Here is a 72089-nt window from a genome sequence, read left to right as displayed (position 1 = left end):
CTCACATTAATTTCCATGCCTTGTTGCACCGTCTACCTCATGTCAAAGATCAATTGGCTATGCTATGAATGTTTCATATCAACTACCAACTTCTTCCGTTGATTTGACTTTCCCTGCCCACACGTTTTTCGTTTCTTATTTATCATGTTTCATCTCATCACATGGTGCTATGCGTTGTAAAGTTGGTCACCAGTTAATTTCTTCTATGCGATCACGATTAGAAAGTCGTTCTTTTGACCAGTTTTTCTCCTCATTTTATCTAAGTCCTGCTCCAAAAGTGACACATTTTACACTTTTTAAGGATTATTAGTTTTGTAAGCATATGATCACAAGATATGATTATTTGCATGAATTCCTTGTCAAGCTAATGCGTTTTTCTTTTAATTTTCCTAATTTTTCTCAATAAAAAAGCAAAATAACTTGTATTTCTACAAGTTATCATACCCCCAAATTTAAAACAGTGTTTTTCCTCAAGTATATATCTAAAGTCTTAGTATATACCTCAACTCACTTCGATGCATTAGCTAGACCTCTCAAAATGCTTCCTAATTCAAGATTTATTTGGCTTGTATCCTTTTTCAAGCTTTATTTCTTTCCTATGAAAGTATTTACAGATTTTATGCAGCAAGCTTATTCTTCAAAATTCCCTTACTCGTTTTCAAAGCTTTCTTATATTTCTTTTAAAAAATGGGCTTATGGTTCAAAGTCTTACCAAAATTTCTCTATTACTCCTTGTATTATTAAGTAGTTATGCGTTTATCCAAGCATCTTGCCTTCATTTTGGCTTGCCCCCATCAGTGTCATATGGACATCTAGCTACGAGCAAGAGCCCTTTTCAAACTCAACTCTTCCCTTGAAAATTTTTCAATTCAGGCAGTGGAGTTGTGATTATTTTTTTCTGCGTTGATCATGATTCTCACCTTCATTTTGGCTTGCCTCCATGGGTGTCATGCGAATATCCAACTACGTGTGGGTTCCAATCTCAACGACTTTTTTTTTTAAAAAAATGATAGAATATGAACGGAAAAAAAATTAATGAGCAAGGTGATTTTCGAAAACTTTGAACGCATTTAGCTCAAACCTCTCCCACCACTAAATTTAGAAGGCAGTAAGGTCCTCATTGCTAAAATCGAATTATGCGATGATCATGGACAAAAATTGCAAATGAGGTTTGAGGTAAAACTTACACGCATACTAATTTCAAGAAATGGTTCCTAAGGCAAAGTACTAAGGTTTAAGTGCTAGAGACTTATCATAAAAAATCTAGGTATTGATTAGCACAAGTATCATCATTGAGGTCATACGACAAAATGCATAAAAGCAGAGAGAAATACTAAGAAAGTAGTAAATATAAACAAGAAACTAGCGCAAGAAAAAGACACAAGGAAAATGGATTGAACTAAAAATTCATTCAATGTGGTTAATTAACATGAAATGATTAATGCGTACAAAACATTGAATGAAATACAAAAATTGAAAACACCCTCAAATTTAATTTTCACCCACATTATTGTTGTCATTTGGCGAGGGAGGGAAAACCTCTTCTTCTGAAAACTATGGGATTGTTAGGGATGCAACGGAGTAACATGTTCTGTAAGGAGCTGAGCAAGAACTTCTTGAATGTATTGAAGTGTGAAGCGAAATTTCTCATGACACCTTTGCATCTGATGCCAAATAAAGTTCCTTGTCAAGGTCTGCTGGCACTGAACTTGTTGAAATTGGCATTGAACAAACTCTCGCAGCTTGACTTGTTGCTACACGAAATCTCATTGTTGCCACAAAAGTATGTCTTGTTTGCGCGACAATCGTCAAGACTCCCCGAGATTGGTTCCCAGAGGTCTTCATGCAAGAACTTGCACAAGTCATCAAAGTCCACATCAGTTGATTCATCTTCGAGTGTAGAAGGAATGTTGCATTGAGTTCTTCTTCGATGCGTGATGGATGCTTACCAACCTCATCAATACCTGATCCTTCCCCCATTTGAAAAGTAGTGGTTGGAATGAGGCTTGGGTCATCAGCATTAGGCAGTGGCATAAGGAAGCTTGTGATCACTAGCTCCTCAGAAATTGGAGTTTTACCTTTGTTTTCTTCTGGCAGTGATGGTGGAGTTTTCTCCCTTGGTTCAAGCGATAAGGGAGGGAGTAAGAATTCATCTGGAAGGGTTGGAGCGTGTTCATTCAAATCAACAGGCAACCTTGGAAACTCCCTTATCAATTACTCTCGAGGCAGAGAAATGATCTCAACCTTAGGTTCAGTGCGGCGCAGTGAAGGAGTCTGCCACCTAGGTTGTGGCAGGGGAGATTTCTCTTCTTCATTTTCTTTTTCAGTCAAGTCGAGGCAGATGGAGGGCAATCTTTCTTTTTCATAAGCTCGAGGTGGTGCAATCAAGTTCCTTTCTTCAACAGACGAAGAAGGCACGCTGAGTAATTCTTCTACTTCAGTGTTTAGCATAGTTTGTTCAGATAACTTTTCCACCAACCTTCTTCTCTTGGGCTGAGGAGGTTGTGTTAGAGGTGTTGTTTGCGATTGGGAAGGATGATTCTTAGTCTTTTCTTGCTTAACCGCCTTAGGTTGAAGTGATGAGTCCTTCAACATTCATTGGGGAGTATGGTTTGTGATGACTTTCTTAACAGGCACCTCTTTTTCATCTTCAAAATCCTCTTGGGCAGTGCACATCCTTGTTACAAGAAAGAGGAAGAATAGTTACCCCCTAGGCTTGAAAAATATAGCCCATATTTGGGCTACAATGATGCATCTGACATCCATAAGGATGCATCGTAGGATGAAATATATCACCATTACTTAATCCTTTAATATGGAGCTGTCGTGCATGGTTGGGAGCAACTTCTTCTTGATAAAATAAAGCCACACAATTTCCTAAAGAGTTAAGCTATGTAGTGATAGTGTTTTGATCCCCTTGGTGAAGGTGATCCATTTCAATCTTGGCTTGGCCAACACACTTAATGCATCTTTCATCTTCTCACGTGTTGGCTTTTTGATTATTCTGTTCCCTTCAGCTTCAGGGTCATTTTGCAAGTTGAACAGTGCATTTATCCTCTTGGTGCTAAAACCAACTTTCTCATAGCCTATCTGAGCGATGTATTTGTTGAGATAAGGGGTCACTTCATAGAATGCATGGACCATATTTGGTTTGAGATTTTGAGGTCCCTCATAGAAGTCTTGTTACCTCATGATGCTGATAACATTGGTTATGAATGCAAATAGTGGTGTTACCTCAGGGAAAAACCCCCATTTCCAACAGTAGTGGTGATTGTCTATTGGGCCCTTTCTCCGCCCCAACCTCCATTTTGTCTTTTCCCTTTTCTTTTCTCTTTTCTTCAGGACCAACAAAAGCCTTACTCTCTACTCCTTTTTTTTCTCTCTTTCTCCGCACAGCCTTTCTGCTCGTCACATGACTTTCACTATTCTTTGGCTGCTTTTTCTTTTTTGAAGCCTCTTTTTTCTTTTCCTCCTTTACTATCATCTTTCTCTTCTCCTTCCTGATTTCTTTAATATTTTTAGCAATGCGTTGAGCCTTTTCCTTTTTCCTTTTTTTTTCCACATCACTTTCTCCTCTCGTCTCCTTATCAAATTTCACTGCGGCTCTATCTGCGCTATCAATTTCTACAAACTCAATGGGCCTATTCCTTTATGCTTCACCAGCTTATTCAATCTTCTCATTGCGGACTTCTCTTTGAAACTTGATCGCTTTCATTGAAACTTTGTGCTTCCTTCCTTAAATCCTGGAAGCTTTCTTTTGTTTTCCTTGATTTCTTGGCCAATTGGGTTGCTAACTACTCCACAAAGGATGTGGGGAAAGTCATTTCTTCTTCGCTCTTGAGGTGTGCCCCACCTCCCTTATTTTTATGCTCTTTCGACGTAAGGGCACCACCTCTTCTTCCTCTTCTATTTCCTTAAGGTCAGCTTTAGATTCGGTTGCCTTTTCTTTTCTCTCTTCTTCTTCCAAATTATTTTGTTCAGGCCTTTCAGCCACTTTCTTTTTCTCCACATTTTTCTGCTTTGCCGCCTTTTTCTTTTTTAACCTAGTGAACAACTTCATTACAGGCCCATCTTTAGCACTAACAGGGCTTGGCATGTGAGATGCCAATGCTTTAGGGCCACTCGTCGCATGGACAGACCCATGCAGTGCAACTTCCTTTCTTTGCCCAACTGTTTCCTTGCTTGGCTGGTTAACCCTTCCCTCATCATCTAAGCTTTCCAATGGTCACATTGTTTCTAAAATTTCTCCAAACACTTCTATTCATCCATTCTCCTCGACTCGTTGGTGCCACTAGGTCACTAGTGCATGATTGCATTGGACACACTCCCAACTCACGGCTGTTGGGACGGACCTTCTTCTCGCGTGGTCCTGCGATGGTTTTTCTAACTTGGGTTTTCCCTTCCTACGGTGAGGATGATCTTGAGAGGATCGATTCTTAAGGGAAAACTATGACCAATGGAATTAAAAAGGCAGGGTCAAGAAGATTTGGCCTTAAGGTAGGGGGAGGGGTGAATTTGGAAAACGAATGGGTGCTAGACAAGGGTATAGGGAGGCGGATGGTTAGAATTTCTACCGATCGGAGTACATTTGTTCGAATAACCACCTCGTATTGTCGATGATGGGGCTAGAGAATGGATGAAGAAGCTGCGGGTTTTAAAGATGAGGGTGCGGTGACAACCTTGGAAGTGCTCTTACGGTTGTTCATGAGTAGGGTTTTGAAGAACAAATGTAAGAACAACAATGGAAGAGGGTTTGATAGGTCACCAGAGCTTTCATCAAATTTTTTGCAAAGAGGGAATTTAGTGTTTCAACGAATTCGAAATGGGAAAAAAAAGAGAAATGAGGGGAAATGATTTTATAGGTGTTAGTGAGCGTGTAGGTTAAGGCGTGACATCAACATTAAGGATGTTCATGGACAATACGAGGTGGGTTGTAAATTTTTTCAACCCAAATGACCCTTGTTAAAAAATGAACCCAATCCATGAAATATTTGGGTTGGGTTGATTTGGGTTAATCGGGTCATTTATTTAAAATTTTGTTCTAAAAAGAAGCAAAATATAAATACGTAAAAATCTAATTTAATTGTTTTCATATATTGAATTAAGATTAACAACTCAATTTCAATTTATATAGTGAAAATTTTCTCTCTAAAGTAAAAAAAACTACTTTTAAGAGTTGTTTAAAAATAAAATATTAAAAAAATATTAGAATTAAATAAAATTAAAATCAATATATGTATAAATAATTGTGTATAAGTAATAAAAAATATATTTTTCAAAGTTAATAATAAATTCGAGTTGGTTTGGGTTATATTAGGTGAACACATGAACCAACGCAACTCATACAATTTTCATTTATTTGAACCCAATCCAACCCAAATGGGTTGATAACCCAACCCAAACCGCATGAGTTGGGTTGGATTGATTGGTTTTTTCGGGTCATCGGGTTTTTTGAACACCCCTAATCAACATAATGATGGTGCATTAAATGAATGGAAGACATGACGTCATGTCAGACAGCACACGTAATTGACGTCCTTTCAAATCCAAATAACGGTAAAAAAAAAAAAAAAAAAAAACCTTCTAGGTACCCTCCCCTGCGATGAGTTGTCACCTCTCTACATCCTACACTCATCGCAACTCTCATTCGTTTTTTCCATAAATTCATAGTTCAATCAAATCCTTCACAAATCATCACAACTACTTTCAAATAGCCAATTTCCACAAAATTCAAGCACTTCAAATAAAAGAAAAACATAAAATTGAGAAAGCAAGTAATAAAGTAAAGATAAAAGAGTTAGGATGCGTCCTTGGTGAGATATCATCATTTTAGCCATAGGGACTATCCATCCATTCTTTACTCAGGCTTTCCAAGATCAATGGAGACTTTGTTGTGATTAACTTCACCTCCATAGTATGGTTTGATTCTTTGCCCATTAACCTTAAATACATTTATTCCTTCTTCGTCTGTCAGCTTCACTACTCCATGCAGGAAGATTTCTTTGATTATGAAGGGTCTTGACCATTATGACTGTAATTTTCCCAGGAACAAATGCAATCATGAGTTAAATAAAAGAACTTTTTATCCAACAAAGAAGGTTTTCTTACATATGCATTGATCATGCTAAGGCTTAGTCCTTTCTTCATATATCTTTGCATTTTGTAAGCTTTGAGTATCCATTTGTGCAGTTCGTTTAATTGTAATTTTCTCACTTCTCTAGCTGCATGCAAGTCCAGGTTCAATTTTTTGGTGGCCCAATGGGCCTTATGTTCCAGCTCCAAAGGCAAATGACATGTTTTCCCAAATACCAACATATAGAGGGAGATACTTATAGGTGTCTTATATGCGATTCAATAGGCTCAAACTGCTTCATCAAGCTTCTGTGCCCAGTCCTTCCGAATGTTATTGTCAACTTTTTCCAAAAATAGACTTGATCTCGCGATTATAAATTTCTGCTTGCCCATTTGTCTGTGGATGGTATGTCATTGCTATCCTATAGTGCACACCATATTTAATTATTAATTTGCTAATGATGTGATTTATGAAATGAATACCGTCCGTTGATGATCGCCCATGGGTGCCAAAGCATGTGAAGATATGCTTTTGAAGAAATTTGGATACTTGTCTTCGCATCATTTGTGGTACAGGAAATAGCCTCAACCCATATGGATACATAATCGACTGCCACCAAAATGTAACTGTGGCTGTTTAAGGGTGGGAATGGTCCCACGAAACCTATTCCTCATACATCAAACAACTCAACTTCTAAAATTGCAGTAGAGGCATCTCGTTTCTCTTTGAAATATTACCTATTTGCAGGCAACTATTGCATCTCACCACAAAATCTCTGGCATCTCCGAATAAGGTGGGATAGTAATACCACACTAGAGGACTTTAGCTATCGTTCGATCTCTATTGAAGTGACCACCAAAAGGTGATTCATGACATTGAGATAGTATGTGTTAGTATATAGTTTTAGAAATGCATTGCTTTAAGATGTGATCAAGTCCGCATCTATATAGGTTGGGCTCTTCCTAGTAGTAAAACTTACATTCATACATTAATTTCTTTTTCTGTTGCGTGTTTATTCTTTAGGGAATTGCTTGCATACTAAAAATTTGACAATGTTTGCATACCATGGCTCAAAATTATCAATCTTCAGCACAACTTCATCAAGAAAGCATGTGTTGACTTCAGGCTACATATGATCAACTTCTGAGTTCTCAAGGTGCATAGGTGATCAACCACTTTATTCTCAGTTCCCTAACTATCAAAAGTTTATGTATTGAATTATTGCAACAACAAAATCCATCTAATTAACCATTACGTCTTTCTTGGTCATCAAGTATCTAATCGCAGAATGGTCAATATGGATGATGACTTTCAACCCCGATAGGTAGGCTCTGAATTTTTCTACAACAAATACCACGACCAATAGTTCCTTTTCAGTGGTTGTATAATTGAATTGTGCTTCATTGAGCATTTTGCTAGCGGATGCAAAATTCTTTCTTTGCATTGAACCAAAGAGGCTCTCATCACATAGTCAATAGCATCGTACATCAACTCGAAGGGAAGCGACCAATCTGGTGCAATCAATACAGGTGTCGTAACCAATGCTTGCATCAACTTTTCAAATGCTTGAAACAATTTTCATAAAAAAATAAAATATCTGTGTACCTGAAGCAACATACTTAGCAGCCGCAGAATCTTCGGGAAATCCTTAACAAATTTACGGTAAAAACAAGCATGGCCAAGGAAACTTCTCATGGTTTTTACATTCGTCGGGGGAGGTAATCTTTCAATAGCTTCGATCTTAGCTTTATCCACATCTAAGCCAAATTTAGGTACCTTGTGCCCTAACACAATCCTTTTATTTACCATGAAATGGTATTTTTTTCTAGTTCAACATTAGATTGGTATCTTCACATCTTTACAAGACTTGCTCGAGGTTAGTTGAGCATGATTCATAGAATTTTTCGAATACAGAGAAATTGTCCATAAAAATCTCCATTGATTCATTCAAAAAATCAGAAAAGATTTCCATCATGCACCGTTGGAAGGTGCTCGATGCATTACATAACCCGAAAGGCATGCGTTGAAAAGCGAATGTTCTGTAAGGACATGTAAACGTAGTCTTTTCTTAATCTTAGGGTACGATCATTATCTGGTTGTATCTGGAATATTCATCGAAGAGGTGAAAGAAATCATTTCCAGCTAGTCGGTCAAGCATCTAGGTCAATGAATGGTAGTGGGAAATGGTCCTTCTTGGTTGCTGCATTTAACTTCCTATAATCCATACAAATTATCCACCTAGTGGCAATCTGGATGGGTATCATCTCGTTGTTCTGATTTGAGATTACTGTGGTACCTCCTTTCTTTGGAACGCATTGGATAGGGCCCACCCATTTACTATCATAAATGGGGTAGATTATGCCTGCATCCAGCCACTTGATTATTTCCTTCTTTACCATCTCCTTCATCGTAGGGTTAAGCTTGCGTTGAGGTTCAATCGAGCCTTCTTTTCCTTTTTTAAGTCAGATTTTGTACATGCAATATGAGGGACCGATCCCTCTTATGTTCGCAATTGTCCACCCAATGGCCCGAACATACTTCTTCAAAACTTTTAATAGTGCTTCTTCATTTTTTGGAGTCAAAGTGGCTGAGATAATAACAGGTAATGTTCCTTTTTCCCCTAGGAAGGCATATTTTATGGGGAGAAGCTTCATTTTTAATGCAAGAGGTTGTTCCAATGAAGGTTTGACTTTGCTTTCTCGATCACCAATGCTCAAAGGTTCAAAGTTCCTATGAATTACGTTCGTCGCATAATAAGAGTACGAGAGTTGTTAATCCATTTTTCATTCTTTATCTTCATTATCATTGTCAAGGTCCATTTCATAGGGCTCGTCATTTTCTATGTCAACTGCATGACATACATCCACTTCATCTAGGAACTCTAATGCCTTGAGGACTTTGAATTTTATATCCTGTCCGTTCACCCTTATTATAATTTCTCCTTTATGTACGTCAATCTGTGTGCGTCAAGTGGATAGGAATGGCCTACCCAAAATGATAGGCACATCTCGATCCACTTCATAATCCAAGATTATGAAGTCTGTAGTGTTGGGAATGTCCTAGAACTCGCAGTTCGTAAATTTTTGTGTTAAACATTCTATTTATCAATAAAATATTATTGAGTATCTTATTTAATAAAGTTGTTGATTTTGCATTCTATTATGAAAATACAATATACATATCCATGGCTATAGTATGAATACTTTAACTTTATGTGGTGACATAAACAAGATCAAGTTAATAGCATATAACCTAAATGGTCTATAAGTATATAGATGAAATTGGGTATCTCATCCTGGTAACACTATTGGATGCGACCCATTTTGTATAGGTAATACAAATGATGTGATCTACAGATCATTCATGTAGTGACATGTGAGTGGGAGCATCCTATGCAATGAGTTTGCATATAGATCGGACCACGAAATAGTCAATTTTCTTTATAACGACCGTTTACTGTTAAAACTGATTATTTCATACTAAAGTAACCTAGGATAACTCGATCTTAATCCTAAACTAACTATGAACTTCTGTTTATTCGAGACTATCCTTTGATCTGCATGGGTGAGAGTAGTCAAATAACGCTACTCAATAAGCCTTCCATTTTGGGGATAAGACCGGATGGATAGCTAGGGACATAGCCCTGCAAGATGAAATTCATTCCTACCTGTTTTAAGGTTAGCAGATAGGTTGTTCTCTTAAGTGCTGATTCCAGGTCTTGAACAATCAGGGTCCTGCCTTCTCATAATAGAGAGGGACATGATTCATAAGTAGTATTATGAATCAAATTGTTCATTAGAGGGTCAATGGGAACTTAAGGAACAAGATGTATTTACAAGAATAAAACAATAATTTTGACCTAGCTGTAATTACGAACGATCTGTGAAGGATCGAATTACTGATTATGGCTTATATAGACAAAAATATATCTACAATAAGGAGAGTGCAACTATCGAGCTATAGTGATGTGCCTTGATAGTTAACAAATAATAACTAATTCCATTAAAAATTTTAATGAATTAATTACAGATCGTCGGAGCTCATGATCTGTAGGTCCATTAGATCCCTCTACTAGCTCTTAAATTGGAATAACAAATTGAGTATTGGTGTATGAAATTAGGGTTATGAATTTGAAATGTCCAAATTCAATTTTAGGGTTTTCAATTGATTGTATATGTTACAATTAAAAACGTTTAATTTAATTGAAATTAAATAAAATTGAAAAATCAATTAATATTTAAATTATGATTTAAATGTGAAATTGATTTATATTGGTGAAATTGATATTTTATTGATTTAATATTAAGATATTAAATTATCATTATTTTAATTAAAATTAATTAAAATTAGTTTTTATTTAAATTAGTTATTTTTTAATTAATTTTATAAAACTAATTTAAAAAATAAAATAAAAATGATTTTTGAAATAATTTTTAAGTTAGTGGATTTTTCCAAATTTTGGGAAAACTCCACCAACTACTTTTGATGGATTATCACAAAAATCCAATTGAATTATGTGACGATCACCTAGTAGGTGGTGCCCTCCATACAGCCTATTGGTTTTGCATGATTTCTATCTATATATAGAAGCTTCATACAGAAAGATTATCAAGGAATCTGGTATTACTTGTTGAAGTAAAAATTCTTACAACCCTACTCAACCTTCATAGGTTCATCCTCAATTCGGCTTGATTTGAGTGTTTCCACCACACATTCCTTCTTGAGCATAGTGGAGAAGATCTTGGTGATGGTCTTCTTGAAAATTCAAGCTCAATCTTAGTGAAATTCTATTGAATTCGTGGAAGAGATCTTCAAAGGTAATATGTGTTTTAAATCCTCTTATGAGTGTCATATGAACAACATGTTTAAAACTCAAATTAAATGTAGTTTAAGTGCCTATTGATTTTGAAGTCTTTCGTTGCATGTTATATTACTCCTTCAATTGGTATGAGGACATGATTTAAGCGTTTAACTATGGATATTTTGAGTTCGGTAGGTGTTCTTCATGAACTGTATGAAAATAGTGTACTGATATGGTTTTTCAGTGTTTTGGCATTTGAATCTTTTCAATTATGTTGTTTCTCTAGTAATTAGCTCTTGTTTGATGGGTCTTAATGTGTGTTTAAGAGTCTGCAATTCATATGGAGTCATTAAAAGTTGAAATTAGGATGTAATTGAAGAAAGAAATGAAGAAGGGTGAGCTGCAGTTTTCCAGTTCGTTTAAATTTCAAACGAGATTGGACCAAGTTCGAGCGAGATTTCGAGTTCAAGCGAGATTTTGAATTGAGTTTGAGCAAGATTTCTAGTTAGGATCGAGATTCTGATGAAATTCCCAGCGAGATTTCAAGTTTAAGCGAGATTTTGAATCAAGTTTGAGCGAGATTTTGAATCAAGTTTGAGCGAGATTTCAAGCGAGGAGTGAGATTCTGATGGTTTGAGTGAGATTTCAACAAGCCAGTGAGAGATCAAGTTTGAGCGAGATTTCAACTAGCAGCGAGAGATCGAGTTTGAGCGAGATTTCAACATGGAGCGAGATTTTGTTCAAACCGAGCGAGATCTTGGTCTAGCAGTGAGATCTGGCTTATCCAAGCAAGATTCTTGAACCGGTTTGTCAAGGATTGACTGGTTTGACCATTCTTGATCTGGTTTTCTTCAAACTTGACTCGGTTTCACTTTCAAAAGTGTTTTTATTGGTCCGATTCAGGTGGTTCACATTCGGTTCTAGCCATTTGGGTCTGATTTGGAGCTGTTCGAGCGGTCCGGAAGTGATTTGGAGCTATTTCTTGTTGTTTTTGTAATACTTAGGCTTTTGTCTACTTAAAAATGCCAAAACTAAAACCATATCAATATATATTTAATTATTTATGCATGTGATGTATGTTATAATTAAATAAATCTTATATGTGCATACAGTATGCCATGTAGATTTAAAATCCCACCGTAGGAAGCATGTTACATGCATTAAAAGTATGTTATAAATTGTTATAATATATAGTATGTATGTATAGGATTTCTTTTAATATAAATGTTATATTGAATGATGAATGCCTTTAATGTATGTTGTGGATGTTTAACATGTCTAAATTTTTATAAGTTGTTATAAAATGAAATTAGACTTTAAAATCCATAACAAAGATACACAACATGCTCACTTAGGTTAACAACTAGTTTTAACTATTAAAATAGATTATTACCTTATAAAATTTGGTTACAAATTCAAATCGATTCATAAACCTATCTAAGGCTGGGGGTACTTAAGTTGATGGTTTACGTAACACCTCCTACATGGGGATTATGTCCAAAGTCTTGAGCGTTGTTAATTGATTTTATGAGCTTGCATGAGTGGTGTGAGGTTTAGAACTGGTTTAAACACTTAGACATCATAGGGTTATATCCAAATATAAATGTTATACTTGGATGAAAATGATATAAACTTAGGTTGTTTAAAAGTTAGCCGTTTTTAACCTAAGTAAATTGATACCCAAACATTTAGAACACTTCAGTGGGAGGTTAACAATATATTTGATATATAGTTATTAGCTCTCACGTCTTCAAGAGTTCACATCGTGAGATCCATGCTCGGCTTCGTGTCACTTTTACCATGACTACTCCATTCGGAAAGTGTTTGCATGGGTCAATAACAAGATGAATGGGGGAAGTAGTTTATAGTAAGTGGGTGAAGGAAATGTGTCAACATTATCCTACGGTCTTCTTCATTAGTTTGAACTGTGAGATTCTTCTATTGCGTCTGCTGTCGTTTTTAGGCAACACTAGCTAGTCATTAACCATGGCGATCCCCATGGAGAGTTGTAACATAGGATTCAGAACAACCCAAGATTCAGTAATGAATAGGGTCTTATAGTTCCGTCTTGGATATTGTCTTCCTTCTCAAGATCATATTCATACCGTTCTATAAAATCTGAAAATGACGGGTCACACTTACAAGAATTACTAATCATTAGTAAAGATTTTGATCGAAAACGATAACTAAAAGAACTATAGAAATAAGAGTTATTCTGATATAGTATTTAGTCAAGAATTGTCTTGCTTCAGTAAAGGAATTGTTGACTACCCTATGGTAGCAATTGTTCTAAATCACTAAAGTATCGTTGCAAATAACAAAGATTTTTTGGGTACTTTATTATGTTTGCTAAATTTGGATTTAGATACATAGAGTTTAATAGAATTTGTTTAAATTTTTTCAGTAATGTCGAATTCAATTATACAACTGCTAGCTTCCGATAAGTTTAACGGTGAAGGATATTCAAACTAGAAATCCAACATTAATACGATATTAGTTGTGGATAATTTAAGGTTTGTGTTGGCGGAGGAATGTCCTCCGGTTCCCAGTACAACAGTAAACAGAAATGTTCGAGACATCTATGATCGGTGGGTTAGGGTAACGAAAAAGCCCGAGCTTATATCTTAGCAAGTATCTCTGATGTACTTAATAAGAAACATGAAGTAATGCTCACCGCCCGTGAAATAATGGCGTCACTCTGGGAGATGTTCGGGCAATCGTCATCCCCTATTCGATATGAAGCCATTAAGTATGTTTAAGTACTCACATGAAAGATGGCACCAACGGTAGAGAACATGTTCTCGATATGATGGTCCATTTTAATATTGCTGAGGCTCATGGGGCGATGATAGATGAAATGAGTCAAGTCAGTATGATATTGGAATCTCTCATGGAGAATTATCTGCCTTTCAGAACCAATGCTGTTATGAACAAAATTACTTATAACTTGACTACGCTGTTGAACGAACTACAAACATATCAGTTTATGATGAAACTTAAAGAGAGTGAAGTAAACGTTATTTCACGGTCTAAAAAATTTGTAAAGGGGTCGACGTTTGGAACAAAACCCATTGATAAAAAGAAGTATGTTCCCTCTTCTTCAAAAAATAAGTCTGTATAAATGAAGAAGAAGGGTAAAGGGAATAAGAAAACCACTACTAAGAAAAACAAAAACAAAAACAAGACTCCCAAAGGAAAGTGTTTCCATTGCAGAGAGGATGGATACTAGAAGCATAACTGCCTAAAATATTTGGCGAAAAAGGCGAAACAAGATAAATCAAATTTACTAATAGTTGAGACATGTCTAGTGGAAAATTCTCACCAAACCTGGATATTAGATTCAGGCACCGCTAATCATGTTTGCACTTTTCTACAGGAAACTAGTTCTTAGAGACAACTTTCTGAACAGGAAATGACTTTTAAGGTAGGAACAGATGAAGTCATTTCAGCTCATGCAGTAGGAGATGTCAAGCTATTTTTTGGAGAATATTTCATCATACTTAGAAATATATACTATGTACCTAAGATGAAAAAAAAAAAACTTAATCTCCATTTCCTGTCTGCTAGAAAGTATGTACAGAATATCTTTTGAATCTAATAAAGTGTTTGTTTTTTCAAGAGGTATTCATATTTGTTCTACAAGACTTGAAAGTAACTTGTACATATTAAAACCAACTGAAGCAAATACCATTCTAAATATAGAGGTGTTTAAAACGGTTGAGACTCAAAATAAAAGACAAAAAATTTCTCCTAACGCCTATCTTTGGCACTCAGACTTGCTCACATTAATCTTAATTGGATTGAGAGATTGGTAAAAAAATGGTCATCTAAACCAGTTAAAAGATAGTTCTTTACCTCCATGTGAATCATTTCTTAAGGAAAAAATGACAAAAAGATCTTTTTCTGGAAAAGGTCTTCGTGCCAAAGAGTCTCTCAAACTTATACATTCAAACCTATATGGTCCGATGAGTGTAAAAGCACGAGGAGGATATCGTATTTTGTCAGTTTTATTGATGATTACTCGAGATATGGCTACATTTACTTGATAAGTCATAAGTCTGAAACTCTTGAAAAGTTCAAAGAATTTAAAACCGAGACATAAAATTTGTTAAGTAAAAGAATTATAACACTTCGATCTGATCGAGGTGGTGAATATATGGATTTACAATTCCAAAACTATCTAGTAGATCATGGAATTCAATCCCAACTCACAGCACCTGGAACACCACAACAAAATGGTATTGCAGAAAGGAGAAATCGAACCTTATTAAACATGGTCTGATCAATGATGAGTTATGCTCAGTTACCTCAATCCTTTTGGGGGTATGTAGTGTAGACTGCAGTATATATTTTAAACGTTATTCCTTCAAAAAGTGTTTTAGAAACATCGTATGAATTATGGAAAGGACGAAAAACTCGTTTACGTCATTTCCGTATTTGGGGTTGTCCAGCACACATGTTGGTACAAAATCCTAAGAAGCTGGAAACACGTTCGAAGTTATGCCTCTTTGTAGGATACCCTAAAGAAACAAAAGGAGGATTATTCTATGATCTCCAAGAAGAAGACAAAGTGTTTGTATCAACAAATGCTACATTCTTGGAAGAATGTCATTTTAAAAATCATCTACCTCGCAGTAAATTAATATTACAAGAAATGACCAAAGATGCTATAGAAAAATCAACAAGAGTTATTGATCAAGCTGGTCCCTCAACAGCTGTTGTTGTCCCGTCACATCCATCTCAAAAGTTGAGTATGCCTCGACGTAGTGGGAGGGTTATTCAGCAACCTGAACGCTATATGGGTTTAACAGAAACTCAAAACATCATACATGATGATGGATTAAAGGATCCATTAACCTTTAAAAAGGCAATGGAAGATGTTGACAGGGAACAGTGGATAAAAACCATGGACGTTGAAATGGAGTCAATGCACTTCAACTTTATTTGGGAACTTGTAGATCAACCACATTGGGTTAAACCTGTAGGTTGAAAATTTATTTACAAAAGAAAATGAGACCAAACTGGCAAGGTGCAAACCTACAAAGCCAGAATTGTGGCAAAATGTTTTACCCAAAGAGAAAAGGTTGATTATGAAGAAACTTTTTCTCCTGTTGCCATGGTAAAATCAATTAGAATACTTCTATCCATTGCCATATATTATGACTATGAAATATGGCAAATGGATGTCAAGAGAAATTTTATGAACAACCATCTTGATGAAAGTATTTTTATGTCTCAACCAGAAGGTTTCGTCGAACAAGGACAGGAATAGAAAGTCTGTAAGCTTAAACGATCCATTTATGGGTTAAAACAAGCTTCAAGATCCTGGAATATAAGATTTGATACATGGCTTTGAACAGAATGTTGACGAACCTTGTGTATGCAAGAAAATAGTCAACAAGACTATAGCATTCTTAGTTCTTTATGTTAATGATATCTTACTCATTGGGAATGAGGCAAGCTTCCTTGCTGACATAAAGAGATGGTTAGCAACACAGTTCCAAATAAAAGATTTCGGTGATGCTCAATACGTTCTAAGAATACAGATCTTTCGAAATTGGAAGAATAAAAACTTACCGCTATCTCAAGCATCTTATATTGACAAGATGTTGTCAAGATATAATATGCAAAATTCCAAAAAAGGTATGTTACCTTTTAGACATGGAATTCACTTGTCGAAGGAACAGTGTCCTAAGACACCTCAAGATGTTGAGGAAATGACAAGAATTCCATATGCATCTGTAGTTAGGAGTTTGATATACGTAATGTTATGTACACGTCCTGACATATGCTTTACAATTGGAATCGTCAGCAGATTCCAATCCAATCCAGGACACAGTCATTGGACTGTTGTCAAAAACATCCTCAAATATCTAAGGAGAACGAGGGACTATATGCTTGTATATGGACCTAAGGATTTGATCCTTACTGGATACACTGATTCTGATTTCCAGACTGATGTAAATTCAAGGAAATCTACTTCAGGATCAGTTTTCACTCTCAATGGAGGAGCTATAGTTTGGAGAAGCATTAAGCAAAGTTGTATCGTTGACTTTACAATGAAAGCAGAATACGTAGCTGCATGTGAAGCCGCTAAAGGGGCAGTATGACTACGCAAATTCTTGGCTAACTTGGAAGTAGTTCCATATATGCACCTACCCATTACATTGTATTGTGATAATAGTGGTGTTATTTCCAACTCTAAAGAACCCAAGAGTCACAAACGTGGAAAACATATTGAAAGAAAGTATCATCTCATCAGAGAGATCATACACCGAGGAGACGTGATCGTCACGAAGATAGCCTCTGAAGACAATCTTGCTGATCCATTTACGAAGGTTCTCTCGGCTAAAGTTTTCGAGGGCCACCTGGTTGGACTAGGACTCCGAGCAACGTAATCTAGGGTACGTGGGAGAATATCTATGATATTAGAGATGCCCTAGTTTATTGTATTTTCCCTTTATGTTTCTCAACATTGTATTGTATATATTTATTCTCATTGGAGTTTTAGTCCAAGTGAGAGATTGTTGGGAATGTCCTAAAACTCGCAGTTCGTAAATTTTTGTGTTAAACATTCTATTTATTAATAAAATATTATTGAGTTTCTTATTCAATAAAGTTGTTGATTTTGCATTCTATTATGAAAATCCAATAAACATATCCATGGCTATAGTATGAATATTTTAACTTTATGTGGTGATATAAATAGGATCAAGTTAATAGTATATAGCTTAAATGGTCTATAAGTATATGGATGAAATTGGGTATCTCATCCTGGGAACACTATTGAATGCGGTCCATATTGTATAGGTAATACAAATGATGTGATTCACAGATTATTCATGTAGAGACATGTGAGTGGAGGCATCCTATGCATTGAGTTTTCATATAGACTGGACCACGAAATAGTCACTTTTCTTTATAACGTAAAACTAACTATTTCATACTAAAGTAACCAAAGATAACTCGATCTTAATCTTGAGCTAGCTATGAACTCTTGTTTATTCGGGATTATCCTTTGATCTGCATGGGTGAGAGTCATCCAACAATACTACTCAATAAGTCTTTCATTTTGGGGATAAAACCGGATGGATAGTTGGGGACATAGTCCTACAAGATGGAATTCACTCCTACCCATTTTAGGGTTACCAGATAGGTTGTTCTCTTAAGTGTTGATTCTAGGTCTTGAACAATTGGGGCCCTGCCTTCTCATAATAGAGAGGGACATGATTCATAGGTAGTATTATTGTTCATTAGAGGGTCAGTGGGAATTTAAGGAACAAGATGTATTTATAGGGGTAAAACGATAATTTTGACCCAGCTGTAATTACGAATGATTTGTGAAGGATCGGCTTACTGATTATGGTTTACATGGACAAAAATATATCTACATTGAGAAGAGTGCAACTATCGAGCTATAGTGGTGTGCCTTGAAAGTTAACGAATGGTAACTAATTCGATTAAAGAGTTTAATGAATTAATTATAGATTATTGGAGCTCATGATCTGTAGGTCCATTAGGTCCCTCTACTAGCTCTTAATTGGAATAACAAATTGAGTATTGATGTATGAAATTAGGATTATGAATTTGAAATGTTCAAATTCAATTTTAGGGTTCTTCAATTGATTGTATATGTTACAATTAAAAACGTTTAATTTAATTGAAATTAAATGAAATTGAAAAATCAATTAATATTTAAATTATGATTTAAATATAAAATTGATTTATATTGGTGAAATTGGTATTTTATTGATTTAATATTAAGATACTAAATTAATATTATTTTAATTAAAAATTAATTAAAATTAGTTTTATTTAAATTAATTATTTTTTAATTAAATTTATAAAAATAATTTAAAAAATAAAATAAAAATGATTTTTGAAATCATTTTTAAGTTAGTGGATGTTTCCAAATTTTGGGGAAAATCCACTAACTACTTTCGATGGATTATCACCAAAATCCAATTGAATTATGTGATTATCACCAAGTAGGTGGTGCCCTTCATGCAGCCTATTGGTTTTGCATGATTTCTATCTATATATAAAAGCTCCATGCAGAAAGATTATCAAGGAATCTGGTATTACTTGTTAAAGTAAAAATTCTGAAAAACCCTACTCAAACCTCATAAGTTCATCCTCAATTCAGCTTGATTTGAGTGTTTCCACCACACATTCCTTCTTGAGCATATTGGAGAAGATCTTGGTGGTGGTCTTCTTGAAGATTCAAGCTCAATCTTGGTGAGATTCTATTGAATTCGTGGAAGAGATCTTCAAAGGTAATATGTGTTTCAAACCCTCTTATGAATGTCATATGAACAACATGTTTAAAACTCAAATTAAATGTAGTTTAAGTGCTTATTGATTCTGAAGTCTTACATTGCATAATATATTACTCCTTCATGTAAGCAAGATAAATTTATCCACTTTTATCAACACATCTTCGATTATTCCCTCTAGTCGCGCTAGAGAATGACCCGCCATTTGTAGCGTTTCAATAGTTGGTTGTACCACCGATGCCTAACTTTTTGAAGACATAAAGGGCTATCAGATTTATGCTGGCCCCTAGGTCGCATAGGCCTTGCCCTATTTTAACGCCTCCAATGGAGCAAGGGATGATGAAGCTCTCATGGTCTTTTATTTTTGCTGGAATCTTTTCTTGAATTATGGCACTACATTCTGTTGGCTTTTTGGTCCTTAATCTCAAATTAAATAATTTTAGTTAATTAAATAATTTTAGTTAATTAATTAATTGATTTTTTGAAGATAGCAAACCTGAATTTATTCACTAACAATTTTAGTGTTTTGAATAGCCTATTGTGTAGAGCTCGGAAAACGACTTCAATACAATTTGAATCACTTAAATCAAAGTTCAAACGAAGAAGATATGATCGAAACAAGCTTAACGAAAAAATCCCAAGTTGAAGACGTGACAAAAATTTTCTCATCAAAGTGGACCAATTGAAATGTGCCATTTAGAGTAAGGGAAAAGTGACACATGGTGGACTTTTGATTTTTAGATTGGTTTTTTTTTTTATAAAAAAAATGAATTTAAAAGGAAAGTAAATTTAATATTATTTTATGTTTGTGTCTAACGGCTAATTTTGGACACTTTTGCTTTCTTATTGGATTTTTTAAAAAAATAAAATGAATTTAAAAAGAAAAATAATTTAATATTATTTTTTGTTTGTGTCTAACGGTTAGTTGAGTTTAAATTTTCATCATTCAATATTCTTTTACCAACATCCAATGACCCAAATTGAATTTGGTTTTCACTTTTTCCTTCTCTTTTTAAAATCTCCACCTTCTCCAAAATTAAAATAACAATTACACATTATTTTCAGTCCTCCATAATTCATTAAGTCTCCATTGTTGCTCTCTCCAAGTTTCAATTTTCTTCTTTTTCATCTTATTCTTGAGAGAGATTTATGTATGGTGGGGATTGATTTGTTGTGAGCTCAAAATTTATAAATCCACTCTTTTAGAGAGTTTCTCAAGTGTATTCTTTAATTTTTCCAAATCCATAGGAAAGATTGAGTTTGCTCTTAAACTCGTAAAAAGAGAGTTGGGCTCTAATCCATGGAAAGAGTTGGTGAGATCGTTATTCAAAATCCCACGAGGCTCTTGGGAAAGTGGATGTAAGTCGAGTTTGACTGAACCACTATATAAATTTCTAGTGTTAATTTCTCTATCACTATACTACTTTAATTTTGCAATTAATGTGTTATTATAGTTTATTACATAAAATTAATTGCAATATTTGTTCTTGAAGTTAATTGCTCATATTTGTTTACTTTGATTGGTAGATTCTTCAATTTACATATCTTTTACCAATCTTATTATTGAAATTAAATTGGGTGCTTGAAATTGTTAATGTCAAGTTATTAATCATTTTGAAGTAAATGTATCTGTATAAAATTATTGTTTAAATTACTTATTAGCAAAAGTGTGTTACTTTGCTTAATTGGGTCCATACTTAGGAAAAAGTTTTCATTAGCTTAATAAACCCTATTCATCCCCCTCTAAAGTTGACATATCGATCCTAAACATTCTAGGTTAATGCTCCAGTCTCAAATGCTTCAATCCTTCTCTTTCTGGAGAGTATATCTTTTAAGAATTTCACATACAAGGGTATCTGCTCCAACGTCTCAACCAATAGGATGTTGATGTACAATTGTTTTAACACCTCTAGGAAGCGCCAAAATTGGTTTTCATCATTCATTATTATGGAACCCTCGCCCCTTTTGGATACGATTTTGTGGCCTTTGGTTGGAAATGAAATCAACATCTCAGAGTCAGCTGACGCATCAACCCTAGAATCTAAGGCTCAAATGTTCCCATTTACAAAGATAAGCTAAATGAAAAATTACCTTGAGCAAGATGGAAGAAAGGTGAAAAGAGAAGTGTGGTGAAATTGGATGGAAAGATGAATTCTTTTTATAAGAAAACTCGGCATGAAAAGCAAAAAAATTTACCAAGTTCGAGCTTGAAGCAATAAATGCCTTGAAAGTTTGAGAAGGAGCTCTCAAGCTCGGCTCCGTTTAAAAGCTATATCAGCCTAGCTTGAGAGAAGGTAGCTGTAGAGGGTAAAATTAAACATGGTTAAATTAAAACAAAAAAATAGGACGGTGATAATTGAGAGCCCAATATGGACAATGTATTTAATTAAGTCTCAAATTAAAGAAAACGACCTTATCGAACTCGACCCATTTAAGCTAAGAGAGGAGGTCGAGCCAAGAGGCTTATGGGTGGCTTTTAACCCTTTGGAAACAATGTTGTGGGGCATGCCTTTTAGCCATGCAAAGTATATATAAAAAGAAAGTAAGTGATAAAAGGGATTTGCCGACCCCCAAATTTCGAAGAATCGACCTAGAGGTATCAGTATGGAAGCCCGATAAGAGAGGTCGGCATGTAAATCAAGGCTAACCTCATATGAGGTCAACAAATAATATATATATATAATGTCGACCCCCAAAAGCTGGCCATAATTTCAAATGGGTGAGCCCATTTGTGTTAAATGTTGAAAGGCCATGCACTTTGTAGCTTGCCCATGCATGTGAATTTGCATGGCCATGCATACGAATAGATCATATAGCAAGGTAATTTATGCATGTCTAAACCACCTATAGATTTTGTGACATTTCAGAGATAATTAACAAGATGTCGATTTCACTACATTATTAATTAGACTATGATTATATCAAAAGTGTCACAATTAAATGGTGGAATTATTGGCTAATTAAGTAATTGTTGACCGGATACTAGAGACCCATCCAAGAGTCGAGTACATTGATGGCCGAAATGTGTAACAACTTCAACCATGGTTGCTCGGATGGGTAACCATTGAAGTGAAGTTCAGTAGCGACTTGGAAGTTGAAAGGTCGTGCAAGCTTCAGTTACCATGGGGTCGACCTATATAATCTTCGAGTTGTGATAAAAAAAGGGTATGCTAAAAAAACTCAAACCTATTTTCTAGCAATTGAGCCTTTCTCAAATCTGGTTCTAACTTGGGCGACGAGGTGGATTTGGCTCAGCACCATATTGGTGTTCAAATTTGTTCATTTTGCAGGTTTTAGGTTACTTTTCCTCGAGAAATACAAATTCATCGTTGGTGCAATTTTAGACATCAACAGTGAGGATAGTATTGGATTGTATATCCTAAAACTCGCAGTTTGTAAAGTTAAACATATTCTATTATCAATAAAGATGTTATTCAACAAATTTGTTATTGAATCTATAAATTGCACTTATAAAGACTAAATCCAATAAACTAAGATTCATGGCTATTATATGAATACTTGAATTTTATGTAGAGACATAAAGATGTATCAAGTTCAAGTAAATAGCCAAAACGGTCTATAGTATACGAATAAGGTTGAGTGCCTTATTCTGGTAACACTATCGGATGCGGCTTACTTTGTAGTTGTTACAATTTGTTGTAAAGGTGCTACAAACGAAGTGATCCTGATTTATTTATGTATTGGCATGAGGAGTGGGGGCATCCTATGTAATGAGTTTTCATAAGATCGGACTAAGAAATAAGTCACCCTTACTTTATAACGTTGTTTACTATTTAAGATTGACTGCTTTGATTAGACGACCTAGGTAACTCGATCTTAATCCTGAGCTAACTATGAACTCTTGTTTATTCGGGATTATTCCTAGATTTGCATAGGTGAGGGTTGGCTCAACAGCACCGGCTCAATATGCCTCCCATTTCAGGGGTAAGACTCGGTAGATAACTGGAGACATAGGGTGCAAGACGGAATTCACGCCTACCCAATTTAGGAATAGGAGAAAAGTTGTTCTCTTAAGTACTGAATTTAGGTCTTGAACAAGGGGTCCCACCCTCTCATTAGCTCGAGAGGGATTCGATTTAGTGATTGGATCACAAACCAATTGATCATAAAAGAATCAGTGGAACTTAAGGAGCAAGACGTAATATCGGGGTAAAACAACATATTGACCCAACCGTTATTACGAACAACCTGTGAGGGCTCGACTTAGTGAATCAAGTGGACATAAGTATATTTACAATGAGGAGAGTGCAACTATCGAGCTATAGTGGTGTGACTTTATAGTTAACGAATACTGATTAATTTGGTTTAAAGAGTTCTAGCCAATTAATCTTAAATCATTGGAGCTCATGATCTGTAGGTCCATAAAGTCCCTCTACTAGCTCGTAAAACATGAACACCTTGAATTAATAAATTGAGTGAATTTGAAATGATATCAATTTGAATTGTTCAAATTGAACTTCAATTTGAAAATGTTCAAATTGAAATTAGGGTTTGAATTTGAACAAGTTCAAATTTGAATTAGGGTTTGTATAATTATATTTGATATAATTAACGTTTAATTTATTGAAATTAAATAAAATTGGAGAGTTTATAATATTTAAATAATGATTTAAATATTAATTACATGAATAAGATTCGTGATTAAAATTGGGTGTGTGATTAATTTAATATTTGATATTAAATTATTAAATTAATTATGTTTAATTAATTAAAAATAAAATTAATTTTCAATTTCAATTCAATTTAAGAAATTGAATTTTGATGTTTTAGATTTAATTAATTATGAATTAATTAAATCAAATTTTAGTTAATTTTGGTATTAATTAAATTTTGAAGTTGAAAATACAAAAATATGAAAACTTGGTTTGAGTGAGGTTTTTCCACATCTACACCAAGTAGGAGGTGTTCCTCCCAAATTTACACACAAATCCCACTTCCTCATGAAGCTGCTGGCATCGAGCTGAGTTTTAGTGCTTGCATGCACTTTGTGAATAAAAGCTTTGAAATTGGAGATTGGAAAGGAGAATTTATGAGTTCTTTAGAAGACTGCTGCAAAAATTCATCTTCACCAAAAAATCCACACAAACACCCTTCACAAATTCAATATAATTGGAGTTCCACCACTCAAATTCAAGGCTGAGAATAGGAGAGAATATCTCTTTGTGGTTCATTGGAGAATTGAAGTTAAAATCACGTGAAGAGCAGCTTGGATTTGGTAGAATTCATCAAAGGTATGTTCATAAGAAACCCTCTCCTGATTTTCTATCAAAGCATGTTTTTAGAATTCAAATTAAATGTAATTAGAGTGCTTATTGATTCTATTTGCTTTCGTTGCGTGTTAGTATATCCTATAAGATAGTCTTCACTCCATTCAAAACAAGCGAGGATGACATAACCAGATCGTAGGGGATGCAAGGGAATGTTGGGACCATCAGGTGCAAAATATGAATTCCGAATCCTAAGTCTGAAGCATTATACACTTTAATTTAATTAGGATGCAAATCTTAATTCATACATTAAGCGCTCAATACGACATTATTGGTTAACTCAACCATGTGTCTTGAGGCGATTGAGTAGAATATCCTAGGATCATTGTTACATTTTGGGTGTTTCCAGATTACTTAACTAAAAGCATTTAGTTAGGTTACATTCAAAGACTCAATTGCTTCTACTTTAGTTCATTTACTTCAATTTCAAACCAATCCCTTCCCCGTTTACTACTTTAACTAAAGAATTGACTTAGTGAAATTAATCTTTGTGCTTCTTTATTGTGGATCAACCTACTCTTACTACTAAATAGTAGTGGTTTGGATCGACATTTTAAATGTATTTGATTGTGAAAACTCTCGACAAGTTTGCTTTGTGTAGTCTATTATACTGTTGGTTTTATTAGTTTTTTTTTTTTTTTTTAATTCTTACAATTTGAAAGTTGTTGGGCGAAGTTGGCTATCTGATTTCCTGAGTTGGGTTATGGATGTAATTTATGGTGACTTGATATTTCCTTTCCCCCCTTATCAAATTTTAATGATTTTTTTTAAGAAAATCTCTCCGAACACATGCTCTAAATGAAAGCTAAAAATCACTTTTGGGCCATGAATTTTTATGTATGTAACAATTTTATTGTTAATTTTAGTTTGTTACAATTCAATAACTGTAGTTCTAAATTTGTAACAATTTAATTTTTTAACTTTAATAAGTATCACTTTAGTATTTGTACAACGTAGATTACAACAATTTCATTCAATGAAATTTCTTACACATGTAGATTAATAAATTATTTAATAATCAAATTTGTTTATTAATTATAAAAACAAGTCATTATGCAATCAACAAAATTGACTGTTAAGTTTGATGATTTGTTTACCATAGATATTAAATTGTTATAAATTTAAAAACTCATTACATGCAACTGCTTCACTACGACATCGATATTAGACTCCATCCACAGAGAAGAAAGCGAAGTGCAACTTAGAGAGTAAAACATAAAAGAAAAAAAAAACCCTAATTTCAACATCGAATAGATAACTATCAGACTACCTCTCATCTCAAATAATTATATTCGGATAAATTTCTAAATATATAAAAAGTTAATAAGTTATGAAATTAGGTGGAAGTGAAAACTCTTCTAACTAAATAATGATAAGAGTGAAGTCCCCAACTGGTAGATCGCATTCCATAATCCAATCATGCCCTAAACGAATTTAGAAGATTCTAGATGTCATAGTCATAAGATTCTTATCCGCTGTCACCGACTCTCTTGCCCACTCTAGATTGGACTTTGTCGCCGAACTCAAAGAATCAACTCAATCTTTTCTGGAGTTGGAAGAATCTGGTTTCAGCGCCGATGAAAATCCATTCAATTCCTTGTTTGGAAGACAACTACTCTTACCTGTATCTCCTAATCAAAACCCCATTTTCGTTTCTTCCGTCATTTTTCACTTCTGCTTCTCCAATCTCAAATCCCTGTTGGATTGCATATTTTTCTCTTATCTACTGTTAATGTAGTTCATTTTGATTATTGGGATCTGGGTGGATGTCAGGATCATTGATGAGAGCACTAAAGAAGCCGCGGTCGTTGACCCTGTAGAGCCAGAGAAGATTTTGAATGCTGCTAATGAACATGGGGTTCATCTCAAGCTCGTTCTTACGACTCATCATCACTGGCATGATACCCCCTTTTTCCCTTTTCACTCATATATTGATTATTGACTTGTTTTTCATTTCACTGCTTCATGTTTCTGTTAGTTTACCTTGAATTCCTGGCGGATGATATTGGTTTTTGTGAAGTTGTTCTTATTAGTATCGCTTTTACTTTTTAGGGATCATTCAGGGGGCAATGAGAAAATAAAGCAGCTTCTTCCTGGAATTAAAGTATATGGTGGTTCCATTGATAAGGTCAAGGGTTGTACTGATGCAGTGGAAAATGGTGATAAGATAACACTTGGTGCTGATGTTGTTATATTGTCTCTTCATACACCTTGGTATATCTCATTCTCTTTCTAAAGATTATTCCATTCTTACAGAAACAGTATCATGTTATGATCCTTCTGAGTTATGTAGATTGTTCCTTAATTGAATTATTAGTTCGTGTGTTCCTTAATTGAGTTATGATCCTTCAGAACTGAACTTATGTTATTGGAAAACTACCTATATATGTATGATTAGTCTTTATCTGATGTCAGTTGTTTCTTTTAACACCCTTTCACTTATTTTTTTGGTGGGAGGTAGAGAAGAATACTTTGTCTTTATCTGTATTAAGTGTTATTTCCCACCCAACGATTGTTCTTGATTTTCTTTAATTCGCTCTGTGTCGTCAGCCACACCAAAGGGCATATAAGTTATTACGTCTCTAGCAAAGAGGGTGAGGACGCAGCTGTCTTCACTGGTGATACACTGGTAAGTCGATATGTAAAGCATTAATGATATGTTTGTTAATTTGCTGAAACTTTCAATGAGGTGCCATTAGTTCGGGATATTTTTTTTCATTTTGTCCATTTTGAATTAAAGGAAGTTTCTTTTTTTAAAAAATCACAGCGAAATATTAGACATCCTTCCAATTAGAAAAACCTAGGAGATTACAGAAATATCCTTTCTTAGCTGATAGGCACTGATAATAATTAAAATAACGACTAATAATAGAGCCCCATCTTGTGGCACAATAGGGGATTAGATATCAAAATGCCATGGGATTTCAAAACCTCCACATGCACCAACATGCTTGGGAAACCTGGTTGACATTAGGAGGTGAGCAGCTTTGAATGTGCAGCAACTACAAATTGAGGGGTTTGTTGTAGCATCACCCACACTATAAGTTGTTTGGAAGAGCTTCTCTCGGAATTGTTGCTTTATCCCACCCAAGCTCAAACTGTGGAAGTTGAGGCCAACTGACAATTTTGTTATAAGCAATAATGGACACATTTCTACTTGTTCAATGAAGGAAAAACCTCAAGTTTAAGAGAAGAATGATGAACTCAAACTAAGAGACATTCAAAAGAAGTCTAGGCGCAAAAGAAGGATGGACAGAGGATTTAGACTCATAAGCTACTTGCTCAAAAGTCTTGCAAACTTTCATAAACTTAGCCGTGTAGATACTCTTTGGGTGCTTCTATTGTCAAATTACCATATAGTGCCCAAAAGAGAATGTGGCTTTTGCTCCTCTATAATTCCCGTCTCCTCTAGATTGCTAGAGGTGTGTGGCGGAGTGTAAAACTTTCTTTGTCAAGGCAGATAAGTTTTGGGGTGCATTTGATGATGTAGTGTTCAACAAGATGCTAATCAGTAACCCTTTAACCAAGACCTTTTCGAGCAATTCCTCCTCACCACATTAGAAGGCGCTTTAGAAATTCTAAAGCCTGGTAGTTAGTCAAGAGATTATCTTGATAGTGGTAGTACTGATTTATGATCTGTACCTTTCCTTTCTCTTTGATGGGATGTTATTTCTTACAATAAGAAAAATGGTTCCAGTTTTGGGTCTCAGCGCATACTCTTCTGTCAGCACAATCCAGTTAGTCAGTATATAGTTCTTTTATTTCCTTCTGGTACTTGATTCTCATGCAGTTCTTTCTTTCTAGATAACATGTTGCATCTTAACTTTGGTTTCTTTGTATAGTTCGTTGCTGGATGTGGTAAGTTTTTTGAGGGAACAGCAGAGCAGATGTATCAATCTCTATGCGTAACATTGGGTTCATTGCCCAAGCAAACACGAGTGTACTGTGGCCATGAGGTAATTAATTATCTGACTCTTATTCATTTTCTTCCCTGTTCAGTGTTCCTTCATGGGTACATTTACTTCTTGTGATCTATTTTGAGTTTATTTTGTTTGTAGACTCCATTTTGAGGGCGTTATATTTATGTGGATTCCCTTTGTACTCCAATTCATCTGAATGTTTATATTTTGGATAACCCATTCATAAATGACGCTTAATCATTGCCCTGAACTTAAAGCCTCACTAAAAAGAAAGCTATACGGTGGTCCTCTTGCATCCATATTGCTTCGGGAATAGTACATAATGTATTGAATACATATGAAAATTCCTTTAATAGGCTTTGAGCGAAAGCCTATTAGAAGATCAAAATTGCATACACTTTTTCAAATTTAAGATACAGTTTGATGAAACAAAAGTTTAACATGAAAATTGATGCAACTTGACAAGTATTAGGGTAAAATTGATTGATTTTTTCCCTTAAAATATATCATCCAAGCCCTTTTGATGTTTTCTTTTCCCAGTTAAAGTCACATTTGCCGTGCTTTTCTTGTAAATCTGATTTGAATTTCCGAACATTTTGTTGTTGGTTCTTGTTCTGATGTAAACTAATCATTCTCTTTATACAGTACACAGTGAAGAACTTGCAGTTTGCTCTGACAGTTGAACCAGACAACGAGAAGATAAAAGGTAAGTTGTTGTGGGCTCAGGGCGAGCGACAAGCTGGACACGCTACTGTTCCCTCAACCATTGAAGAAGAAATGGAGACAAATCCTTTCATGCGAGTTGATCTTCCACAACTTCAGGTACTCCTATTCTTAGAGGTTCTAAACCTTTTACATAATAAGTTCACAGTATTAAAGGCATTGCTTTTTTATCTGTGTTTTACCTTTGAGGTTGGTAAAAAATGATTGTCTAATTTGACCAGCGGGTTGTGATCAACATTGCCTCGTTGAAGTAGATCTTTCTTCGGATGAAGTTCTGCAAAAAAGACCTGTATTCAGGCTACAAGCGATTCAGAAATGGCTATGAGCTTTGAGGGGTGTTTGGGGCGCTGAATTGGTTATTATAGTTAATGGTTATAATAATTTATAGGTTATACTAGTCTATGTTTGTGTGTAGTCTATTTTAGTCTGGATAGGAAATAGTTAATATTGTAACAAAGTGGGAAAGAGGATGAGCGAAAAATAGTAAATACTGTAACAAAAAGGGATTTAAAACATTAATGTTGTAGTTAATTGTAAGTTATAATAGTTGGAAACACCAACTATTATAATTAGAGTTGAGCTATAGCCTACTCCACCTACTTGAAGTTAGGGACCCAAACAACCCTAAAATCTTATCTTACTGATCAATCGTCCATTCTTCTTGTACATATCTTCGCCCTTCTTGGAACTGATTTGTATTGTTTGTAGAGAAATCTCTAATCAAGGATAGAACAAGATCTATACGTCGTATCTCAAGATTTTTGCAACAGTTTAATTCACATGACATGACGATGACGTATTGATATCGTTTTGGTGGTTTTACTGTTGCAGGAGAGGGTAGGTAGTCCTTCTCCAGTTGAAACTATTAGAGAAATCAGGCGGCTGAAGGACAACTGGAAGGGTTAAGATGACTGATACCAAACCCATGTTATAGTTTGGGGTTGCAATCTCTTGTACACAGGTATAACACTTCTTAATAATAAAGCTTGAAAATATTGCGTTTGAATGTTGACTTGGTTGGAGACAATCTCCTGATAATAAAGCTCGAGTTTGGCTGTACACTGTAATACTGGGTGCAAGTGCAACTTCATTTCTTTCAAATGTAGTAGTAATAATTAATTATGTTTCACACTTTTTATGTGGTGTTAGAGTCCCGTGCAGGTTAGTCAAAGCGAGCATAACTCAATAGACTTATAGATATGTCAGTAATAAAAAGGTGTGTGATTCGGATCCCCCTATCCCATTTTGCTTGAAAAAGGTCATAATGCATATTACATAATGTTGCCTTGGTTCCCAAGGCAGGTATTCTTAGCTCTTATGGTAAAAATTTGAGAATGCCATTTTGTAAAATGGTATTGTAGCATGGTCTTTCAAAATTCAAAAGAGTGGTGTGAACACGTGACACTTAAAAGAATCTGATCTAGAAGTAGGAGAGAAAGTCGGTTTAGTTTTTTCGATTTTGGAGGTCAACCAAGAACCAAACTGAATCATTTGGTTTTATAAAGAAGAGAACTAAATAGATGTTCAATAAAGGACAAAACCAATGGATCGGTTTTTATTTGGTCTGGTTTATCGTTGATTTGATTGTTCGGATTTTTCAAGGGTAAAATTAAAATACTAAAAGGGGCTTAGGGTTAGAATTTATTTTCAAGGGTATATATATATACCCTTGATCTTGTTTGGTTTTGATTGATTTTTTTAATAAAAAATTGATCCAAACCAACAATGTTCTGTTTTTTCCAGTACAAAAGATGTCTAGTTTTATACTAAGAAATTGAAGCAAACCAATGGATTGACTTAGTTAGGTTTTATTTTTAGGTTTTCCATTTTCTTTATTGTTTTTTGTACTCCTAGTTGGAGGTGTGAGGGGGCAATTGCCAAAGGGTCTTTTAGCAGTCTTTTGGATCATTACAGGGGAATTAGAATTTGGATTTGCTCAAATGGAATCAGATTATTGAGAATGTTGAAGTTTGTGTTTGAGGGGTAGGGTTGGGTTGGACGGATTTTTGATACCTGTGATTGAATTGCAAGGTTCGGTTGAGTTGGATTGAGTTTTGTTATTTTATTTATTTATTATCTTCTTAGAGTATTTTTGTATTTTTTTTCTCCCTAAGCTTGATATTATATAACTTTTAATGATTTCCTTTGTAATTCACAAATAAAAAAAAAATTGTATTTCAACCCTAACTAAATTTTTTAAAAAAGACATCAACTCTCTACTTACTTTTAAAGTTACAAAAAATATTGACTTCAATTTTCCTATCTCCAAATTTTATTCTACCACCTTGCAATATGCAATAGTTAATATGGAGGGCTGTTTTTGCGTTGCTTTACAAGTTTATCATACTTTGTATTTCTTTTTAAGGTTTAGAAAGTCTTGATTAGTTTTCAATTCTAACTACTAGCCTAGTAACTTGCAATATCCAACATGTAACTTAAGTCGATATTTTGCATTGGTTTTAAAACATTTATCATACTAACTAACTATATATATTAATTAGCAAGGTCCTTATTTTAATTTTCAATTCTAACTTTCATCCAAAGTATCCCAAAACCCGTTCCAAAATCAATAATAAGGTGGTGGTTTTGAATTGAATTTCAAATCCTCGAACTCGTAAATATTAGTTATAGAAAGTCCTATTAATATTCTTATCCAAAATTGAAATTTGTTGACAAATACTTGCTTAGATTTGGTTTAAAAATCATTAATCATTTTAAGTGTCAAATATTGAAAATAATGATTAAGATAACATTATAACAGTTGGGTTGGCCATCTTTAAAATATTTAAAATCATGATTAAGGAAACTCATTTGAGCTATATTTGGATCGGTCTAATCCAAATATTTATGTATATGTATAGTTTTTCATATATTATATTTTATATGTTAAAAGAAGTAGTTTTTTAAATTCTCTTTTCAATATATTTACATATATTATCGATTTTGGCTAACATACATCTTTTTAAAAGTGTTAAAAACAAATTAAACTTTTTAAGACAGTTAAAAACTAAATAGAACTTTATAATATCAGTAATTTTATCTATAAAAATAATAAAAATATAAAATACATTAAATAAAAATGCAAATTAAACTAATTTTAATAACATTTGGTTAAGAAAATCTAAAATATACCTATAAACTTATAAATAAGGGTTCTTTTCAAATAAAGGGAAATAATCCAACTTATTTAAAAAGATAACAAAATGATAGATAACCATAGATCCCGATAGACTTTTATCATGAGGGATAGAAGTCAATTGTGGTCTATCGCAGTCTATTACTGATAAGACAATGATATTTTACTATAGTTGAAAATATTTTTAGCAATTTTACCATATATAATAATTACTTTATAAATAGTTAAGGTCTCGTTTGGTAAGTAATTTTTTTTTTTAATATTAAGAGTTAAGGTCTTATTTGATATCTATTTCGCTTTTTGTTTTTTGTTTTTGAATATTAAGCCTATTGCTTCTCAATTTCTTATAATGATTTGCATATTTCTTAAGCACAATGGTCGAATTTTTAGCCAAATTCTAAAAACAAAAACAAGTTTCTAAAGTTATTTTTTTTAGTTTTCAAAATTTAGCTTGGTTTTTTAAACCATTGATAACAAGTAGATATCAAAGGAAGAAATTTGAAGATTGAAGTAATGTTTATAAACTTAATTTTAAAAAACAAAAAGAAAAAACTAAGGTCTCATTTGGTAACATTTTGTTTTTTGTTTTTATTTTTGAAAATTAAGTCTAAAATACTATTTCCACTTCTAAATTTCTTCATTTGTTATCTACTCCAAATTTTGAGAACTGCCTTTCAAAAAGTTGGTTTTGTTTTTGGAATTTGACTAAGAACTCAACCATTGTAATACAAATTATGGTAAAAAATAGGAAGATATAAGCTTAATTTTTAAAAACAAAAACAAAAAACAAAATGGTTACCAAACGTGGCCTAAAATGATTATTAAACCAGGCCTAAATAATTGATATTCAATGGGCTAATCCAATGGGTCAATCCATTTTTTTTTTTTATGAGAAATCGTAAGAAAGGTCTAAAATGAGGAGGTGAATTTGAAGTATGTCTAAATTTAGTTTGCAATGCAAAATTGTCTCATCGACTTTGAGAGGTCTAATATATTTATTTTATTTCCAGATTTGCCCTCTAACCACCATAGCCACCACCTTTTTTTAAGGTTTCAAAATTTTATTTTGATTGATTTTATTAGATAGTCTAGTGTATTTTATATTTATTTGTTTTGAAATCTTGAAAACAAATATATTTTCAATTAGATAAAACATTTTTGTTGTATTTATGGCCATTTTTTCTAGTTGTTGTACGGAAGCCTGTTTGGATTGACTAGAAAAGAAAATGTTAAACACTCTTGATAAAAACGATTTAAAATACATTTCAAAAACTATCTTGAGTGGTTGTCAAACACTCTAATTTTTTTCAAAATGACTTGATCAAATACTTGCAAATGTATTCCAAACGCATCCTAGAACGTCTTGTTGCTGATTTTCATTTTCTTTTCTAGATTTTTTTTATCACTATTCAATCAATTGAAGGGACAAACTAACGACAAACTCACGATGGAGAAGAACGACACATGCAATCTGCAGATTCCTATGGAGGATAAAAAAGGCCAAAGCGAAAATTTCACTTTCAACTTTTCTTCACTAGATGAAATCACGCCCTTCTGACCACCAACACATCTATAAAAATGTCATTTCATGAGATAGGATAAATTGCAATGAAATAAGAATAACTCAGGTGGCAAAAACAGTTGCAGTAATGGTCGGATCTGAAGGTCAACAAAGACAACTCACAAAATCTTGATTTTATGTCATATGTCAATTATTTTTGGGGCAATTGCAACTTTAATTAAAAATATAAATTGAAAATTAGGCCTATGTCCCTAAATTCTGCTTTTTTGCAAACATGTCAAAAAACTTCCCCCTGAAAATTTTGTTATGTGATTGCTACTGATTCCTATGTGATTATTATGTGATTGCTATGTGATTATCACACTCAATTCAAAAATGTTGAAGTCATGACTTTGATTTCTTAAAATGTATTTGTCTTACAATACAATTTTCCATTATTTTAAAGGGTTTGACACCTACAAATATACAGTCTATTCATATAAGAACAAGCAGCACATATCTATAAAATACAAAATACATGTGTATTTGTAGGCAAAGATAGAAGTTTATGTTTTTTCTTCTCTAGAGAGATGAAAGCTTTGGAATGTTGGTTCATTCATAGGCTTGTGGTTATAGTGTGTGACAACAGTGTAATTAAGTGGGGTGATAAGGTTTAATAGACACTTATTTGGGGTGAAAGTTAGTTATTATTTGATTTGATTCTTATTAGGTTTTACAATGTTGTCATTAAATCCTCTCCTAGGCATATCAAATATTTGTGTCCCTAAGTTTTGTTTTTTTTTTTAAACATGTTAAAAAAACTTCTACCTAAAAATTTGATTGGTATCTGATTTATATGTGAGTCATGACTTTGGTCTCTTAAAATGTATTACAGTGCAATTTCCCTTTTCTTTATTATCTAAAAACTACCTTTCCAAATTTGTTTGATTGTTTACAACATCATATTTTATATTTTGATTTGTTTTAACTCATTTGGTATTTTAATTAGTTAGATTTTTTTTAAAATACTCCATAATGTAGAGATTTGATTGCAATAATATATTTGATTTGTTTTAACTGATTTGGTTATTTTAGTTAACTATATTCTATTTTAAATATCCCATAGTTATAGGATTTTGTTTCAAATATTTTATTTTTGTTAGTGGATTATAGGAATAATATTTAGGAGGATAGATGGGTCTATTTAAAATGAGATAAATTAAAGAATCTAGAGATTTAGATGTTCCTCAAATGAAAAATAGGATTAGATATTTTTCAAAAAAATATTATTCTAATTTAAGCATTTGTCTCATAGGCCCTTTAAAAATAAATAATTAAGAATTTATAAAAGGCCAAATTACCCTTAATATCTTTAAAGTGCTGGAATATGTATCTATTAATTTTTAAATTTGAAACTTAGAAGACTTACATAACCAATATCTCTAAACTCCGAAGATAATCCCAAAAAACAGCCCCAGACCCCTCTAAGCCTCACGAACCATTATTAAGCTACTCCATAGACACATTTTCTCAAACTCTCCATCTACCGATTATCAAGATCATGACCCGTTGCGACAACGTTCTAGAGACTGTCGACGAATGTTGATGAAAGGCAGCAAGACCACAGTGACTAGTTGCAACAAGTGACGCTAATCGATGAAACCTATAAGGTTGAGTGAGAGAGATGGCACGAGACTTTCACTCAATTGTTGGCAGTCGTCGACGTGCAGTGGTTGACGGCAAGCAACGACCATCGAGGGGTAGTAACTGACGGCGACTAATCGCATAGGTTGGAGCTGATGAAGGAAAAGATGGGGTCTGCGTTGCTGAGTGGTCTGCACGAAGGAGAAGATGGGGAAGGGGGTGTGCTGCTCTATTTGTGACATCTTAATTTTTTTAGGCAATTTAAATTTAATCATTTTGAAATATTTGGGGTTATTATGAGTTTTGAGGTTAAATTAAAGTATTGTGTCAGGATAATTCAATTTTTAAATTAAAATTTTAATTTAAGGAGGGTTTGAATTTAATTCATTTTTAATTCAATTTATGAAATTGAAATGAATCTGGGAGATTTGGAGAAGAAAATTAATTTATTGATTTAAATTTATTTCTCAAAAGAATTTGGGAGTTTAATTTAAAAAAGATTTGGAATTTGGAATTGGAGAAATAAAAGGAAAGGGTTTTAAAGATTACACATACGTACATATATATCGAGCAACCCCTCTTATGCGTTTTCTTCTTCACGATAGGAACTCAGGTTTGAAACCAGACATTATTGCCCTCTGATCTCCGCTGACTCTAATCCTAGGCTGTCTCACTCCGTCGCTCGTCCGCGCTTTAGCTCAGTCGTCCAATGAGCCGAGTCCGCCGCTGCCAGATCTAAAGTCACGCTATCTCTTTCTCTCAGTCGTTTCCTTCTTAGCCGAGTGCGACTCTGACCAGAAACCGCTGTTTGCACTCCACCGTCGCTCGCCGTCTTCGTTCCAACGTCATCGCCGCTGCCACTGCCTTGGTTCTCATTGGAATTTTGAGATTTGGGTAAGATTGGGTTTCTTTAGGTAAGATTTGGCTAGTTTAGTTAAATTCTTGGTTGGTACTTGAACACCCATTATGAATTGGGTTTAAATTCATTTTTCTCTTGGCATTGGAAGGTTAAATTGATGTTTTGGGAGGTCTTAGGCTATTGTCTAGCGGGCCAGAAACGATTCCGGTAAGATTTTGGTAGGATACTTGAATTATTTCCATTACCCATTGAATATTGGTTTCAAATCTTTAATGTCGTTATGTTTTGAAGATTTGAACGAAGTTTTGAAGCCGGGTACGTGTTGCCCAACATTACAAGGATCGATTTTCGGAGGATTTTGGTAAGTTTGAGACTTTGTAACCCTCTTGGGATTCAAGATAATTGATGTAAATTAAGTTATTAAATTCTGGTTTTGACTTATGTTTAGGTTGGGCTACTTAATTGAGTATTGGAAGTGATTTTGGGTCAAGCCACAGTTTCGGTAAGTTAACTGGAGACATTTGAACAAATTTGGTTAATTCGAAGTTGGCCCCAAAGTTTTAATTCAATTTTGGCTTAACTATTCTAGGTATTGAATTAAGGTTGGGTTTGGGAAAGAGAAGATAAGCGCACTTGAGTATACTTTGGGCCTAAATTCCAAGGTAAGTAATCTTACTATTGGAACTGCCTTCGATTTAATTAGGATAATTTTGATGGTCCTAAGACTCTAAATCGTGATGCCTAATTAGAGAGGATATATGACCATATGATAGATATGTTTGAAGTAGGACATGTATATGAGCATGATCTAGAATTCTATTAGATAATATAAGAGGATGAATGATCATGAACCATATTTTATATGACAAGGTATAAGGATGTATGTGCTTAATGTTATGTTTTATATTGTGGGACTCTATTTTATATTACATGATATTTATGTTAGTGATAATTGCCTCCTACCCGTAGTCATGATATTTATGTTAGTGATAATTGCCTCTTACCCGTAGTCATGTATCCTCTTAAAGTTAGTGCTGCCTTTGGGATTCACTAGAGGTTTGTGTCTCCTTGGGGATTCACCGAAGGTTAGTGTCTCCTTTGGGATTCACCAGAGGTTAGTGTCTCCTTTGGGATTCACCAGAGGTTAGTGTCTCCTTCGGGATTCACCAGAGGCTAGTGTCTCCTTCGGGATTCACCAGAGGCTAGTGTCTCCTTCGGGATTCACCAGAGGCTAGTGTCTCGATTCACTAAAGGTTTGTGTCTCCTTCAAAATTCACTAAAGGTTTGTGACCTCTTTGGGATTTACTAGAGGTTGTGATTGCTTTCGAGACTTCACCAGAGGTTGTGATTGCTTTCGAGACTTCATCAGAGGTTGTGATTTCCTTCGGGACTTCATCAGAGGTTAGTGATCTCCTTCGGAATTTCACCAAAGGTTTGTGGGTACATCTTACCTATGGTAAGGTGGGTTTAATTATTCACTAAATAATCATCCATGATAAGTAGAGGTTTTGCATGTCCCTCTAGAATGTAGCATTTATTAGACATAAATACTTAGCCTAACCCTTGTAGTGAGGTTACTTACTGGGTATTTTATACTCACTCTTTATTATGTTATATCTTACAGGTAGAAAGAACACACTGGTAAATGATAGTCGGAATTCGTGATCGTGCTAACGGGATTATTCTGATGCTTTCACCCATGTCTTTTCTATGTTTTCATGTTTTAAAACTTAATCTATTGTTGAATTTAGAAACTTCCAATTTTTGCATGGTTGGTTATTTTAGATGAGATTTTCTAGTGATGTTTTACTTTTTTTTTTTTAAAAAAAAAAAAAAATTAAGGGTAACTTGATCAACAATTTTCAAGTATTTGATTTCAATTTTATGTCCTTTATTCGATTTTAGCCAATTAATGAAAAGTGTCGTTTTGAGATTTATGCATACATGTAGTAACGACCTGGTATAAGTCCTAGTGAGCTGGGTTGTTACAGTTGGTATCAGAGTCCATTTTGGGTACTGTAGATTAACTTACTATGTAAGTCCAGATTGTCCTTATGGCCCATGTATGGATTCCTCGTCATCGCAAGGTATGTCCTATCAATTAAAAGTTTTATGATAATTGTGCATTAAAATATTTGTTTAGCTTAAATGCAGTAGTTATGTTCTAATGAGGTCAGTGTCTATGTAGAAGTTAATATTGAAGGAAATCAATCACGAGGATTTTCATGAGCAGCGGAAAGATCAAAATTACAATCATATATAAACTTTACAATTACAGCCAAACACAGAAACAAATGGTTATGCAATCAATACAAAAATTACAGCATGAAACTACAAACGATCAAGAAGAAATCTCTACACACATTTGTAGACTCGTCTCTACACTTTTTGATCACGAATACTCGAACACAACAACCTCGAACGCTCAAACAACACGACCGCTACACTACACAAACACTGCGCACTCAAAGTCAGCAATCGCCTCGATCACGAACACCCTCCACAGAACCTCGACGACGTCAAGTTGAGTATGACACCACTAAGAAGGCTACCTTGGTATTCTTGGTGTGAGAATCCAGAGGGTGGACTCTGTGTGAACTTGGTTTGAGGTAGAAGATGAAGGAATCAACAATCGTTAAATGATTGAGCAAGTGGGAGATGGCTGAAATCTATTGTATAGGTCGATGCCCAATCGTTTAACAAAAGCTAAGCGATTGTCTAGCAAAAGCTAAGCAATCGTTTGGCTCATCGCTTAGTTTCATGTCTGTCGCCTACAAAACACTACACGATCGTTTACCTTAGTTAAGCTGTCACTTAGTAAATCCCATTTACTTGACAACTTTCGTGAGATTCTTTTCCGAGAGAGAAAATCTCAAAATCAATTTTGACAAAAAAAAAAAAACTTACTAAAATTAGGAAAACAATTTTCCTTTTTTCTCATGGTTATCATGAACTACTAATAACCTTCCCACTCAATTGGTTATTAGAGAAAAAGATTTAATTATTCAATAATTAATATTATTATAAATATAAATGATAACCAACTTATCATACTATATTTATAACTTATAGTTTTAATATTTTATTTCATGAAACATATAAACCATAGTTCTTTTTCTATTCCATGGTACTTAATGTAAATCTCATTTACATTAATCCTTTATTAGATGTATCTCATACATCATACCGATTATATCATATATAATCAAATTACCCCTTGTCAATTTGAACATTTCAAATCAAAGCTCCAATGGTATGTGAATAACTGACTAAATTCTTTAGTCATGGGATCCATGCACTCCACTAAAGACCGATAGCTGAACTCTCTTCACAAATCGCTCGTAAGTACAACTGGGCCAGTAACTTTTATGCCCTTATAGTTACATCTAACTCCTTAGTACCATTGATCTCTCTACTGAACATAAGTCATATTCCTATTATGATTGAGTTCTCTCTTTCAAAGAGAAGTTGTGGCCACTATGTTCAAGCCCCGAAATCAGCCCTTATGGAAGCAATCTCTCCTTACTTTGGAAAAGGAGTCAATTCCATCTTGTGGATTGATCCAAAATTAGACAAGTCCTAAAAAAGGTAGGCATATTGAGTTGGCCATCTGGCCACTCTCACCCATACTAATCAAAGGACCACAGGAGTTCCCAAAACACTCAGGATTAAGGCCGTGTCACCTATGGTCATTTAGGTGAGATGTAAGTCTCTAGTATCAACAACGTTATATACAAAGTTTAGTCATCTCGTGGTCCGGTCTTATACAAACTCTTTGTATAGGACACCCCCGCTCGCACGTCTCCACATGAATGGTCAGGATCAACCATCTGTAGTAGTTTACAACACTTGCAAACCTCTACAAAGCGGGTCGTATCTGTAGTGTCACCAGGATCAGGTATCCCACCTTAATCTTTATACTACAGACCTATTTAGGTTATCACTTAAGGCATGATCCACTTGTATATCACATATACATGCTTAAGTTCACATAAGATAACTAAGGAGCTTTGTTTAGTGGATATGAGTAAATGCAAGAATTAAATAACACTTATTTTATTCATTAAACAATGTGTATCTTATAAAACAACGAGACTCTGGGAGAATTAGGACACCAATCCCAACAAACTTGTAAGGGCCCCTGCGTTTTTGGGCATATTTAATTTGATGAAGCTTCAACGCATGGAGATATTGTTCACTTCGAGGAAGAAGGCCAAAGCTTGATCGCATCGTGTAGCCTAGGCTAAACGATCGTGTAGAAAAGTTCTACTCGATTTTGTAGTATTTACTAAACGATCGAGTAAAGAGTTTACACAATCATATTGCATTGGCTACTCAATCGTGTAGACGCTTGGGGTAAACGATCCCATAGAGTAGTACATGATGCTTGAAGCATGGCGCGCACACTAAACGATCGTATAGTCCAGCATGCTTCATCGCATAGTTACTGGCTACTCGATCATACGGTATGAGATACTTGACGCTTGTTCCTCGATCGTTTAGACGATCATGCTTCATCGCATAGTCGTCGACTACTCGATCGTTTACACGGTTAACCACAAATGTAGAAACCCACCGCGACTAAAAAATGCATTTAATTCATGTCTGTAATTTGGAATATCAAAGAACCTGGCTCTGATACTAATTGAAGGAAATCGGATCTGAGATTTCCATGAGCAGCATCATAAATGAACAATACATTTACAGTCGACTTCAAACAAACGATATGCAGATGCGTGTCCACGCTCTGATGCGAAAAATCGCTCGAACAACAGCAACCTCGTACACTCGATCTACACGACCGCAACATCGCAAGAACACTTCACGAAGACTTCGCGCTCATCCTCAACGAACGCCTCGGCCACGAACTCTTCCGCAACACGAACGACCTCCACAGCACCACGAACAGCCTCTAGAAAACCTCGATGGTGTCGAGTTGAGTTTGACACCACCAATAAGGCTACCTTGGTATTCTCGGTGTGAGAATCCAGAGGGTGGGCTCTGTTCAGACTTGGTATGAGGCAGACGAAAGAGGAAACACCGATCGCGTACACGACTGGGAAAGTGGGAGATGGCAAGCTAAGCGATCGTCTAACAAAAACTATGTGATGGTTTAGCTCATCGTTTAGCTCGGTCTGTCGCCTACAGACTCTACACGATCGTTTACTTTGAGCCAGCGATCATCTAGCAAAACTATGCGATCGTTTAGTAAATACTACACGATTGTTTAGCTCGCCACTACACGATCGTTTAGCTCGCCTAGCCATTGTTTAGTAAATTCGTATATACTTGACGACTACGTGAGTTTCTTTTGCGTCGAGAGAAAAAAACTCAAACTTTTTAGCGTTGGTAAAACTCATCTCTCAAAATAGGAAAACCATTTTCCTTTTAAACTCACGGTTACCATGAATCCAATAACTACCCACTAGTTTGGTTATTTAAAGAAAAAATAATTAATTATCCAATAATTAATATTATTATAAATATAAATGATAACCAACTTATCATACTATATTTATAACCTATAGTTTTAATATTTCATCTCATGAAACATATAAACCATAGTTCTTTTTCTATTCCATGATATTTAATGTAAATCTTATTTACATCAATCCTCCATTAGATGTATCTCATACATCAAATCGATTATATCACATATAATCAAAATACCTCTCGTCAATTTGTACTTTTCAAATCAACACCAAGAACGGTACGTAAATAACTGACTAACCTCTTTAGTCATGGGATCCACCATCCGTTAACTACCAGACACTCTACTAAAGACCGACAACTAAACTCTCCTTACCACATATATATTACGTGTCCATCTTAACCAATCAGCAGTGCAACAACCCTTCATTGATCGCTCGTGAGTACAATTGGACCAATAATCATTATGCCCCTGTAGTTACATTTGTCTCCTTAAGTACTACTGATCCCTCTAATGAACATAAGTCATAGTCCTACTATGACTGAGTCCTCTCTTCCAAAGAGAAGTTGTGGCCACTATGTTCAAGCCATGGAATCAGCTCTTAAGGGAGAAATCTCTTTACTTATCCCTGCTTCGGGAAAGAAGTGAATTCCATCTTGTGGATTGAGTTCCCAGCTCTCAGATCAGACAAGTCCCCAAAAAGGTAGACATGTTGAGTTGGCAATCTGGCCACTCTCACCCATACTAATCAAAGGACCGCCCTTAAAGGCAGGAGTTCTCAAAACACTCAAGATTGAGGTCGTGTCACCTATGGTCGTTTAGGTGAGATGTAAGTCTCTAGTACCAACGGCGTTATATACAGAGTCTAGTCATCTCGTGGTCCAGGTCTTATACATACTCTTTGTATAGGACACCCCCGCTTGCACGTCACCATATGAATGGTCAGGATCAACCATCTGTAGTAGTTTACAACACTTGCAAACCTCTACAAAGTGGGTCCTATCTATAGTGTCAACAGGATCAAGTATCCTACCTTAATTCTTATACTACAGACCTATTTATGTTATCACTTAAGGCATGATTCACTTGTATATCACATATATATACTTAAGTTCACATAAGAGAACCAAAGAGCTTTGTTTATTGGATATGAGTAAATGCCAGAATTAAACAACACTTATTTTATTCATTAAACAATGTGTATCTTTACAAAACAACGAGACTCTGGGAGAATTAGGGCACCAATCTCAACAAATATAAGTTAGTTATTCAAGTATGACGCTACAAAAAGAAAATTTTTTTGAGGTCACTTGGCGTTAGTTTATCTCATGGAAGAACTGTTAGAAAGGAACATATATATACTTTAGTTCAAAGATCTGAAAGGTTGATGAAACTACGTAGAGTTATGGAAGTTTGGGAATAAAAGTATGTATATGTTTAAGCCAAGGAATAAATTTGTCTAAACAAGAATTCATCAAGGACTTGCGTTATGTTTTATAATGGAAAATGAGATTGGTGGTAGTACAAGAAATTCTTTCCTAGGGCATGTACTTAGGGACAAGACTAAAGTTTTTTTTAATATAGGAAGGAGAAGAGTAAGAGATTATAGTTTTATTAAAGAAAACAAGGCATCTTGAGGAATTTCTAGTAACTGATGTTGGTGCCTCTTAGAACCCTCTAAAGGGTTTAATATGACAAGATTACTATTGTGGAGTTTAAGGTTGATGAACTAAATGAGGTACTTTAGTTGTTCAAGTGTAGTACTCGAAGAGCAAAAAATATTCATGAGGGAAACCAAGTAAGCTTCATAAGAAGAAACTCTTCTTAAAAGTACCTAGTTTAATTGTTGTACTGTGGAAGGGAAGCTAGTTTGAACGGGACTTAGGACTTAGAAAAATGTGGTTTTTGAACTAAGGAGCTAACTTAAGAAGTACCTCAAGGTACTTAGTTACCCATATCCTAGTCGCGATGAAAAGAATTTAGTTAAGCTAGCAGGACCAAGAGAAAAAATTTTGGAGTTAAAAAGTAATGACAATTGGTGAAGGAAAATTCTACAACATAAAAAAAAAATTTTAATGAGAAGGTAAGACTTATGGAGGAGCTAAGTAGAGCTACACCTTGTGTAATGAGTTTATGTCACACTTGGAAAGGGGAGAGGAGCACCTTGAGTTTTTGATCTTAACAAAGATTAATGTGAAGGAAAGGAAAGTATTTAAGGAATGTTACTATTTACGAGAGAAAGGAAGTATGAGTTGGTTTTTAAAACATGATATGAGTGGTTACAAGGTATTGGAATTGGTATGAGTTATCTTGTTACTACTTGGAATTTTGGACCTTAGTATTTGTGGGTTGGAAGGATAGTTTGTTTGGGTTGTATGTCCTAAAACTCGCAGTTTTTAAAGTTAAACATATTCTATTATCAATAAAGATGTTATTCAACATTTTTGCAATAAAATTGTTATTGAATTTGTAAATAGCACTTGTAAAGACTAAATCCAATAAACTAAGAACCATGACTATTATATGAATACTTGAACTTTATGTAGAGACATAAAGATGGATCAAGTTCGAGTAAATAATCAAAACGATCTATAGTATACGAATAAGGTTGGGTGTCTTATTCTGGTAATACTATCGGATGCGACCCACTATATACTTGTTACAATTTGTTGTAAGGTGCTACAAACGAAGTGATCATGATTCGTTCATGTATTGACATGAGGAATAGGCGCGTCCTATGCAATGAGTTTGAGTAAGATCGGACCAAGAAATAAGTCAATCTTACTTTATAACGTTGTTTATTGTTTAAGACTGACTATTTCGCTTAGATGACCCAGGTAACTTGATCTTAATCCTAAGCTAACTATGAACTCCTGTTTATTCAACATTATCCTTAGATTTGCATAGGCGAGGGTTGGTTCAACAGTGCTGGCTCAATAAGCCTTTCATTTGAAGGGTAAGACCGGGTAGGGGACATAGGGTGCAAGACGGAATTCATGCCTACCCGATTTAGGGATAGGAAGAAGGTTGTTCTCTTAAGTGCTGAATTCAGGTTTTGAATAAGGGGCCTCACCCCTCTCATTGGCTCAAGAGAGATCCGGTTTAGTGATTGGATTACAAATCAATTGTTCATTAGAGAATCAATGGAACTTAAAGAGCAAGACTTAATTTCGGGGGTACAACATCATATTGACCCAGGCGTTATTACGAACAATCTGTGAATGGTCGACTTACTGGTTATGGTTAAATCAAGTGGACACAAATATATCTACAATGAGGAGAGTACAACTATCGAGCTATAGTGGTGTGACTCAATAGTTAACGAATATTGATTAATTCGGTCTAAAGAGTTTTAGCCAATTAATCTCAAATCGTTGGAGCTCATGATCTGTAGATTCATAAGGTCCTCTACTAGCTCATAAAACATGACCACCTTGAATTAGTAAATTGAGTGAATTCAAATTGAATTTCAATTTGAAGTGTTCAAATTGAATTTCAATTTGAAATGTTCAAATTGAATTTAGGATTTGAATTTGAATAGCTCAAATTCAAATTAGGGTTTGTATAGTTATATTCGATATAATTAATTAACGTTTAATTTATCGAAATTAAACGTAATTGGAGAGTTTATAATATTTAAATATTGATTTAAATATTAATCACTAGAATAGGATTCATGTTTAAAATTAGGTGTGTGATTAATTTAATATTTGATATTAAATTATTATTTAATTAATTAAATTTGTTTAATTAATTAAAACAAATTAATTTTCAAAATTCAAAATCAATTTTAGAAATTGAATATTTAATTTTATTTAATTTTGAATTAAATAAAATGGAAAATTGGAAATTAAAAGGATGGTGGAGTTTTCCACAAATTTGAAGTAGGAGGTGGATTAACCTCCATGCTTCCAACTATCCCATTAAATTAATCCAATTGAAGTGCCAATTGGATTATCTTTTAGTGCCTGCATGTAGAAGAAGATTAAAACCACTTCAATTTTCTCAGTTTTGGGAATTGGAGTTGCTGAAAGTCAGTTTCTGCACAAAAGCTCTTCTTCACCTGAAACTCACCTGATTTCCTTCACAAATTCGCTCCATTTTTTAGTTCCACCACTCAATTTCAAGGCTGAGAATAGTAAAGAAGATCTCTTGGTGGTTCACTGTAGATTTGGAGCTGAAATTACGTGAAGAACAGCTTGGATTGGAGGAATTCTTCAAAGGCATGTGTTGTTTGAAACCCTATTTTGTAAAATATATTTTTGCATGCTTTTAAAACTCAGATTAAATGTAATTAGAATGCTTATTGTTTCTAATTTTTTCCGTTGCTTGCTTCTTTATCCTATCAGGTTTTTGGTTGTGGAACTCGGTGTTAGCATGAAAACCTTTTTCTCAAAATGAAATATTAATCATGGACAATCAAGTGCTTGATATGTTTTTAGGTTATAAAAGAGCTAGGGAAAATAATCTTTCATGTAAGGGGGTTAGGTAATGTTAGTTTCCAAAAACTATGGAGATTAGATCTTCCAGGATGACCACTAGCACAAAATATGAACTTGAAAATAAAACACTTTCGTTCCAAGGTTGCTTGAGTGGTTCTAGCCGAGTTCAATAGCAAGTCACAGATACATGAACTATTTATAGAAGTTTCCAAATACCTTAATATTTTGCCTCTGGATATGCTAGTTTCATATGTTAAGAAGAGAGTTGAAATCTATGTGGCTATGTATCAACTATATTAAGAGTTGATTATGGTAGCGTGGCCAGGTTGCAAGGGAATGTCGGGGCCATTAAGTGCCGAATCTAGATTCCGAATCCTAGAATTAGAGCACAACAGATATTATGTTTCCTTTAGTATGGATGAAGAGATGGATATTCTTTAGACAGATTTATGAATCAAGAAGGTTTATCTAGAAAAAAACCATCTTTCGAGATTAGATACCGTTATTACGAGGTTGTGGTGTCATGTTTTAGATTGACGAATGCTCTATAGGATCCGAGGGCTTCAGGAACCTCATTATAAAAAGAGATCTTGAGACTTATTTATAGCAGGGTCTAAATAATGCGTGCGATTGTTTAAGATTAAAAGATAACATGAGGATTTTCTAGAGTAAGATTTATAGCCCTTGACGGTAAGGAAAAAAACTCATGTCAAGTTTCTATTGAGTATGACACTTAATTGGACAAAGTTACCTATCTGAAATGTAGCTATTGAGAAGAGCATCACAGTCGATGCTTCTAAAGTAGAAGCAATTTCTAGTTGACTAGATTTTCTTTTCTATGCAGCTTGGGATTGATGGCTTGTGAAAACCATAGACAGAAGCGAGATCATTTCCCAATTTTCAAATTTATGCACAAGAAATAAAATTCTAAACCTAATATGCATTCTATACAAATTACAATATGCTAAAATATACAGAGAAGAGATTTAGGTTTGGTTTACTGACTGATGATGGGAGATTGGAAGTCAATTTTACTCGACAACCAACTTCCCTTGGACACGGTGTGCAATGCATGTTCCTAAAATATGCGTTAATAGCCATGCGTTGATAGTCATGCGTTGGAATGAAAATACGCCAACAATGTATGCAATGACCATGCATCCTGCCACAAGTTTTCTTGCATTCAAGCCAAGTATAACATAAACGCAAGTTTCTCGGGTAATCCGAGGTCGAACACAGGGACTTGTAACTATATGTTTGCGGTGATTGTGCATGTGGCGGTTGAATAAAAGAATAAAGGGGATGTTGCTAAGTTAATCCTACTCCTACTCCTATCTAACAGATAACGCAGTGAGAATATGCATGAAAGGTAGAGATGCGACAAAATTGACATGAAATAAATGTGTGGAAAAATAGATAAAATGCGGAGATGTTTTCATTGCAACCCTTAAGAGTGATCGCAAGGGAACCTTAGTTAGCGTCAGACTATGCGATTATGTTACAACCATACACGACAAGTCATTTTCCAATGGAAATGCGGTGCTCCTAATTCTAGGATGCATGTGTTGAACGCAAAGTGTCCATAGAGCTTATTCCTAAGTCTCTACTCTTGTCCTATGCGATGATGCGAAATGCATGAAAGCAAGGTGACCACATTCAATCGTATCCTATCTCTAGGATGCATGTGATCCGTTAATAACAAATAGTGCTCATTCCTAAGCGCCTATCTCTGGTATTATGTGTTCTAATCTAGCTCTCCCAAGCCTAGATTCTGACCTGACCTTCCCAAGCCTAGATCCTGTCCTTAGACTACCCGCCCGAGTATCCCTAATGAATGAATGAAGCATACATAATACAAGGCAATCGTATAAACTTCGCTGACCTAAGGTTGTTACTATCCTTAGTGAACAACACATATCTTGCTTAATGCATCCAACCATTTACCCTCCCGGGTAGTTGATTGTTGCTGACTTTACTCATAGACAAGTAATGCATTAGCCCGTAGACAGACGTTGCAGCAGCTTCACACTAAGCAAATAAGATTACTCACATACTCGCGCAACGCACACCTCTCGGTGGGTTGCTCATGTTTCATGTTCCTAATCCACATGACTAAGTATGCAATACCCAAGCACTCCTACTAAGTGTTGCAATGAAAGTAAAGATGCTAAGCAAAGAAGATGGAGATGGAGTCGAAGGAATTGAGAAATACATTGAAAAATATATTGTATTAATTTCTTAATTCCAAAATATCATACATTACAATATAGAAAAAGAAATGATCATCTGGAAGCAAAATTTTGCTTCCAGCGGATGTGCGTCAAGGCTGTGGTGGTGCCAGATGGGTGAGGAGCTGACTCTCTCGAGATCTAGCTTCAGTCGAAGGCTCCGGTCGTCACTTGGAATGGATGAAGGAGGTGAAGAACTCTCAGTGTCTTCTCACACAGTTTGTCTGAATCACAAGGATCCACCATAGGCGAACCTCAGGCAAAAAAACCTTGGATAAATTGAATTTCAGCTCATTGGCTTTTATTTATAGAGCTTGGGTCACCGACAACATTAATTGGACTGCTCTGAGTCTGACGTTCGACGCGTTAGTCCTTTTCTAAACCTTTGCCACTAACGGCGTGGTAGGTGAAATGTCAACATTAGCTTTGGATTTTCTCGAGGTAGATGCATTGATGTGTTCATTCCGCCTACCTTGTGTTGATCCCATTAGAATGTGTTGTCGCGTAGCTGCAATCATTCAGTGGCCACATTCGCTTAACATCGCAACTCTACATGATGACCACAATCGCTTGACGAGCGCAACTCCCATGCGATGGACGCATACGGCTGATTACCGCAATATCCATGCGTTGATTGATGCATTTACCTTGCGATGGAGTGTTTCTCCGCATGCGGTTGTCTATGCGATGGTCTGGTTTCCGCGTTTGCGTTCGTTTCCTGCATTAGCTACAAAGATAGAACATTGAACGCATAATTAACACAAAATAATGGGTTAGCTGAGATTCGACATGCTGATCGACGCAAGCTCATATTCTTGTGAATTCTTATCATGATCGACGCATATTCTGCCTAACAACCTTCATAATTCTAAGTAAAAGGCCTAAGATGTTAATTTTTGCATGTCATCACTGCCCTATTGAAGAAACTAGTCCTCACGAATTCTTCTCCTATTGGTTACGAACCCTCCTTGGTAATCGCACAAAAAACACAACACTCCAAAAACAATTGGTTGAACACCACCAACAAAGAAACCTCTGTATTCTCTATAGGTATGAGAATTAGCAAGAGGTGTGGCCTTTACTTTAATTTTGGTAGAGGGAGGTAAGAAAGAAAGAAATTAAAAACGCATAACTCTTCTAAATTTTTCTGAGATCGTAAGCTTCTGGAAGAAGAAGCAGATGCCTTTGTAAATCTCGTGTCCAAAAACCACCAGTTGGTTATTACAATAGAGAGATAATAGGGAAATAGTGGCTCCCTTTTCAAATTTTTAAAACTTAAAAAACCAAATAAGTAATCCCTCTAATTTATATAATTATATTAAAACAATTTTAATATAATTAAAATTATATGTTATATCCCATATAAAATATAATCTATAGTTTATTATATTGCATATAATATAACTTATAGTTTATGAATCTCTCATATAACCTATAGTATTTAACACAAATCAAATTCATATTAAAATTTTAACCTATAGTTTTTATATGAATCAAATTCATATAATTAATATTTGAATCAAATTCAAATATTTATTTCCTCTCATATAAAATTTTATATTATAATGTATCAAATACATTATATTAATTATATCACAATTAATTAATTTAAATTAATTATATCATATATAATTAACCCCTCAATTAATTTAAATAATTCAAATTAATTCAAAGTTAATTCTCAATAATCATAGTTGAGCTACATAGGGGACCTTTGCACTACAAATATTTGGAGTTTCAATGGTATTTGGATAATTAATTAAACTCATTTAATTAAATTACCCAACTTTCATTAATTGTCAGCCACTCCACTAAAGATCGACAGTTGCACTCTTTGCACTACAAATATATTTTTGTGTCCATTGGATATAACCAGTCAATAGTGTGATGACCCTTCACAAATTGCTCGTAAGTACAGTTGAGCCAAAATTACCATTTTGCCCCTATAGTTACATTTAACTCCTTAAGTACCACCGATCCCTCTAATGAATAATAAGTCATAGTCCACTATGACCAAACCCCTCTCGGCCCAAGAGAGGATGTGGCGCGACATTGTTCAAGCCTTGGAATCATTCTTTCAAGGAGCAACTTATCTACTTACCCCAACATTAGAGAATGAGTGAAGTCTATCGTGTAGTTGTGTTCCCAGCTTCTCAATTAGACGAATCCCCAAAATGGTAGGCATATTGAGTTGGCGAACTGACCACTTTCATCCATACAAATCAAAGGACTACCTTTATAGGCAGAAGTTCACAACTTACCAAGGATTCAGGTCATGTTACTTATGATCATCCTGATGAAATGTAAGTCTCTATGTGTTATATAATGAGACTATTCATTTCGTGGACCGGTCTTATACAAAACCTTTTGTATAGAACACTCCCGATCACATGTCTCTACATGAATAATTAAGATCAGATCATTTCTAGAACTTTACGACAATTTTAACATCTAGAAGGCGGGTTGTATTCGTAGTGTCACCAAGATAAGGTACTCAATCTTATCCATCTGCTACAGACCGTTTAGATTATCACTTAAACATAATCCACTTGTATATCTCTACATACATGTTTAAGCTTCAGAAGATAGGATGTTTATTTATTGGTTTTGTGGGTTAATGCTACTAAATGTCAAATAAAATACCTCAGATTTTATTAAATAAATAAACTGTTTGTATAATACAATAACAAACTACACGATCCATAAGATTTAGGGCATCAACCCTAACAATCTTCCACTTATCCTAAAGCTAGTGGGACGTACATCATAAAAGTCATACTAATACAAAAGTACACAAAACAAGAAACTTAGGCATAATACGCGCCCAGTACAAAATCTTCCACTTGCCCTAGAATAGATGTGGCATGTCTCATAGACCCATACTCTGTAGGTAACCCTCAAACACTTAGCCGTGAGAGTCTTCGTAAATGGATCAACAACGTTGTGTGTCGAAGCTATCTGCATGACGATCACGTCCCCTCGATACACAATCTTTTGAATGAGTTGATACTTTTGCTCTTTATGCTTCTTGTGTTTGTGACTCCTAGGCTCTCAGGAATTAGCCACAACACCACTATTATCACAATAAAGGGTGATGGGATTTGACATGTCTGGAATCACTTCCAAATAAGTCAAGAATTTCCTAAGCCACACAGCTTCACAAGCTGCTACATATTCAGCCTCCATAGTGGAGTTAGCAATACAACCCTACTTGATGCTCCTCCAGACTACAACCCTTCCATTAAGAGTGAACACTGATCCTAAAGTAAATTTCCTAGAATCCTTATCAGTCTGAAAATTAAAGTCTGTGTATCTTGTAAGGATCAAATCCTTAGAACCATACACGAGCATGTAGTCCTTCGTTCTTCGTAGATACTTGAGGATGCTCTTAACAGAGGTCCAGTGATCAAATCCTGGATTAGACTAATATATGTTGACTACCCCACTGCATAGTAGATGTTAGGTCTAGTACATTACATAGCATACATCAGGCTACCAACAGCCAATGCATATGGGATCCGTCTCATTTTCTCAACCTCTTGAGGTGTCTTAGGACACTGTTCCTTAGACAATATAATTCTGTAGGAGTATATCAACATGCAACGAAAGAAACAAGGATCAATAAACATTCTAATTCATCAATTTTAGTTATAAATTAAGCATGCTCATACAATAATAAGAGGGTTTCAAGTCATGCCTTTGTAGAACCTTTAGAATCTCGAATTCAACTGTAAATCTTCTCCAATTCTTCTTGTGAACCACCTTAATATTTTTCCTACTACTCTCTTGGAGCTTTTGATTAAGTTGTGTAACTCAAAATAAGCTTGAATGAAGGGAATTTGGAAAAGAACACACTGCTGCACCCACTTGAAGAATACCTTCTTCAACTCGAATTTTTCAGCAAAAATTCAATTGATGCATGCTCAATTTGCACTTAATTCTTCTCTATTTATTGTAGGACTATCATGCAATGGAGAAGTCTGCATGAGATGCACCTCATGCTTGGAGAATTGAAGCAAAATTTTAGTGGGTTTAGTGTGAGCAACTTCATGAAGGTGAGTGGAGTTTTCTAACTTTTCACAAAATTTGTGTTTTTTCAATTTTCCTAATTTCAAATTGATTTCTAAAAACAATTTAGTTTTCAAAATTAAAAATTTATTAATTTTAAAAAATTAATTTTCTAATAAAATTAATTAATTAATTAATTAAATTAATTTAATATCAAATATTAAATTAATTTTACACAAATTCCACCTTCATGAATTTAATATTTAAATCATATTTAAATATTAGTTAATTCTCCAATTCCATTTAATTCTAAAATTAAATGCGTAATTATATCTCATATAATTATTAATTTTCTTAATTCTAATTTGAATGTTTCAAATTAACTTATCACGCTACTCTAAAGCTAATCCATTTACGAGCTAGTAGAGAGACCTTGTAGACCTGCAAATCATGGGCTCCAACGATCCGAGATTAATTGGCTAAACTCTTTACATCGAATTAACTCCCATTCGTTAACTAATGGGTCACTCCACTAAAGCCCATAGTTGCACTTCCCTCATTGTAGATATATTATGTCCACTCGATATAACCATAATTAGTAAGTTAACCCTTCACAGGTTGTTCGTAATAACGGTTGGGTCAAATGTCTGTTTTACCCCCGAGATTACCTCTTGTTTTTTAAGTCCCATTGATCCTCTAATGAACAATTGGTTTGTGATCCGATCAACAAACTGAATCCCTCTCGGGCTAATGAGAGAATGGGGCCCCTTGTTCAAGAACCGGAGTCGGCACTTAAGGGAACAACCTCTCTACTATCCCTGAAAGCAGGTAGGAACGAATTCCATCTTGCACCTTATGTCCCCAGCTATCTACCCGATCTTATCCCTGAAATGGAGGTTTATTGAGCCGACGCTGTTGAGCCAACCTTCGCCTATGCAAATCTAAGGATAATCCCGAATAAACAGGAGTTCATAGTTAGCTCAGGATTAAGGTCAAGTCACCTAGGTTATCGCTTTGAAATAGTCAGTCTTAAACAGTAAACAACATTATAAAGTAAGATGATTGATTTCGTGGTCCGATCTTGTTCAAACCCATTGCATAGGACGTCCCCACTCCTCATGTCATAACATGTACGAATTAGGATCACTTCATCTATAGCACTTTACAACTCTTTGTAACAACTATAGAGTGAGCCACATCCAATAGTGTTACCAGAATATGGCACCCAACCTCATTCATATATTATAGATCATTTTGACTATTTACTCGAACCTGATCCACTTTTATTAAAGTTCAAGTACTCATGTAATAGTCATGGATCTTTTAGTTTATTGGATTTATTTCTAAAATGAAATAAGTAATACATATATTCAATAACAACTTATTGAATTTTTAGAATAAGTCTTATTGTTTACAAATCTCGAGTTTTAGGATATAAAACCCAACAAATTCCATGCCTGAAAAGGAGTAAACCCCTCTTGGAGTTATGCATCAAAAACTTGACAAGTATCTTGTCAATGTATGATGCCTGAGATAGGGCCAACATTTTGTTCTTTCGATCCCTAAAGATCTGAATACCTAGAAAAAAACTGGGCCTCTCCCAAATCTTTCATTTGGAATTGGGTTGCTAGCTAATTTTTAATTTAAGTCAGTAGACTTACATCATTCCCAATGAGTAGGATATCGTCCACATACAACACAAAAAAAACTACTGAGCTGTTGATGATTCTTTTGTAAATACAAGGCTCATCAATATTCTGACAAAACCATAAGATTTTTTATCGCAGTATCAAATATTATATTCCAAGATCGAGAAGCTTATTTCAATCCATAAATGGACTGATTAAGCCTGCAAACCTTTTGCTCTTGACCTTGGGTTATGAATCCCTTAGGCTACTCCATATATATGGTTTCCTCAAGATTATCAATAAAAAAATCAGTCTTAACATCCATTTGTTAAATCTCATAGTCAAAATTTGAGGCAATGGACAGAAATATTCGGATAGACTTCAACATGGCAATAGGTGAGAAAGTCTCCTCATAGTCGACTCCCTTAACTTAGGTATAACCCTTTGCCACAGGTCTAGTCTTGAAGGTTTGCACCTTCTCATCGACATCTCATTTTCTCTTGTAGATCCATTTGTAAACTATAAGTTTAACCCCATTAGGTTAATCTACAAGATCCCAAACTGAATTGAAATACGTAGACTCCATTTTGAGATCTATAGCTTTGATTCATTCATCTCTATCGCCTTCTTGTAAGATGACGGATCTTCAACATCATCAGCAGCTATGATAGCTAGGTTTTCCATTAAACCCATATAATGAATAGGCAGGTTCGCAACTCTCCCACTACATTGAGGCTCCCTCAACATTTGAGGTGTATGTGACCTACTAGATGAACCAACTTCAATAACTCTTGTTAAGGTATTGGGCTCTTCAACAACTCTTGTTGATGATTCAGTAGTTTCAATAGAAAGTTCATTTAACACTATCTTACTATGGGGCTTATTGTCATGCCCCATACAAATGACCCTTTAAAATTTGTTGAAATGAGCCAAGACTTCTTTAGCGAGGTCAAGGAGGAGTCAAGGAAGAGACGCCCCAAAGCCACCAAGCATCACACACATGCACGCCCAAGTGATCAGTTAAGCTACTAAGGCTATAGGGCAGCGCCCGAGCCTCAGGCGCATGACTAAGACCCATGCGAGCGCCCCATTGAGAACCCATATGCGCCATCATGCGCGTACACCCAGATGATGCACGGCTCCGTGCCAGACCAAGCAAGCCAATGGGCATGCGGCTAAGTGTGCCCCCTACCTCAGTTGCGCGAGTCTAGAAGTGCACGAACAATCAAGCCGGCACGCCCCTGTGCGTGCCCCATAGAGGTAGACGACAAGGCATGTGTGCATTGCCACGCACGTAGGCCTTAGGTGCACACGAGTCCCTCTATGCGTGCTCATAGTTGAAACCTTTCAAGATGATGCTGGAAGACATGTGACATCTCTAAACGGCTCCAAAATCTTCTAGGACGCTCGAGACACGGCTAGACTGCTCACCCATGGTCTAGTCAGCCCCGAATGTTCTCAAAAGGCACTAGAAAATTCCAATGCACTCGAGAAAGGCTTAGACACATATGGAAGCACCCAGACAGGCCTACACAGTGCTAGAATGGGCTAGACAACCCCACATAGTTTTGGAAGCCTCTAGAAAGGTCTAGAAAGTGCCAGAACGTGTCGGATGACTCTAGATGGCTCATGGACATGCTGGAACATCCTAACTCCAACCCACTTATGAATGTTCTAGATTTCTCTGTAATGGTCTAGAATAGCCTAGGAGAGTCTAGGAACTTCTTGTATATACTTGGATGCTTGTAGAAAGGCCTAGTATGGCCCAAGAACCTTCCAAGACATATTGAGAAGGCTCTAGATGAGCCATAACCGACCCTCAAGGGAAGTTTAAACCCTTTAGGTCGGTGGGGAAAGGCTATAAATAGCCCATCACCCCTCATTTGTACATCATCGGTTGGAATCATCAATAAAGCTCTCAACCATTATCTCAAACTCACTCACTTTCCCAACACTCTTAAAACCTCTCTTTGTGTACCTAAGTGCCTTCAATAGGTAAAAGCTCTTCATAAAGGCTTACTTGGTGCGTCTTTGATAGCAAGACAGCCCAAGTGTCACACGTTTGGTTGTTATAAAACAATAACCACGTGGCTGTTGGGAATGATGTTCTAAATCTCCCGGTAGTCTCGTAGTTTGTAAACTATGTAAACATATTATTATTAATAAAATAAGTGTTATTTTATAAGCATTTACTTAAACTAATAAACTAAGATCTGAGATTATTTTATGTAAATTTAAACAAATATGTAAAGACATACGGGTGGATCTTGTTTAAATTAATAACCTAAATGGTATGTAGTATATGAATAAAGAAAGGATACCTTATCCTGGTGACACTATGGATACGGCTTACTTTGTAGATGTTACAAGTGTTGTAAAGTTCTACAAATGATCTGATCCTAATCAGTCATAGGGAGACATGCGAGCAGGGTATCCTATACAAAGAGTTTGTATATGACCGGACCACGAAATGATTACCTCTTTTTATAATGTTGTTGATGATAGAGACTTACATTTCACTAGAATGACCATAGGTGACATGACCTAAATCCTGAGTGAGTTGAAAACTCTTGCCTATGAGGGCGGTCCTTTGATTTGTATGGGTGAAAGTGGCTAGATTGCTAACTCAACAAGCCTACCATTTTGGGATTCGTCTGATTGGGGAGCTGGGAATTCAGTTATACAAGACGGAATTCACTCCTTCCCCCGAAGTTGGGGTAAGTAGATAAATTGCTCTCTTAAGGACTGATTCTGGATTTTGAACATAGTGGCCACACCCTTTCTTGGGAAAAGAGGACTCAGTCATAGTGGGGACTATGACTTATTGTTCATTAGAGGAATTAGTGGTACTTAAAGGAGTTAGATGTGACTACAGTAAATTAGCCTAGTTGTACTTATGAGCAATTTGTGATGAATCATCGCACTGTTGATTGGTTATATCCAATGGACACAGAAATATATCTATAGTGCGAAGAGTGCAACTGTCGGTATTTAGTGGAGTGCCCGACAATTAACGGATGGTGGATATCGTGATTAAAGAGTTTAGTCAGTTATTCACGTACCGTTGGAGCTTCAAGTTACAGGTTCATAAGGTCCTTTTGGTAGCTCAATGGATTCAAATTGAGAATCAGATTTTGGGTTAGTTTCAAGTATTCAAATTAACAAGAGGAAATTTTATTATATATGATATAATTCAATTAATTCAATTACATATGATATAATTGATATGATGTATTTGATACATTATTAGATTGGAAGATTAATATAATATGTTTTATATTAAATGTCATAAAAATAGAAAAAGAACTATGGTTTATATGTTGCATATGATGCAATATTAAAACTATAGGTTAAAAATAAAATATGATAAGTTAGTTATTGTATTTATTTATAATTTATTAATTATATGATAATTAATAATACTTTTTCTCTATAACCGATTGGAGTGGAAGGTTATTCACGGTTTCACGGTTTTCTTTTCTCTATAAAAAGATTTTTTTTTCAAATTAGTCATTTGAATCGTCTCACAAAGAATTCATTATCGAGTAAAAAGGTTAACTATACGATTGTTTAACAGAGACTAAACGATCAAGCGTCGAGTTACTATACGATAGAACTTGTTAGTACACAATCGAGTATCGAGCCTATATGATAGGCTTCTTCTTCTATACGATTGTTTGATCGCATATTCGATCGTCTACTCGATCGTTTACTTCCTCCATTCCTTTATCAAAAAACATACAGAGCCCACAACTCCTGAATTATCACACCGAGAATACCAAAGTAATCTTGTGGTGGTGTCTTGTTCTGTTCGAGGATCGAGGATTGAGTTTCACTCGCTGGTGATCGAGGATCTTCCAGTTGATCATTGCGTTCGTGCTGTTTGGATGCGTTCGAGTTTGATCGAGCGAAATACATGAAGAAAGAGTTCTTCAAAGGTATTATACTCGATCCCCTTGTTTTTACTTAAGAAGCATGTTGTAATTTATCTTAATGCATAATCTGTTTAGTATGAGTGTAAATGTATGTATTCTTTCTAAATGGAGTTTGGAATGATCCGCTTCCACTTACTGGTTCTCTAGATTTAGAGTTCCTTCAGTGACATTATGCTCCCTTATGTGGTCATCTTCTAAAAAAGTAGCATTTAATGATACAAACACTTTATTATCTTTAGAATCGTACAAGTAACTACCCCTTATTCTTTTGAGGTAACCTACAAATAGGCACAATTTTGAATGAAGTTACAATATCTTAGGATTTGCCTCAAGCACATGTGCTAGGCAACTCCAGATCCTGAATTGGTATAAACTACCTTTACGACCATTTCTTAACTCTAAATGTGTTCCAGTAACATTTTTGGATGGAACACAGTTCAAAATGTAAGCTGCAGTCTGTACTGCATATCTCCAAAACGAGTCAGGTAAGAAAGCATAATTCATCATAGACTGAACCATGTCCAATATGGTACGATTTCTCTTTTCTGGTACACCATTCTACTGAGGTGTACCAGGTGCTGAGAGTTAGGATATAATTTCATGTTCTATCAAATAGTCTTGAAATTCCAGAACCATATACTCTCCACCTCGATCAGATCGAAATGTTTTAATTATTTTATTTATTTTATTTTCAACTTTAGCCTTGTACTCCTTGAACTTTTCAAGGGCTTCAGACTTATGTTTCATTAAATAAACATATTCATATCTAGAATAATCATTAGTAAAAGTGATGAAATATTCAAACCCCCATCTTGCTTTAACATTCATCGGACCATAGAGATACAAATGTACAAGCTTTAAGGGTTCTTTGGCGTTGTGACCTTTTCCAATAAAAGATCTTTTAGTCATTTTGCCTTCAAGGCATGACTCACATACAAGTAAAGAATTTTCTTCTAACCCACTTAAAAATCCATTCTTAACCAGCCTCTCAATCCTATTGAGATTTATTTGTCCTAGTCTTAGATACCAAAGATGGACATTTTCTTTAGGAGAAATTTTCTCTCTTTTATTCTGAGTTACCATAGTTTTAAATAGTTCAACATTTAGGAGAGCTTAGTTGCTAACTGTCTTAACACATACAAATTATCCTCCAGTTTAGCAGAACAAATATTAATACCATTTTTGTAAATAAACACTTTATTTACATTAAAAGATAAAGTATAATTTTGTTCAATAATACACTTTACAGAAATTAAGTTACTATTTAAGTCCCATCGGAGAATGCTATTGGGACTATTCAAATGCTTCTATCCATGTCTTTCTATGTTTTCATGTTTTAAAACTTAGTCTATTGTTGAATTTAGTGAACTTCCAATTTTTTCACTGTTGGTTGTTTTAGGTGAGATTTTCAGGTGATGTTTTATTTTTATTTTTTTAATTAACCGTACCCTGATCGACGATTTTCAAGTATTTGGTTTTTAATAAAAGTCCTTTATTTTATATTCTTTATTCATGTTTAGCCAATTCATGAAAAGTATCGTTTTGAGATTTATACATGCATGTAGGGCTTGGTATAAGTCCTAAGGAGTCGGGTTGTTACACTGTTAGGCTAAAATAACTTATATCTTTTTAACTCACATAAAGATGTATACATATCCACTCTTAACCTAAATTTGACATTGACCTAGTCAAATTTTTCTTCTCCTTGAATTTAAATCTATCAATAATTTTCTCAAACCAAATCAAATAAACCAATTATCTTCTCCAAGCTCCAAACTTCAAAATAAAGGGAAATAAAGTCCTAAAATTTAAGATAATTATTTTTTCTCAACAATTACATGTAACCAACTTATTTCAAAATACTTGTCCAAGGTGAAATCTCAAAATTTAGACTTTAATTTATGAAAATCAATCACATTTGAAAATGTGGGGCATTATATTGGAAAGAGAAAGTACATTCATGTTGAAGATTTGAATGAAAATAAGGAGTCCAAACTATGAACTCGAAAAATTAGTTACGGTGAAATTAAAGACGCTGAGGGATATATATATAAATAAAGAAGATAAATATAAAAAGTCATATCTATGAAAAGTAATATAATATGAGATTTGAAAATTCAAATCAATATTTGAAGATTGAAGATTTTTTAAATAAAAATTTGGAGAATATTTTTAAATTGAAAATCGAGATTTATGCCAACATATTCGCATGGATAGAGGAAGTTAATTCACATTGAATATCTTAATGGAAATCAATAGAGCCCAATTGTGAATTTGATGAATTAATTACAATACAATCAATGGAGTTGTTGGATTAACTATAGTGTAATTAAAGGAGTTGATAAGATGCATTTGCAATGAAATTAAATACATCTTTTGTCCTCTACAGTAAAACCCGAGTTTTAATTACCTCACTTAAGTATGTTTAAGTATAAGGAATTGAAGAGGGAAACATTTAAATATGAGAAACTTGACTCTCGGATACTTATTAAACTAGCCTTGCAAAAAGAAATTCTGGTTAAGTGTTAGTCGTGATGAGTGGTGGCCAAGCATCGAGTAAGCATAAGGCAAGTATCAAGTAAATTCCGCCGAGCATCGAGTATGAGCAATCGAGGAAGGGTCGAGTGTCGAGTATAAGCGATCGAGGAAGGGTCGAGCTTCGAGTCTAAACGATCAAGGAAGGTCGAGCATTGAGTATAAGCAATCGAGGAAGGGTCGAGCATCGAGTTCTTCTCATCAAGTATTCAACAGAGAACCATTAAAATTTCCACCGAGTAATGACCCTTTTCCATTGAGTTTTTTCATCGAGGATTGAGTTTGCTCGAAACGTTTAGCTTTAAACTTTTCTTTTAGTTATCTGAACATATGACTTAATCTGGGCCCTTAATCTCCACTAGCGGGTGATGTAGCTTAAGGAGATTTCATCATAAGGGCTGGACGGTAGTATAAAAAGGAAGAGAACTTCAAGAGCTCGTTTTGGACGATTCCTTCTAGCAAATCAGACGAACTTAGTACCGTTGGAAAGCTCTGTGAGTCTAGTTTCTGAAGCCGAGCCATTGGATGGGTTCCGTTTTTGGGTGAATCCGAGCCGTCAACGAAGAAATCAAGATCCAGGCCGAACCACATGGAATTTCAAGCTAAAAATTTAAGGTAATATGGTTATCACCTTTATGAGTAAGTTTGTAGAAGGAACTTTTACAAGATAAGGTCTGGGGTTTGGGTTACATATTTTGGAAGCTAAACTTAAAAGGTGTTGAACAAGTAGGCAACTTTGCGATCTAGGGCCAGTGGGGAATATTTAAAGCTCTAGATCAAACCACAAAGATTTTTACGTTGAACTTTTGAGGTAACATTGTTAACACAATTACAAGCATGTTTAAAGAAGTAAGTTTCTTAAAATGAGCTATGGATTTCGAGTTATTGACACCAGAAGCTGAATCTGGAATTTATTGGGCAAACAGGCAACTACTTGCTAAACGTGGGTTTGGAACCCCAAAATCCTACTAAGTATTGGGTGTGGGCGTCAGAAAGGAGACGGTGAGCTGAAGTTTAAGCCCTTTTAAATTCGACTAAGTACCTGACGCCCTAAGGTAAGTTACGAAGATTTGAAAGCTGAGCGAATAAATGTGACCTTAATTCTGAAAACGAGTCTAAAAAGGGAAACCATGGCTAGTAACTAAAGTATTTTGATATGTTCACAGGGTTGACATTAGTAGAAGAAGCTCATCAATCTTAAAAGGATTTCCCAAAGACTGTGAGTGACTCCAATGTTTACAAATGTTTATGAATGATTTAACAAGTCATGCTTTTATGAAAGTTACTTATTGATAGCCAACCTCAAACGTTTTCCTAGCTATTTACTTTACTTATATTTATGATTGCTTGACAGATTAATAACTTATAAAGTATGGATAGGTATGGTCCCGTCATGATGTTCTTAAGTGATTAATGTCTAGTGCTTGTAAAGTATGTTGACCTAGACAAAACCTGAATGGTTAGCATATGCTACTAGGGAAAGCTAGGTCTATAAGACAAACTTAAGTGTGAAGTTTATGTGAAGGACTCCTAGTAAAGTATGTTAGCTTAATACCTCGAAGTGGTAACCGAGCTTAGAGACGGTCCATGATAGAATCCTAGCTACGTACATGTAGGATCACTGGGATTGTGAAGGTGATGGATAGAGGGACCACATCCCAAGAGATGAATTCAAGTTCCAATAAAACTTGTTAATGAAGAATGCTATGCATTGATTTGGTTCTGCATTAGCAAGAACTATGAAGAATGATAAACTATGTGATTTCAATGATAATTGTTGATAAGTTTATATGTTTCCTAGCAATTAAGTTTTTTGAGATTGGTTAGCATTTTCCTCAAGTATGTACTTATTTTATCGCATGCCAAGGTGATATGTTTGTCTTATTTCAGATTAAGTATTATATATTGAAGCATGTGTTCTAAAGATTGTAGCTAAGTTCTACAAATGTTAAGCTTAAAGCTATGTTCTGAAAGATTCATAATATGTATCATATTAAAGTGTGATATGTTTTTAGTAAGCCGGATACTGAAAGCATGGAAGGTGTCTAGGAAGTACCTAAGGTGTTGATGACATTTAGTAACTCCATGTGCACATAGAAAGCTTTGAGTGAAAGGACAAAGTATGGGTCTCCTAGGCCATATTTGAAAGGCCGAAGTATGGGTCTCCTAGGTCATATTTGAGAGGCCGAAACATAGGTATCCTAGGCTATATTTCATAAACCCGAGGTCGAAGTATGGGTCTCTTGGCCTGATACAAACGTTCAGAGCTTGAGCGATGAATGCTCATGCTCAACTAAGAATCATGAAGTATTCATAAAATGTTATTACGTTTTATACTTCAAGTTTTATGGAAGTTGTTCGATGAATTACAGTTAAAGACATATGTAATGGTCAGAGGTGACACACTTTGACTAAGGTTATAGTGAACATTGGGTCAGAGGGTCCCTCCCCCAACCAAGTTTTAGTTAAGTAACGTTATGCTCAAGAGCGGACTAAAGAAGACGCTCTCTTGTAAAGATATTTAATGTGGAAGCTGAGGCCTAAGGGCCTCCTAGAGTTGATGTCTATGATGCCTATGTTATATTTAGTTACTAGTAGGGAAGTTTTATGTAAGTACTTACTTGACTAATTTCTCAGTTTTCAACTATGGTTTTTCAATTCATGATCTCTTTGTTAAGCATGATTGATATGTATGTCTTTTACATTTCAAAGTTTAGTCACTCATTGGGCTTTTAGCTCACCCTGTCTAAATGTCTTCTCCACAGGTAGTGGTCACTCCCCAAAAGACGCTTCTGCTGTTGCTCTGCCACTCAAGACCAAGATGTTAGAAAGTCTAAGTGTGGGATTGTATAAAATAGTACGCATGTATTATGTCATGTGTATAAGTTGTATTACTGAAGAGTAATGTAGAACTCTGTTAATGATTGTTATTGTCTTAAGTTGATGGTTGAGTATATATGCATTTCAAGGTTCTAAGTCAGGTTAAGCAGGTTAGTAGGTAGTAAGTACCAGTAAAAGGGCTGGTAACTGCTGCGGTCACATCTCCTTGCAGGTTTAAAGGGTAATCTGGGAGGGGGTGTGACATCTATGATCCTAATAACCTTAGAATTGTTGTAGCCAACACGGTACATGGTTAAACAAGAAATACTATATCCAGAAGTTAGAAAAATTTTAGATTGAATTAAATCAATAAAAGATGTATTTGTAATGACATAATTTTCAATAACTCGGAAGTCGTGATAATGGTTATTTTAATCTCATCTACCATTGAACAAAATTCTTAGGGGACGTTTGGCGCACAGATTGGAATGCTAAGCCTGAGAATGTTAAGCTTGGGGATTAGGTTGGGAGGTTTAGGTAGCCTGGTTTAAGAAAATTCGTTTGGAATGTAGATTTTGGAAGTTTGGGTTTAAGAAGCCTGTGTTTGGAGTGCAGGTTTAGGAAGCCTGAGAATGAAGTGTAGATTTATAAATTTTGAGTTTGTGAAATATTTTCTTATATTTAATATGTGGTTGGATTTTATATTCGTTTAAATGTGTCATCTTAATTATTTTAATATAGTTAAGTTTAAAATATTCTAAAAAATTTAAAAGAATATTTGTTTTTTTGAATTTTGAAATAAAGGTTTGTCTATAATTATAATGTTGTTTAATTTATTGTTCTAATAATTTGATATTTTTATTTTACTAGGGCTTGAAATAAAATGTTATATAGACTTTTGTCACTTTAACTAATTTAAATTAGGGTTTTATACATATATAGCTTAATTAAATATACTTAATTACACAATTGCAGTCTAATGGGCTATTGTTTTACACAAAAATCTAGTCTAATGTACTTTTTACCCTTCTTACTATTTAATTTTTATTAAAAATGCAACATATGAAAAGAACCATATAAAGGATGTTTCTTTTTATAATGATGGATTTACAACTAGGAGAAATAGAAGAAAATAAATGAAATCTCCTAAAAATAAAGGAAACATATAAACAAAGAAGAGAAAAGAGAGAATTAAAAAAAGATAATATAATAAATAATAATAATTAAAAAACTTCAAATAAAAAAAAAAAGAATTAGAAGAAAGAGAGTGTATATTATTGTAATTAAACTAAGAACCTATTTGGAATGACTTAGAAAAACTTTTTTAAAAAATCATTTTTATTTAAACACTTTTGATAAAAAAAATCCTTAAAATAAAAACACACATGTATTTGGCAGGCAACTCTTTCTTAGAAGTATATGTATATACACGTTTATTAAGTTTGTTATATACTAAAAGTATTTTTATTAATGTTTTCCAAAGTTGGCCGATGGTAACCGAAGTTTGGCTAGAGTCGTGTTAGGTTGTATGTCCTAAAACTCGCAGTTTATAAACACTAAACTTATTCTATTCGCAATAAAGATATTATTGAGGTTTATTTAGTAAAGTTGTCATTGAATATGTAAATTGCACTTGTAAAAGCTTAAATCTAATAAACTAACGAACCCTTAGCTATAGCATGAAAACTTTATTGAGGTTGATGCCCTAAATCTCGTAGGGTCCTGTAGTTTGTAAACATATGTATGAACAAACATTTGGTGATTTATAATATGAGATATTTTATTCACTTCTGTCTATGAAATATGATATATTTTAGTTGCGTTAACCACAAACTAATAAACTAAAATCCCTGGTTATCGGTGTAACTTAAGCATGTATGTGGAGATATACAAGTGGATCGTGGTTTAAGTGATAACCTAAATGGTCTATAGTATATGGACAAAGGAGGGAAAACTTATCCTGGTGACGCTATGAGTGTGACCCGTTTTGTAGGTGTTACAAGTGTTGTAAAGTGCTACAAATGGCTTGATCTTGACCATTCATGTATTAAACATGAGAGCCGGGATGCTCTATACAAAGGAGTTTGTATAAGATCGGACCACGAAATATTTAGTCTCTATATAATGCTGTTCATATCAGAGACTTTCATTTCACTAGGATGACCATAGGTAACATGACCTTAATCCTAAGTGAGTTGGGAACTTCTACCTATGAGGGCAGTCCTTTGATTTGCATGGGTGCAAGTTTCCAGATCGCCGACTCAAACCTACCACTTTGAGGATTCGTCTGATTGGGGAGCTGGGAACTCAGCTACACAAGAAGGAATTTACTCATTCCCCAAAATAGGGGTAAGTAGATAAATTGCTCCCTTAAGGGCTGATTCCGAGGCTTGAACAATGTGGCGCCACACCTTCTCTTGGTGCGAGTAAGGTTTACTCATAGTAGAACTATAATGTATTGTTCATTAGAAGAATCAGTGGTACTTAAGAAGTTAGATGTAACTACAGGGGCAAAACGGTAAATTGGCCTAGTTGCATTTACGAGCGATTTATAAAGGATCATCGTACTATTGATTGGTTATTTCCAATGGACACAGAAATATATTTGTAGTGCGAAAAGTTCAGCTATCGGTCTTTAGTGGAGTGTTCGACAGTTAACGGATGGTGGATATCATGATTAAAAAGTTTAGTCAGTTATTCACATACTGTTGGAGCTTGAAGCTATAGGTCCATAAGGTCCCCTTGGTAGCTCAATGGATTAATGTTGAGAATCAGTTTTTGGGTTAGTTTGAAGTGTTCAAATTAACAAGAGGGAATTTGATTATATATATATATATAATTAAATTGATTCAATTATATGTAATATAATTGATTTGGTGTATTAGATACATTAATTGGAGGAATTAATATAAATATGATTTATATTAAGTACCATAAAGGAGAAAAAGAACTATGGTTTATATGTTACATATGATGTGATATTAAAACTATAGGTTATAAATATAATATCATAAATTAGTTATTATATTTATTTATAATAAATTAATTATGAGATAATTGATTTCGGTTTTCTCCAATAACCGACTTAGTGGTTGGTTATGGACAGTTTATGGCAACTGGCGGGATAAAAGGGAAAATCGTTTTCTTTTAGAAATAACCAAGCAAAAATAGAATCAAGATATACGATAGCTTGATTGAAAGAGTAAACGATCGTTTGAGTTTACCTATACAATAGTGACTTGTTTACTAAACGATCGAGTACCTAACTCTATACGATAAACTACTTCCTTCTCCCACTTACTCGATCATTTACCTGATCGTATAGTTCCTCCTTCCCTCTTCCAAATCCATACAAAGCCCACACCTCCTAGACTTTCACATCGAGAATACCAAGGTAGCCTCGTGGTAGTGTCAAGTAGCTGTTCGAGGGTCAAGGATCGAGTGTTACTCGATTGTGTTCGAGGTTCTACCAGTTTGTGTTGTTCACTGGTTTTTTCGTGTTACGTTCATACTGTTGAATGCATTGCTGATTTTGAACGAGGGAGACGTGAAGAAAAAGTTCTTCAAAGGTATCCTCTACTCGATGTCTTGTATTCTCCTTTTGAAGCATGTTGTAGTTTACTTGTTATGCATAACTCTTCTGTTGGATTGTAAATGTTCTTGTTCTTTCACTATGGGGTTTGGAACGATCTGCTTTCGCTCATTGGTTCTCTATGTTTAGAGTTCCTTCAATTGGTATCAAAGCCAGGTTGTTCTGATATTCCAAATTCCATTGATGTATTGAATACATTTGCAGTCTTGGTGGGTTTTATATGTCTGCAATACGTTTAAATGTTAGATGTAGTTGTGGATGTGAATTGATGGATGTTACGGGATGATTGCCTCCGTTTTTAAAGCTTTCTTTACTTTTCAAAGTTAATTTTGAAGGAAATTGGATCTAAGATTTCCATGAGCAGCGGAACAAGATTATTCCAAATCACAATCATAAATGAACAATACATTTACAGTCGACTTCAAACAAACTGTTATACAATTCATACAGAGATCACAGTATGAAAACTCAAATGCACGAAGGGAAAACTATACAAACATATGTAGATGCGTCTCCACGCTCTGATGCGCACGACCGCTCAAACAACAGCAACCTCGAATGCTCGATCTCCACGACCGCAACACCGCACGAACACTTCACGAAGACTTCGTGCTCGTCCTCAACGAATGCTCGACCACGAACTCTTCCGCAACACGAATGGACTTCAGAAAATCTCGACAGTGTCGAGTTAAGTTTGACATCACCAACAAGGCTACCTTGGTATTCTTGGTGTGAGAATCTAGAGGGTGGGCTCTGTTCGAACTTGGTATGAGGCAGACGAAGGAGGAAACACCGATCACGTACACGACTAGACAAGTGGGAGATGGCGGAGACCTATCACATAGGTCAATGCCTGTTCGTTGCTATTGTGAGATGTTCTAAGAGTGTATTTATATAAAATAAATTGGAGAAATAAGTTCTAAGTATAAGTGATGAGTTTATGCTTTGATGCGTTTAAATAATTGTAACGCGTTGGGGCGTTAGTAATATGCACAGAACACACACAACTTCTTCTAATGACGTTCAAGTTTTCCTAAACTAGACCCAAGTATAAATCTAATTTAGGTTCCTGGCAAGTCCAGGGTCGATCTCAGGGATTCAGTTAACCAAACACAGATCTTGCATTGTATCTACTGTAGGGGTCTTCCTAAATGAATATGAGAAATGTATTATTTACACTAACTTGTTATGCCTGTGCAAGAAGATACAAAAGAGTTGAGTGGTGAATGATGGATCATGGGAAAATGGAATTTAAGGTAGGTGGACGCGTCGGTCTAAGATGAACGTACACAACTAAGATGTGATGTGGATGAGATGGAATGATTTGCTTATCTTTTTGTTTATACGTTAGATCTTATTCAACATTTCTCAATGTGAATAACAAATAAAGCCTATCTCTAGGATGCATGCGTCTAACACAGAATGCAGGAAACACCAGTAAGTCTATCTCTAGCTGTACTAGGCGTTCTACTTGATGCAGCTTAGTTATTCTTTCGAACAATCTAAGTTAAAGATGCTTTTACCAAGTTGTCAAGTTGGCTTGAGCGTTAGAATGAAGTTGTGCATAAAGTATTAATGCATTCAACATAAACAAGAGATGAACAATAGTAAGTATGATGGATCAAACGTATGAATTTTATAAAAAACAAGGAGTCTTTACAAAAACAATATTCAATCTAATGAAGTGAAAGCGATAAATAAGAAGAAAACTGAGTCAAGCCAAAAAATACAATCTCTTGTAGTTCTTTGGCTCAATCTCGTTGTGTACAATCACTTGTATAGGCAGTGGATGGAGTATCTTTCTCAAAAGTGGTTTCCTCACTCCCCGACTGACGGTGTTGGTGGTTCTCAACCCTTTTGATCATCTCAACACCACGACACAGCTTCTACATAATTAAGATTATAACTACAATTTACAGAGAGTAAGGATCTTGATGATTTTTGAACTTCTTAACTTTGGAAGGACTCCATCTATTTATAGGCATTGGTCACGTCCATTTGGTGAATGGGCAGCATTAAAGTCCATGCCCTGGTCAGCATTAAAGTCCATGCACTAGTTAGCCACCTGACTCTCGGAAGCTTTTCAGACGCCGTCTGCTGCAGGTGTCCATACTTGCAAGTGGTGATATGACACAATCAGCCTGGAGCAATGAATCTTCTCTGCATTTAACTCCCTTCGACGCATGAGCCATGCGTTAGAGCTTTTCCTGCGGCACTTGTCTAATGTGTTAATGTTAATCCTTGCGTTGAAATCCTGCAATATAGTGCGTTAGTGCCGCGATATTTAGTAATAAATCTTCTTTTGCATGAGTTTGCTGATGTTTGAATAAATCCATGCGTTTCTACTAAAAATGAGGAGAGTTTATCATTAAAAACCTTAGTTGTTCCAACTTAAGAGCAAAAATAACTTGTATTTCTACAAGTTATCACCACCCCCAAATTTGAACAATGCTTGTCCTCAAGCATTCCAAAATAATTCTTTATTATCTCCTTTGTGTGCAGAGTTCACCTCTCATCATATTCAGTCATAAACTTGAGATAAGAGTTTGGTAAATACACTCAGATCGACTCTTTTCTTGAAAGAATTAATGTTTAATTTCCGGTGTAGCAGGCCTTTTATCACAACTCCTTTCATTTCTCAAAATATTCCCATTTTTTCTAAACCAGCAATGCATTAGATGCTCTTTGTAAAATAAATGCCGGATAAAAAGAAAAAGAAAATTATGCAATTACTTACCCATGCATTGTTCCAGGTATCCCACTTTCCATTTGGCTTGCCCCCATGGGTATCATGTGAGCATCCAACTACGGGTGAGAACCCTTCACAACTAAACTCATATCTAATATTCGTGCGTTTCAAGATATAATTTTTTTTCCGAATTAGTTAGAGGAGTTATATGGGACGCGTTGGTCTAGGAGACTTAACTTCGTTTCGGCTTTTCCCCACGGGTGTCATGCGAGTATCAACTACGGCTAAGTGCCTGTTCCAATCTAAACTCATGCCATGTAAGGTTTTCTTTTTCTTTTGAAGTAATGATAGAGGAGTTGCATTTAACATTCTTGTTATTTTGTTTCCTTTTTCTTTATGATGTATTCGTTTGATGCGTCTTAACTCGGATTTCTCTCATCCCCAAATTTGGAGATGAGCTATACTCATCCCAAATTTGGAGACGAGCTAAATCCTCATTGCTAAAAGAGAAACAAAATTTCAAAAGGCTTTGAGAATCTGAAAGGAGTTTAAGACTTAAAGCTTGCACGCGTTAGAAGGTAAACTTAATCTTTTTAGAGAAGTTCAGGCCTTGTTGATTTTCCTAACGCCCACTCTATGCTTATAGATTTCATATAGTTGATATCATTGAGGTTAGGCCAAGCACAAGACTTAGAAAATATCCAAAGAACAAAAATCAAGCATGCCAAGGTCAAACACAAGGAGCAAAATGATAAGGAATTCTCATTCATTTTCATAATTTCACATGAATTGAACAAACAAGGAAAGTAGTTGCAAAAGAAAAATTAAATCAAAATATATATAAAAAAAAAACCAACCATCCCAAAACTCTATTGTGCTGGCGCGTCGTCTCTGCGTTCTTCTTCGGGGTTTTCATCCATGAAGCGTAAGGGGTTTCTAAGATGAGCAGGTAATGGAGGCAGAGCAAACATTTCGACCAAGACCTGATTGATGTATTGCATTGTGTAAATAAATTGGTCTTGCATCCGTCTTGTTTGTTGCCTTAAATAATCTCTTAGTACCCGATTCTACTGCTAGAGATCTTCTATAGACGCGGCCAGTGGTCTGAGTTGATCACTGATAAATGTTTTCAACTCTTCCAAATCTGCACTGCGTTGAAGTGTTGGTTCATCTCTTCCAACTGGGTCTTCAAAAGTTGCTGCGTTGCTTGACCCTAGCCCAGTTGGCTAAAAAATTTTTGGAGGAGGCACGAAGTTAGGAATTGGACTTGGTTGGGGCGAAGGAAGGGAATAAGTGATGTCCTGATCCATAAGAGTTGGTTCTTGGTGCGTTTGATTAGGACTCTCTTCTGGCGGGGCCAACGGTGAGTCATGGGAAGTAAAATCAATGGCTGGTTGCACTTCTTCAGCCAGAAGTTCAAGCTCAGCTTCATGTTCTTCATGCTTTGAAGCTTCATTGCTATGTTCAACAATCAGGACGCGTCTTCTTTTGGGGGTGTGTTTTGATGTTCAAGGCTTAGGTGCCACTTCCTTGGCAGGTAAGGCAGGTTGATGTGGCGAACCACGAAGTAGATGCCTTACTAACTTTATGTCTATTAAGCCATCGACATCTTCATGATCATCCCCTAGAGGGATGCCCCCGCATTCGCACAATGCACAGATCAACCATGGAAAGTAGAGTTGCCCGCATGGCTTAGTCTTGATGGCTTTGATCTGATCCCTTATGATTTTTCCAATGTCCAGAGGGATGCACTGCATAACGCAATAAGTAGCCAGGACGCGTTCCTTCGATAATGTCTCATCATGCACTGTAGGCAAGATACTACGTTTGATGAGGTAATACCACAAATTCGCGTCTGGAGTTAAATTCCTGGAAGCCAACATTTTTGCCCCATTTCTTGATGTTTGTTATTTGCTTCCAGGCTTGGCTACTGTCCTTAACGCATCTTCTAACTAACTTGACGTAGGCTGCTTCAAGATGCGATTTCCTTCCGCGTCTGGGTTACTGTCGATGTTGAACACTTCGTTTATTTTATCAACTGAGAAACGCACTATCACCCCATTAACAAAAGCAGTGTTCTTCTCCATATCGAACTCACTATTGTAGAACATGCGGACAAGGTTGGACCAGATACGGGTGTGCCCAACTCAAAATTGATTCCATCCCAATGTGTTTATTGTCTCAGTTATGTAAATTGGCAGTGGGTGGCATTCGGGGAAGAAGCCCTTTTTCTACTAGTATGTCATTAAACTGACGCTTTCTTCCCGAAGTCTTCTTAGGTAACGCGTCAGTTACCTTGCGTTTACCTGCCGCATACCATTTTGCTTCCCTTGCCAGTTCTCTTAGTTCATTCTCCAATTCCCTTTGGAGATCAGTCTTCCTTTGCCCTTGCCTTGTGGGCTCGTAATTTTTCAATTCTTACTCTAATGCATTGTGCCTTGAGCTGTTTTCATGCGTTACACCCTCAGGTCCGGATGCAGCTTGCTCATCTTCTTTTTCCTCCAATATCAATCTTTTTTTTCTTGATACTCTTTTTGATTTTAAAGGCCCTTCATTCGCG

The 72089-nt window shown here is 35.2% G+C and overlaps 2 protein-coding genes and 1 long non-coding RNA gene across 4 annotated transcripts; all 3 read left to right on the top strand.

Moving 5' to 3' along the window:
- Positions 1 to 25763: 25763 nt before the first annotated feature.
- GLY2 (Metallo-hydrolase/oxidoreductase superfamily protein) lies at positions 25764 to 30148 on the top strand. The gene is made up of 7 exons (XM_039037418.2): positions 25764 to 26062; positions 26212 to 26334; positions 26491 to 26652; positions 26989 to 27067; positions 28281 to 28394; positions 29004 to 29180; positions 29913 to 30148. Exons 1-7 carry the CDS (start codon positions 26016 to 26018, stop codon positions 29985 to 29987), a joined length of 777 nt encoding a protein of 258 aa, XP_038893346.1. The 5' UTR covers positions 25764 to 26015; the 3' UTR covers positions 29988 to 30148.
- Positions 30149 to 35529: 5381 nt separating this feature from the next.
- LOC120081672 (uncharacterized) lies at positions 35530 to 38156 on the top strand. The gene is made up of 6 exons (XM_090315224.1): positions 35530 to 35581; positions 36027 to 36256; positions 36370 to 36428; positions 36513 to 36582; positions 36670 to 36723; positions 36811 to 38156. Exons 1-5 carry the CDS (start codon positions 35530 to 35532, stop codon positions 36685 to 36687), a joined length of 429 nt encoding a protein of 142 aa, XP_090171350.1. The 3' UTR covers positions 36688 to 36723; positions 36811 to 38156.
- Positions 38157 to 38172: 16 nt separating this feature from the next.
- Positions 38173 to 63367, top strand: LOC150035083 (uncharacterized). Of its 2 annotated transcripts, none has more exons than XR_016530879.1 (4): positions 38173 to 38308; positions 52281 to 52377; positions 57536 to 57896; positions 63194 to 63367. It is a non-coding gene; the product is annotated as an uncharacterized LOC150035083 (long non-coding RNA). The 2 variants fall into 2 exon arrangements; XR_016530878.1 differs by lacking the exon at positions 38173 to 38308 and adding an exon at positions 45736 to 45875.
- The last annotated feature ends 8722 nt before the right edge of the window (positions 63368 to 72089 follow it).

The sequence above is a fragment of the Benincasa hispida genome, chromosome 7, assembly GCF_027475165.1.
Source record: "Benincasa hispida cultivar pf3 chromosome 7, pf3_genome.v1.1, whole genome shotgun sequence".
Classification (NCBI taxonomy): domain Eukaryota; kingdom Viridiplantae; phylum Streptophyta; class Magnoliopsida; order Cucurbitales; family Cucurbitaceae; genus Benincasa; species Benincasa hispida.
The sequence above is the reverse complement of the archived record's forward strand: the minus strand, read 5'-3'. Positions and strand labels throughout refer to the sequence as shown.

Bases quoted from the DNA above. Each gene is read 5' to 3' on its own strand.
- GLY2 (XM_039037418.2), top strand. From the start codon at position 26,016: ATGAAAATCCATTCAATTCCTTGTTTGGAAGACAACTACTCTTACCT. The intron at 26,063-26,211 runs GTATCTCCTAAT...GGTGGATGTCAG, and splicing joins GAAGACAACTACTCTTACCT to GATCATTGATGAGAGCACTA. The intron at 26,335-26,490 runs GCATGATACCCC...TTTACTTTTTAG, and splicing joins CTTACGACTCATCATCACTG to GGATCATTCAGGGGGCAATG.
- LOC120081672 (XM_090315224.1), top strand. From the start codon at position 35,530: ATGGGGTCTGCGTTGCTGAGTGGTCTGCACGAAGGAGAAGATGGGGAA. The intron at 35,582-36,026 runs GTGTGCTGCTCT...CTCTAATCCTAG, and splicing joins AGGAGAAGATGGGGAAGGGG to GCTGTCTCACTCCGTCGCTC. The intron at 36,429-36,512 runs GTAAGATTTTGG...TATGTTTTGAAG, and splicing joins GCGGGCCAGAAACGATTCCG to ATTTGAACGAAGTTTTGAAG.